Raw genomic sequence first — 72,089 nt, 5'->3', positions numbered from 1 at the left:
ATGTAGTTTAAGCAAGATTGTTCGTAGTTAAAGGGATAAATTACCCGCCTGGCACTTAGTTGAGGGGTTTTATTCCCTCCCTAACTTCAGGGGAAAATCCCTACCTGGGGAAAACAACCTTTCTCAGAGACCTTGGTTAAAACACATAGTGCCAAGAAGGTGAACAAACATATTAAGAACAGTATGCCATATATGCCAGGTCCCTTGAAACAGCAAGGATGGACCGGCTCCCGGCACTGGAATGCCTCAAGGATTTGCTTTTCTCCTTATGAAAGAAAATTTTATACTTAAGGTACATGGGAAGCTCTGTCAAATAAGGAAATAATAATTATATTCCATTTATATATGCAGATTAAATATATTCTGATATGCTTTCATGTACAACTATTATTAGTTATAATGTGACTAGAGGCCCGGTACACAAAAATTTGTGCACTCGGGGGGAAGGGGGGGTCCCTTAGCCCGGCCTGTGCCCTCTCGCAGTGTGGGACCCCTCGGGAGATAACGATCTGCTGGCTTAGGCCTGCTCCCGGATGGCAGAGGGCAGGCCCAATCCCTAGGTGCAGCCCCTGGTCGGGCTCAGAGCAGGGCTGATTGGGGAGTTGGGGTGCCGCCCCGTCATGCACAGAGCAGGGAGATTGGGAGGTTGTGATGCCACCCTCAGTCACGCTCAGGGTAGGGCCGATTGGGGGGTTGGGGCACCGTCCCCTGTCACACTCAAGGCAGGGTCGATGGGGAGGTTGCGGTGCCACCCCCTGTCACGCACAGAGCAGGGCCAATCAGGGGGTTGGGGCTCTGTACCCTGTCACACACAGAGCAGGGCCAATCAGGGGGTCGGGGCACTGCCCTCTATCACCCACAGAGCAGGGCCGATCAGGGGGTTGGGGCGCTGCCACTCTCACACTCAGGGCAGGGCTGATGGGGAGGTTATGGCTCTATCCCGTCACACACAGAGCAGGGCCTGTGGGAGGGGGGGTGTGGGGAGCTCCCCCCTATCAGGCACAGAGCAGGGCTGCTCAGGGGGTTGGGGTGCCTTCCCCTGTCACGAACAGAGCAGGATGGATAGGGAGGTTGTGGCCCCACCCCTGTCACACACAGAGCCACAGGGCAATCAGGGGGTTTGGGCGCCGTCCCCTGTCACGCTGATCCTGGTGCCGGGAGGCCTCGCAGCTCCGCTGATCCCAGTGCTGGGAGGCATATTACCCTTTTACTATATAGGGTGGGGCCAGCTGGTTTGCCCTGAAGGGTGTCCTGGATCAGGGTGGGGGTCCCCACTGGGGTGCCTGGCCAGTCTGGGTGAGGGGCTGAGGGCTGTTTTCAGGCTGGGAGTGACTGAAGTTCCCAACCGCTCCTTTTTTTCTTTTTTCTTTTTTTATTCCGGGCCAGCTTTAGCTTGAGGCTTGGCTCCAGCTCTTAGGCCTCCGCGGCTGAAAGTAGGTTTCTGGCCTTTGCTTACAATGTTGCGAATCTGCTTGCTGATATCCGGTGTTATTTGTTACATAGTTTCTTAAACTTCCCGCTCAGAGGCCTACAGCCGCAGGCGGGGAACGTTGGTTTCCTCCAACGTTCCTCCATCACTGAAGCAAGCAAGCCTCATGTTAGTTTCAAGTTGCCTGGCCTGCCAGCCACCATCTTGGCTGACAGTTAATTTGCATATCTCTCTGATTAGCCAATGGGAATGGTTGCGGTCGTATGCCAATTACCATGTTTCTCTTTTATTAGTGTAGATAGAATATTGTGTTTTGTAAAAAGGACAAGATTCCATGTCATTTACATTACTCTATGGAGTATCTGAATTTATAAAAATACTAGGAAGAAAAATCAAGAAAAGCAGAATTTGATTATAGGATTGAATGAACTAAAAATAATTATAGTTTTTGTCATTATTGTTCTCATGGCAATATATTTGTTTGCATAAATCTAATAAGAATCTTATTTCTTCATAACAGGACATAAGTCAGTTTCCAATTGTGATTTTATTAACCAAAACTTTACTGGAATGTCATATCTGAAAGAGAGATATGCCAGAACTCTGGATGTCACCGGAAAGCTCTAAGGAATAAAGACTGACTTTGAAGCCAGTAAGCCCATTGGATAAATAGCCTGGTATCTTGCCTGGTCACATCATTGATGGCAGTCTTTCCAGGTAAGAAACGAAGGTTGCTTTCCTGAGAGATGGCATGAAAGAAACCTCAAGACATCTGTGGGGACCTCAACTTGAGGAATGCACCCCAATTCTGTAGGCATTCCAGGCCATGGCTGATGGCAACTGTGTGGCTTGGCTTCTTTGCCCTGGGAGTAAACTTTCTCATGAGATTCCAGCAAAGCATATTGAGAAAAAAAAAAAAAGCTAACCTATAAGAGCAACTATTATTATTATTGTGTTCATACAAACAATCAGGCCAAATTATAACTAAACTTAATACAGTACACAAATTAATCTTAATTTATCTCTTTAATAAAAATGAGGGTGATTTTAAGGAGAAATAAATATATTTCAACAGGAAATTATTAGATATGAAATGTTTTTTTTTTCCTTCCACCAGACCATCCTATATAATAAAAGCCTAATATGCAAATTGTTCAACCCGGAGTTCAACTGGGAGTTTGACAACTTGCTATGATGTTCGCTGACTACCAGGGGGTGGTGCGGAACAAGGTGGGTTCAGCGACGCAGAGCTGGCCACGGTGGCAGTGGAGGCACTGCCAGCCCTGATGGGCCCTGACAAGAGCAGGACCATGGCAGGACGGGTGGAGCAGGTGAGTGGGCAGCACCAGGCCAAGGCGGGTGCAAGCCAAGGCCTGATTGCCCCGCTTATCGCTCCGCAGATGGCGACCAGCAGCAGTGGCAGGGGTCAGGGTGGCCGCCTGGCTCCCAGGCACTGAGGGAGCCAGGTGGGGGGCCCTGCCCTGATCAATCACCCCACAGGTTGGATGGTGGAGCAGGTGAGGGGGCAGTGCCAGGCCATGGTGGGCTGCTAGGCAGGGCTGCAGGGCTGGGAATGCAAGCTGGGGCTGTGAGCCTGGGGACACGAGCTGGAGCCCAATACCTGCAGGCCACCCCAAGCGACCCCACCTATGCACAAATTCATGCACCAGGCCTCTAGTTTATCATAATTCTTACTGTTCTAATTTTTGCCCAACAATACTAAATTTTACAGCACAGTTTATCTCCACAAGGTTATGAGCCCTACTCGCACCTAAGGAATACCACTTCTAGGCACCATTGCCACCTCCTTCTGTACCCAGGCCTCATCGTCCCTCTGACAGAGAGCAAGGATCTCTTGGTTCTGAGAGAAACCTTCAACCTCCCATCAGCAGAAAGCAGTTTCCGAAGAAATCTGGTGTCCTCTTTCCCTGAAAGAATTCAGAGTCAAGCTCCCTGAGGGGATGTGCTAGGCAGTTAGACAGACATGAGCAGAGCAAGGACGATGGACCAACTGGAGGAGAAATAGAAGGGACCCTGAGACGTGCTTCTCACCACTCCAGCTGCTCTGAAGCTGGCAATGGAGGAACCTGTGTAGACTGACGTTTAATCATAACTAATTGGAAGAAATTTATAGTTTTAATGTATACAGATAAAGGGGGAAAAGTGAATTAACAAACTGAAAGGGACTAGGTAAGTTGCAGAGAGTCTGTGAAGAATTAGAGTTGAGGAATAAAAATAGTGGAAAGGGATATAAGGAAAGGGATATAATAGGAAGAAAAGATATTAGAGTAGGAATACTTAATAGAAGGCATGAAGCATGGAGATGTATTTTGAAGGAAAAAAGAGCTAAAGTTATAAGAATGCTTACAAAGTCATAGAAGGGTTATAAAGAGAAATCTTAAAAGGAATTTACTACTGTAGTATAAGGTTGATAGATATCAACCAATCTATCTAATCAGAAGGGGAATGATAAGAGGGACCTATAACCTAATAGATAGAGCACCTAAATTAATCTAAAAGTAATCATATTATTTTAAATCTTAGGACATATATACTTATGTGAAGAGGGGGTTAAGTTTCTCATATGTGAATAGGAGGTTTAAGTTTTTCTTAAAGTTTCCTTTTCAAGGCCTGGTGAAGAGATTGGGGAGGTGACTCAGCTGTGAATCCAGCAAGCAGAACCGATAAGCATGGTCAGTCAGACTGAGCCACCAGGAGTCAAAACATCATCTCAGCAACATCATCTCATCACCTAATGACTAATTATAATAACTGACATCTGCGGACCCCCAGGCCTGCACATAGCTATATTCCTCACCCTAGTCCCCTCCCCTTTATAATCCTGTCTCCTACATGTTGCTAGAGGGAAAGATTTGATACTTGTAAGCACCCTGTCTTCTTGATTGGACTAACCATTACTGTCATTGTAATCCTTTTATTTTTCTTAGTCTACGAACTCAAGCAGTGGATGCGCTTCTCAGATCTCAACATTCCAAAGCAGAAAGTTCACTGCCTCCCTCTGTCTTCTGCATCCAACAAAACAAAAAAAAAGGGGGGGTGGGGATGTGGGAAGCACAGGACTTGGTTAGAAAGTTTGTAAGAAGGAATCTCGGAAAGGTCAGGGGCCTCTAGTGGGACCTTGCCTAAGGCAGCAGCCCCTGCCTTGACTTTTCTAAGCCCCCGGGTGTTTTACTGGAATCTTTATGTTTAGTCTTTAGACTTCCTTGCTTAAATAAAGGACACTGCAGATGCATGTGTCTTCTCAAGGATACTTACCCTGCTGATAGTATCTCATAGTTAATTTTAGTTCAAGCTGTTATTACAATAAAAACCTAAGGAGTCAGGTGAGCAGGGCTGTTTGGTTTCTCAAGCCAAGCATCCCTTAGCCCTCTTTTTCACAGAAACATGTGTCAGAGTAATCATTCATCCATCACTCAGGGTCTGCTGGACAGCCCCAGCAGACCCTTGCCTCAAAAATTAACCTACACAAACATTAACTCAAAATAGATCATAGATGTAAAAGGTGAAACTATGAAGCTCTTAGAAGAAAACAAAGGGGCAAATCTTCATGATTTTGAGTTAGCAATGATTTCTTAGATATAATGTCACAAGCGCAAGCAATAAAAACATTAAAAATAATTGGACTATATACTGTGATTGGCCTCAAGTACAGGCAGTATATTCCTGACTGATTCCTGATTGGTTTCATGAGTGCAGAGGATAGGATTTATTCTTTCTTTCTTTTTTCCCAGAGGGGAAGAAAGAAGGAGAGAGAGATAAAAACATCAATGATGAGAGAGAATCATTGATTGGCTGTTTCCTGCATGCCCCCTACAGGGAATCAAGCCAGCAACTCGGGCATGTGCCCAGACCCCGAATCAAACTATGACCTCCTGGTTCATAGGTCAATGCTCAACCATTGAGGCACTAAGGCCAGGCTTACTCATCCTTTTTACATGAACACCTAATGAGCCTACTGTACACCAGGCCCTGTCTGTACTGGATTGGGCCAAGAGATGACCCAGACAGACAAGACCATGGCTCTCTTAGAGTTACAGTCCATGGCATAGTCAGAGAAAAAACAATAAAATAAATAAATGAGATGATTTCAGAAGTGACCAAGGGCCATAACTAGTACAGCAAAGGAGAGGGAGGTAGAGGATCAGGGAAGGTTTCTTTGAGGAGAACACATTTGAGCTAAGGATAAATTCAGTGTGAGAAGACTGGGTAGAGGGTGGAAGTTCCAAGCAAGAGGAACAACAAGGGCAAAGGCCCTGTGGGTGGGAAGGAATTTGCCTTCTTCCAGGGCAGTATGGCTAGAATTTGGTAAGGCAGGAGGAAAGGGGACAGAAGGGTGGGAACAGACCAGGCAGAGCCTGAATGCCTGAGTGGGGATTTGATTTTATTCCAAGTACTGTGGGAACATGTTGGAAGATATCAACTGGAGAGGGATATGTTCTTATTTACATTTTTGAGGTTCTTTGGCTTCCCTGAGCAGGATGGAGAATGGGATGCTTCAAGTTTCCACTCTCCTTATGGGTACAGAGTCTGGAAACTTTCTGTCTAGAGAGAAAGGGGCTAGGCTGAGATCGTGTGGGCTCTGAGCATGGTAGGGGTGTATCTGGAACAGAGTAGGCCCCAGGGAATGTCAGATAAAAACAAGTCATATGAAACTATGAAATTGTGTGTATGTCCTTGTGTATATGTGATATGTTGATGAACTCACCTGTGCCCTTTGTCTCCTGGGAACTGATTGACCCCCAATGACGGAGGGTGGGCACTGGAAGTGGGGGCTGAGTAGGGCAACGCCAAGAATCAGAATATCCTCCATATGTTCTTGCCTTTATAGTTCCAAATAATATCACAGGCCATCAAAACTGAGCCCCACAGCCTTAGCTGGTTTGGCTCAGTGGATAGAGCGTTAGCCTGTGGACCGAAGAATCCCGGGTTCGATTCCAGTCAAGGGCACATACCTCGGTTGCAGGACCCTTCCGGCCAGGGCCCTGGTGGGGAGCATGCAGAAGGCAACCAATCGATGTGTTTCTCTGACATTGATATTTCTCTCTGTTTTTCCCTCTCTCTAAAAAAATGGAAAAATATCCTCAGGTAAGGATTAAAAAAAAAAAACTGAGCCTACATGCAGTCTTGCAAATACACAGCCATGTACTTACCTACATGAAAAACACATATATTTCTCTCTCTCTCTCTCTCTCTCTCTCTCTCTCTCTCTCTCACACACACACACACACACACACACACACACACACACACAGTCTACAAACCAGCAGGTCCCTCTTAGAATTTCTTGGTTCAAAATTTTCAAGATTTCCTCTGTAATAAAATCCCATTGTAAGGAGCTAAAGCAGGGTGGGGAGGGGAGCACATAAATCCACTACTCTGTGGTGATCCGCTTTGGGTGAGCAATGAATAAGATTGGCTCAACAATCTCTTGGCTGGTGAGAATCTTGCCGGGAGAGTCTCTTCACGGGAAAGTCCTTTGCCTGGTGGGTCCACTTCCTGATGTGTCCCTTGTCTATAAAGTTTCTTGGTTGGAGGGTCTCTGTCTAATATTTCCCTTGGCTTTGCCAGATAAGCAGAGAAAGATGAAAATATATAATGATGAGGAAAGTTCTCCAGATTCCACATATTCTCAGCCAACTGACACACAGAGAAAAATGTTCAGCTCTATTGCAGTTATTCTTCCTGTTATTTTCCTGGCCACTGATGATGGAACAGAGATATGGTTTTATGAGATCAAACACAGTGACGGGAGATCATTGAAAACCACAACAGGGATAGAGCAAGAACTGAAGGCCATAACCTCCACCCTCAAATCCCAAAGTAGAACAGAAGACAATGCAGGGAGTGGGGACTTTATGAGGGGTGTGGGTGTATGTGTGTGTGTTTAGAAAGGTCTCAGGAAATAACCAACCTTGAAAGACATATGGAGGGTTCTAGCTTCCCAGATCTCTCTGAGGGGGTCTTGAGTGACTAAACATCACAAGGGTCCTCAAACTTTCTCATTTTATTTATTTTTTAAATGCAACATACAAACTTTATTAAACAAAAGTAACAGGTAAAGTCAAACAGGTACTTATATTTAAGAGAAAAAGTAACTAGAAAAAATTTTATCTTAAGCACCTTACAGTAACCTACTTGTAGTTGCATTTAATGGAACTCCGTTGCTGTGAAGAATACAGCTCATGCACAGGTATGGATGAATGATTTGTACATTTTTCAAGTATTCACTGAATACTACCTTCTATACACATACACATTAAATTTGAAAAAGATTTAATTGACGTCCCCAGATATCTCCATTTGTGTTGATCTTTTGGAAGAGGTCATCTAAAGAGAAGAATATGAGGCTCTGGCTCATGAATCATGTCATGAACCCAGCCACGACTCCGTTGAACACCAAGTCTCCTACACTCCTCTTCTGACATCAGATGGGTTTTGGGTACGTGCTGGGAAAGTTCTCTGGGTAACATGACATTCCAGTACTCGTAGTGCTCCTCGAAGTATTTGTCTGAGTAGTAGAGCTGCTTGTGGGTCATCCTGCCAGCAGAGGAGCAGCGTGAAGGGCCACCACGGAGTGGGAGCAGCAAACCAACCTTCTGAGGCCAGCTGGCCAAGGAAACACTCGACTGCGACCCAAACTTTCTCCTTTAAAGCTGAACCAATAGCCAGCCCTTTTTAAAAATTTTAATTCCTGATTGGCTTATTGATAGTCTTTGGCAGCGCTCTCAGCATATTTTTTATTTGCAGTTGTTTTTCAATTCTAGGAGTGGGCCTTGAATGTGTCTGCTCCATTGTTACAATTTCACTTCCACACAGGCTAGATCACATGGGTGGGGGTATCAAGTTAGGTCACAGAGTGGGTGGGGTAGGAGGTGGCTTCAAGGGACAGGAGAAGAGGTGTAAGGGGGTACTTAGAGACACAGTAGCCAAGTTCTCAAGGAAATGGACGATATTTCAGGAGGGCATGGTTAGCCCTGTTCATGGGCCCTCAGTCATTAGGAGAACCTCCAATGCTTTGCTCTAAACAGCGGTTCTCAACCTGTGGGTCGCGACCCCTTTGGGGGTCGAACAATCCTTTCACAGGGGTTGCCTAAGAACATCGGAAAACACCTATATATTTGCATATTGTTTTGTGATTAATCATTATGCTTTAATTATGTTCAATTTGTAACAATGAAATTGGGGGTCACCACCACATGAGGAACTGTATCAAAGGGTCGTGGCATTAGGAAGGTTGAGAACCACTGCTCTAAGAGGTGGGGAAGGTGAGAGAGGACAGCAGAAAGGCCAGGATACATGCTGATGGGACAGTAGAAGTGAAAGAACTCAATTGGAACCTTCTGAAGGGCTTCTTAAAACAGTTTCCCAAGCTACATCCCTAGAGATTGATTTAGTGAGTCTGAGGTAGGGCCAGCGAATCCACATTTCTAACAAATTTCTAGGTGTACCCTATATTGCTGGTACAGAGACCACAGTTTGAGATCTTCTAGGATAGCCACTCTTTTCAATATATCATCTTGGGGAAAGGAAGAAGCAGTGCTCCCAATCCCTGAGATTGAAGAAGACCAACCCATAGGACTAGGGAGAACCAATGACAGAGAAGTTTTTCTACATCCCTTCCAGAAAAGCAAAAGTACTTAATCCACCCAGCTCCCACAGAGGACCCAAATTTAAAAAGAGAGACAACCATAGCTAAGATTTGGAAACAGCCTAAGTGCCCATCAGCAGATGAGTGGATTAGAAAACTGTGGTACATCTACACAGTGGAATACTACGCTGCAGTAAAAAAGAAGGAACTCTTGACTTTTGCAACAGCATGGATGGAACTGGAGAGCATTATACTAAGTGAAATAAGCCAGTCAGAGAAAGATAAATACCACATGATCTCACTCATTTGTGGATTATAGAGAACAACATAGACTGATGAACAGGGACAGATCCAAAGACAGAGAAACAGGGATCAGTCTATCACTCCCCAGAGGGAAAATAGGGGAGGGAGAGGGTAAGGGGAAGAGATCAACCAAAGGACTTGTAGGCATGCATATAAGCCAAACCAATGGACATGGACAACAGGGGGATGAGAGCATGTGAGGGGGGGGGGGTTAATGGGAGGGATAAGGACACATTTGTAATACCTTAACTAATAAAGAATTTTAAAAAAATAAAATAAAATAAAATAAAAACAAAAAAAGAGAGAGAGAAATGAAAGAAGAGAAGTAACAACTGACACCAAAGAAATATAAAGGATTATACGAAAATACTTTGAACAAGTATATGTCAACAAATTGGACAATCTGAACTAAATGGATAAATTTCAAGAAACACAATATTCCAAAACTCAGTCAGGAAGAATCATAGACTCTTAATAGAGAGATTTACAACTATTGAAATTGAAGGAGTAATAATAATAATAAAACTCCCAACAAATAAAAGTCCTGGACTGGATGGCTTCACAGATGAATTTTACCAAAAACTTAAAGAACTAACACCTATCATCCTCAAATTATTCCAAAAAAATTCAAGAAGAGAAAAAACTCCCAAGCTCAATTTTACAAGGCCACTATTATCTTCATTTCAAAACAAGATAGGAGAACCAAGATGGCGGCATAGGTTAACGCCGGAGTTTGCTGCTTTGAACAACTACTTCAAAAGTGAAACCAAAAAACGGAAGGGACACCACCCAGAACCACAGGAACGCTGGCTGAGTGGAAGTCCTACAACTAGGAGGAAAGAGAAACGCACACGGACACTCAGAGGAGCCACAGTGCTGAGGTCAAGTTCTGAGGTGCGGAGTGCGCGGAGCGGGCTGGTGGCGGAGGGCGCGGTTGGCGTTTTCAATCGGGAGGGAGTCGCAGACTCTGAGCTCCAGATCCAGGCGAGTCTTTAGGGACCCAGACTCAAACGGGAGAAACGGGACTGTCTGGCTTCGGTCAGAGCGAGTACAGCTTTCTCTCCCAGCTTTGCAGCGGGTGCTGGGACTCAGAGAGGCAGAACCCCTGGGGACAGGACTGAGAGCCGCCATAACTGCTCTCTCCCGCCCACCCTGTTGATACTGTGCGACCCGCCCTGCCCCGCCCAAGCCCTGCACAGAGGCATTTGCCGGATAGCCTCAGGCAAAGGCTAGATTAGCACCTCCCTAGAGGACAGAAGTTCTCTCACTGCTGACACAGCTGATTCTCATAGCCACTTGGCCTGGAGGTCAAACCCTCCCTGGAATTAGCTACAACAATCAAGATTTATCTATAAGACTGCGAACAAAGACCACTAGGGGGTGTACCAAGGAAGCATAACAAAATGCGGAGACAAAGAAACAGGACAAAATTGTCAATGGAAGAAATAGAGTTCAGAACCACACTTTTAAGGTCTCTCAAGAACTGTTTAGAAGCTGCCGATAAACTTAATGAGCTCTACACGAAAACTAATAAGACCCTCGATCTTATATTGGGGAACCAACGAGAAATTAAGCATACACGGACTGAAATAACGAATATTATACAGACTCCTGACAGCAGACCAGAGGAGCGCAAGAATCAAGTCAATGATTTGAAATGCAAAGAAGCAAAAAACATCCAACCGGAAAAGCAAAATGAAAAAAGAATCCAAAAATGCGAGGATAGTGTAAGGAGCCTCTGGGACAGCTTCAAGCGTACCAACATCAGAATTATAGGGGTGCCAGAAGATGAGAGAGAGCAAGATATTGAAAACCTATTTGAAGAAATAATGACAGAAAACTTCCCCCACCTGGTGAAAGAAATGGACTTACAGGTCCAAGAAGCGCGGAGAACCCCAAACAAAAGGAATCCAAAGAGGACCACACCAAGACACATCATAATTAAAATGCCAAGAGCAAAAGATAAAGAGAGAATCTTAAAAACAGCAAGAGAAAGAAACTCAGTTACCTACAAGGGAATACCCATACGACTGTCAGCTGATTTCTCAACAGAAACTTTGCAGGCCAGAAGGGAGTGGCAAGAAATATTCAAAGTGATGAATACCAAGAACCTACAACCAAGATTACTTTATCCAGCAAAGCTATCATTCAGAATTGAAGGTCAGATAAAGAGCTTCACAGATAAGGAAAAGCTAAAGGAGTTCATCACCACCAAACCAGGATTATATGAAATGCTGAAAGGTACCCTTTAAGAAGAGGAAGAGGAAGAAAAAGGTAAAGATACAAATTATGAACAACAAATATGCATCTATCAACAAGTGAATCTAAGAATCAAGTGAATAAATAATCTGATGAACAGAATGAACTGTTGATTATAATAGAATCAGGGACATAGAAAGGGAATGGACTGACTATTCTTGGGGCGAAAGGGGTGTGGGAGATGTGGGAAGAGACTGGACAAAAATCGTGCACCTATGGATGAGGACAGTGGGTGGGGAGTGAGGGCAGAGGGTGGGGCGGGAACTGGGAGGAGGGGAGTTATAGGGGGGAAAAAAAGAGGAACAAATGTAATAATCTGAACAATAAAGACTTAATTAAATAAAAAAAAAAGAAAATAAAAAAAAAAACAAGATAAAGGAAGAGACTTCCCCACACGAGTTTTAAGTGCAATAGAGACGATAAACCCAAGCTACTGCACAGAGAGGCCCTATAGCCTCAGAGGCCAACCCAAAAACACTGCCACCCAGAGGCTGAGCCACAAACTGACTCTTAGCTAAATACAAATTAAGGCAGTCTGGGAAACAAATACGGCCTGCTTTAAAATCAGGACTGTGGTTTACAACACGGAGGAACAGTGTATCGCAGGGAAATTCAACACTTTCCTGAATACCTGACCGGACTAAGGCGAGCCAGACTGATGAATAGAAGAACCGAAGGACCTTCACTACTGCAATTCTTTTTTCTTTTTTTTTTCTTTTTTCTTTTTTATTTTTTCATCTTTTAACTAAGAAACCAATTTTTTTCTTCTTTTTCCATCACCTGATTTTACTCTTTTAATTACTACATTTTTATTTTTAACCAGTATTATTACTGCTACCATTTTACCATTTTTTAAAGTGCCATTTTATTTTCTCTTTATTTTATTTTGGGATTAGTGTTCTCTATTCTATTTTCATCATTCCTTTAGCATCAATTTTCCCTACCTCAATTTTACCTCTATGCTAAAACCCTCTCCCTCACTTTTCCCCTTTTATGGTCCTGTTTCTCTTACCCTATTCCTGCTTTAGATTTTCCCTATTCCTTCTGTTTACCTCCTGTCAAAATTTCACCCTACTTATATATCCTATTTCCAATCCACTGCTCTAAATCCTTATACACATATCCCTTATCTTTCTTCACTATCCAAATTTTTTTTTCTTCTTTTATCTTTCTATTGTTTTGTTGCTGTTTCCTTGATTGTTGAGTATATTGGGGGTTTTTTGTTGTTGTTGTTTGTTTTTTTGTGTGTCTGTGTGTGTGTCTGTGTGTGTGTGTTTTAGGACTGGTTGTGAGGCTGTTTTTCTTTTTCTTTTTCTTTTTTTCTGCTGGTTTTTCCCCTCCCTCCAACCCCCACCCCCCCCCCCCAGTTATTTTTGTGCTTCTGTTTTCCCTTGCCTCTCTTGATATTATTGGTTGTTTCTAGTTTGCATTCATCTCCAGGGAGCTGTTGCTGGAATTTGTTGGGATTAGTGGCGGTTTTATAGGCGTTTTCTCCTCATATACATAGCCTCTTCCCCTCTTCTACTTCATTCTCTCTTTTCGCTCTTTTTTCTTTCTTTCTTTTTTCTCTTTTTTTTCTCTTTTCTTTCCCCCTCATTTTCCCCAATTTCATTTTTGCACTCCTTTTTTTTTCTTCCCTACTTTTCTTTTCTTTTCTTTTTTCTCTTTTATCATTTTCTCTTCTTTCTTCCATATCCCCTAATTCTCTTCATTTGGGTGGTCACCTTTATTTGGGGTTATTAATATCGTGAATATATTTGTGTTTAGTGCCTGGTACGTGGGGCCTTGTTGTGTTGTACTTTGTGCCTTTAAATCAACGCAGCAGATGCAAGCAACAGCAGCCTCCCGAGCACCACACCCTCTGTCTGAGGAAAGGCAGCTGTACGTGAAGCCTCCCCCCACCAGCCAGAAGAGCCACCACAGCTGTGAACAGCACCCACCAGAGGAAGCTGCTGCCAACTGAGGAGCAGCTGCTACCACAACCGCCCGAGGAGCAACCACAGCCCAAGGAGCCACTGCCACCCAGGGAGCAGCCACTGAATGACTCAAAGTCTAGATATGTCAGTGAGATCAAACATGGGTAGACAAAGAAACCCCCAAAGGAAAGAGAAGGAGGACTCTCCAGAAAAGCAGCTAAGTAATACAGAGGCATGCAACATGACAGAAAAAGAATTCAGAATAAGGGTCCTAGAATGCATAAACCGGATGGAGAAAAAAATCAACAACTTCTGCAAGATGCTAGAAGAAACAGATGAAAAAATCAATAACATATGGAAGAAGCTAGAAGAAACAGATGAAAAAATCAACAACTTAAGTAAGACCCAAGAAGAAATGAAGAGCGATATAGCTGCAATAAAAAACACCATTGAAAGTATCAACAGTAGACTAGGAGGAGTGGAGGACCGAATTAGTGAATTAGAAGACAAGCAGGCAAAACACACCCAAAATGTACTGCAATTGGAGAAAAAAATTAAAAGACAAGAGGAGAGCCTAAGGGAGCTTTGGGACAACATGAAACGAAGTAACATACGAATAATAGGGGTGCCAGAACAACAGAAAGATGAACAAGGATTAGAAAACCTATTCAAAGAAATAATATCAGAAAACTTCCCTGAGGTGGGGAAGAAAAAAGTCACACAAGCCCAGAGAGTCCCAAACAAGGTGAACCCAAAAAGACCCACACCAAGACACATCATAATTACCATGGCAAATGTTCAGGACAAAGAGAGAATCTTACAGGCTGCAAGAGAGAGATGGAAAGTTACATACAAGGGATCTCCCATTAGATTATCAAATGATTTCTCAACAGAAACACATCAGGCCAGAAAAGAATGGACGGAAATTTACAAAGTGATGCAAAGCAAAGGGCTGAATCCAAGAATACTCTATCCAGCAAGGCTATCATTCAAAATTGAAGGGGAAATAAGAAGCTTCACAGACAAAAAAAGGCTAAGGGAGTTTATCACCACCAAGCCAGCAATGCAAGGAATGCTAAAGGGACTGGTGTAAAAAGAAGAACTGAAAAGCCCAGAAAAAAAGCAGCCACACACAAAAAAATAGAAATGGCTACAAACAAGTACCTTTCAATAATAACTTTAAACATAAATGGACTAAATGGTCCAATCAAAAGACATCAAGTTGCTGAATGGATAAAAAAAACATGACCCATATATTTGCTGTCTACAAGAGACCCACCTCATTAGAAGGGACTCACACAGACTGAAAGTGAAGGGATGGAAAAATATCTTTCAGGCAAATAGAAATGAAAAAAAAAGCTGGGGTAGCAATACTTATATCAGACAAAATAGACCTCAAACTGAAGGCCATAACAAGAGATAAGAAAGGCCACTTCATAATACTAAAGGGATCAATACAACAAGAAGATATAACCCTGATAAACATATATGCACCCAATGCAGGAGCACCGACATACATAAGAAAACTCCTGGAAGATATCAGGGGAGAGATCGACAACAATACAATCATAGTAGGGGACTTTAATACACCACTGACATCACTGGATAAATCCGCTAGACAAAAACTCAGCAAAGAAACAGCAATCCTAAATGACTCACTAGATCAGATGGACTTAATTGACATCTTCAGAACACTTCACCCCAAAGCCACAAAATATATGTTCTTCTCAGGTGCTCATGGGACATCTTCAAAAATAGACCACATATATGACCTGTAGTTTGTGCCTTGTTGTGTTGTATTTTGTGCCTTTAAATCAACATAGCAGAGAGAGAACTACAAAACCAAACACCTGGAGAAGAGAGATCATGTTGAAACAAAGAACCTACCCACGTATGAAAGAAAAACAGTCATCACCAGAAAAGGAAGTAAACAAAATGGAGGAAATGTAGGCAAGCAACCTGTCAGAGACAGAATTCAGAAAATGGCGATAAGGTGGATGAAAAGAATGGAAGACAAATTCAACAATATGTGTAAGAACCAAGAAGAAATGAAGAAAAAACAAGAAGAAATACAAAATGACATCACTGCTATAAAGAACTCAATAGAAAGCATCAACAGTAGACTAGAAGAAACAGAGGACCGCATCAGTGAGCTAGAAGACAAGGTAGGAAAAAATACCCAAGCAGAGCAGCTTCTAGAAAAAAAAATTAAAAAGCAGGAAGAGAGCTTAAGAGAACTCTGGGACAACACGAAACAAAACAACATCCGAATAATAGGGGTGCCAGAGGGAGAGGAAACTGAGCAAGGAATAGAAAACCTGTTTGAAAAAATAATGACAGAAAACTTCCCTGATATAGGGAAGAAAAACATCACACAAATCCAAGAAGCTCACAGAGTCCCAAACAAAATGAACCCCAAAAGACCGACGCCAAGACACATTATAATTAAATTGGCAGACACCAATGACAAAGCAAGAATCTTAAAAGCAGCCAGAGAGAGACAGAAAGTTACTTACAAAGGATCCCCCATCAGATTAGCGACTGATTTCTCAACAGAAACACATCAGCCAAGAAGGGAATGGAATGAAATATACAAAATCATGCAAAGGAAGGGTCTGAATCCAAGAATACTGTACCTAGCAAGGCTATCAAACAAAATTGAGGGTGAAATCAGGAACTTCACAGACAAAAAAGGACTACAGGAGTTTATTACCACCAAACCAGCAATGCAAGAACTGCTAAAGAGTCTGCTGTAAAAAGAAAAAATAGGAAACGAAGAAGGAACACAGGGGTAAAGAATAAAAATGACGACAGACAAGTATCTATCAATAATAACTTTAAGTGTAAATGGATTAAATGCCCCAATCAAAAGACATAGGGTAACTGAGTGGATAAGAAAACATGACCCATATATCTGCTGTCTACAGGAAACCCATCTCAGAAAAAAAGATGCACACAGACTGATGGTGAAAGGATGGAAAAAGGTTTTTCAGGCGAATGGAAGTGGGAAAAAAGCCGGGGTAGCAATACTTATATCTGACAAATTAGATCTCAAAGTGAAGGACATAAAAAGAGATAAGGAAGGCCACTTCATAATACTAAAGGGAGCAATCCAACAAGAAGAAATAACTCTGGTAAACATATACACACCCAATATAGGATCACCCAAATACATAAGAAATCTTTTAGAGAAGATCAAGGGAGAGATTGACAGCAACACAATCATAGTAGGGAACTTTAACACACCATTATCACCATTGGACAAATCCTCTAAACAAAAAATCAGCAAAGAAACATCAATCCTAAATGACACACTAGATCAGATGAAATTAATTGACATCTTCAGAACATTTCACCCCAAAGCCACAGAATATACATTCTTCTCAAGTGCACATGGGTCATTTTCAAAGATATACCATATATTGGGTTACAGGCAAAGTCTCTTCAAATTCAAGAAGATAGAAATCATATCAAGCATCTTCTCAGACCACAGTGGCATAAAACTGGAAATTAACTACAATAAAAACAATCCAAAAAAATCAAACACATGGATACTAAATAGCACGCTATTACACAATGACTGGGTTACCAGAGAGATCAAAGAAGAAATAAAAAACATCATGGCAACAAACGACAATGAAAACACAACAATCCAAAACCTATGGGACACAGCGAAAGCAGTCTTGAGAGGGAAATTCATAGCGCTACAAGCCTACTGCAAGAAACAAGAAACAATGAGAATAAATTACCTAACTCTACAACTCAAAGAGTTAGGAAGAGAGCAACAAGAAAAGCCCAGTCTAAGCAGAAGGAAGGAAATAATAAAGATCAGAGTGGAGATAAATGACATAGAGACAAAAAACAAAACAAAAAAAAAAAAACAGTACAAAAGATCAACAAAACCAAGAGCTAGTTCTTTGAAAGGATAAACAAGATTGATGAGCCTCTAGCCAGGCTCACCAAGAAACAAAGAGAGAGGACCCAAATAAACAAAATCAGAAATGAAAGAGGAGAAATAACAACAGACCCCACAGAAATACAAAGGATTGTTAGAAAATACTATGAACAACTCTATTCCAACAAACTAGACAACCTGGAGGAAATGGACATATTCCTAGAAAAATACAACATTCCAAAACTTAATCAGGAAGAAGCTAAAAGTCTCAACAGGGCAATAACTATGGAAGAAATTGAAGCAGTCATCAAAAAGCTTCCAACAAAAGGCCAGGGCCTGACGGCTTCAAAGGGGAGTTTTACCAAACATTCAAGGAAGAACTAAAACCTATCCTCCTCAGACTACTCCAAAAAATTCAAGAAGAAGGAACACTTCCAAGCTCATTCTATAAAGCCAGCATCACCCTAATACCAAAACCAGGGAAAGACAACACAATGAAAGAGAATTACAGGCCAATATCCCTCATGAACATAGATGCCAAAATCCTAGCAAATCGGATCCAGCAGTACATCAGAAAGATCATACACCATGACCAAGTAGGATTTATTCCAGGGATGCAAGGATGGTACAATATCTGCAAATCAATAAACGTCACATAAACAAATTGAAAGAAAAAAAACACATAATCATATTAATTGATGCAGTAAAAGCTTTTGACAAAATTCAACACCCTTTCTTGATAAAAACTCTCAGAAAGGTAGGAATAGAAGGATCTTACCTCAACATAATAAAAGCCATATATGACAAACCCACAGCAAACATCATAATCAATACGCAAAAACTAAAACCATTCCCCCTAAAAACAGGAACAAGACAGGGATGCCCCCTCTCACCACTCCTGTTCAACATAGTACTGGAAAGTACTAGCCGTTGCGATCAGACAAGAAGAAGAAATAAAAGGCACCCAAATTGGAAAAGAAGAAGTAAAACTGTCCTTATTTGCAGATGACATTATATTGTACATAGAGAACCCTAAAGACTCCATCAAAAAATTATTAGTCTTAATAAATGAATTTGGCAATGTAACAGGATACAAAATTAATGCCAAGAAATCCATGGCATTTCTTTACACCAATAGTGAACTTAGAGAAAGTGAGACTAAAAAAGAAATCCCATTTACCAGCACACCAAAAAAAAAAAAAATTAAGATACCTAGGAATAAACTTAACTAAGGAGATAAAAGACTTATACTTGAAAAACTACAGGATGTTGAAAAAAGAGATAGAGGAAGACATAAACAGATGGAAGAACATGCCGTGTTCTTGGATTGGTAGAATCAACATCATCAAAATGTCCATACTACCTAAAGCAATCTATAGATTCAATGCAATCCCCATTAAATTACCAACAGCATATTTCACAGATCTAGAATGAACGTTCCAAAAATTCATCTGGAATAAAAAAAGACCTCGAATAGCTGCAGCAATCCTGAGAAAGAAGAACAACGTTGGTGGGATCTCAATACCAGATATCAAACTGTATTGCAAAGCCACTGTCCTTAAAACAGCTTGGTACTGGCACAAGAACAGACATATAGATCAATGGAATAGAACAGAGACACCAGAAATCGACCCAAACCACTATGCCCAATTAATGTTTGACAAAGGAGGCAAGAGCATACAGTGGAGCCAAGACAGTCTCTTCAATAAATGGTGTTGGAAAAATTGGACAGATACATGCAAAAAGATGAAACTAGACCACGAACTCACACCATACACAAAAATAAACTCAAAATGGATAAAAGACTTAAACGTAAGACGGGAAACCAAAAAAATACTAGAAGAATCCACAGGCAGCGAAATCGCAAACATATGCCGAAGGAATTTCTTCTCTGATAATGCTCCTAGGGCAATGGAAACTAAAGAGAAAATAAACAAATTGGACTACATCAAAATAAAAAGCTTTTGCACAGCAAAGGAAACCATCAACAAAACAACAAGAAGACCCACTACATGGGAGAACATATTTGCCAATGATATCAACGATAAGGGCTTAATCTCCAACATTTACAGGGAACTCATGGAACTTAACAATAGGAAGATAAACAATCCAATCAAAAAATGGGCAAGGGACCTAGATAGACACTTTTTGAAAGAGGACATATAGAAGGCCAAAAGACATATGAAAACATGCTCAAAGTCACTAATTATACAAGAGATGCAAATCAAAACAACAATGCAGTATCATCTAACACCTGTCAGAATGGCTATCATCAACAAATCAACAAACAACAAGTGTTGGAGAGGATGTGGAGAAAAAGGAACCCTTCTGCACTGCTGGTGGGAATGCAGATTGGTGCAGCCACTGTGGAGAACAGTATGGAGTTTCCTCAAAAAACTAAAAATGGAACTCCCATTTGACCCAGTGATTCCACTTCTCGGAATATATCCCAAGAAACCAGAAACACCGATCAGAAAGGATATATGCACCCCTATGTTCATAGCAGCTCAATTCACCATAGCTAAGATTTGGAAACAGCCTAAGTGCCCATCAGCAGATGAGTGGATTAGAAAACTGTGGTACATCTACACAGTGGAATACTACGCTGCGGTAAAAAAGAAGGAACTCTTGACTTTTGCAACAGCATGGATGGAACTGGAGAGCATTATACTAAGTGAAATAAGCCAGTCAGAGAAAGATAAATACCACATGATCTCACTCATTTGTGGATTATAGAGAACAACATAGACTGATAAACAGGGACAGATCCAAAGACAGAGAAATAGAGATCAGACTATCACTCCCCAGAGGGAAAGTAAGGGAGGGAGGGGGTAAGGGGAAGAGATCAACCAAAGGACTTGTAGGCATGCATATAAGCCAAACCAATGGACATGGACAACAGGGGAATGAGAACATGAGTGGGGGGTGTGTTAATAGGGGGGATAAGGACACATTTGTAATACCTTAACTAATAAAGAATTTAAAAAAAAACTACAAGAACTAATAAATGAATTTGACAAAGTAGCAGGACACAAAATTAATATTCAGATGTTGGTGGCATTTCTATGCACCAATAATGAACTATCAGAAAGAGGAACTAAGAAAACAGTCCCATTTACTATTTCAACAAAAAGAATAAGGTACCTATTGATAAATTTAACCAAGGAGGTAAAAATCCTGTACTCAGAAAATTATAGGACATTGAAGAAAGAAATTAAGGAAGATACAAATAAGTGGAAGCATATGCTGTCTTTATGGATTGGAAGAATTAACATCATTATAATGTCTATACTATCGAAAGCAATCTATAGATTCAATGCAATTTCTATTAAAATACCAATGGCAGCCCTAACCGGTTTGGCTCAGTGGATAGAGCGCCGGCCTGCAGACTGAAGGGTCCCAGGTTCGATTCCGGTCAAGGGCATGTACCTTGGTTACAGGCACATCCCCAGTAGGAGGTGTGCAGGAGGCAGCTGATCAATGTTTCTAACTCTCTATCCCTCTCCCTTTCTCTCTGTAAAAAATCAATAAAATATATTTTTAAAAATAAATAAAATATCAGTGGCATATTTCACAGATCTAGAACAAACATTTTAAAAATTTATATCGAACAAAGAAAGACCTCAAATAGCCTTAGCAATCTTGAGAAAGAAGAACAAAGTTGGAGGTATCACAATACCTGATATCAAACTACACTACAAGGTCATTATAATCAAAACAGCCCGGCCCAGCCAGCATGGCTCAGTGGTTGAGCACTAACCTATGAACCAGAAAGTCATGGTTGGATTCTGGTCAAGATACATGCCCAGGTTGTGGGCTCAATCCTCACTTTGGAGTGTGCAGAAGGCAGCAGGATCAATGATTCTCTCTCGTCATTGATATTTCTGTGTCTCTCTCCCTCTCCCTCCCTCTCTGAAATCAATAAAAAAATATATGGGGGGAAAAACTGGCATAAGAGGCAGGTAGAGATTCCAATATGGTGGCCAGCAGTACCCAGATGAGGGAAAGAGTGTGAGTGAGTGAGGAAGTGAGAGACTGGGTGTACAGATGTGTGTGTGTGTGTCTGTGTGTGTGTGTGTGTGTGTGTGTGTGTGTGTGTGTGTGTGTGTGTGTGTGTGTTACAATCTGATCATGAGGGAATCTTGAGGGTGGGTGGTTTCAGGCTCTCCTGGCCAAAGAGCTACTGCTGCCACCATAGCCACTCCTGGTATGCAGCTCTGATTCAGAGTCCACGCCATCTTGAAAGATTAACAAGGTTCTCCTTGGGAAGAGGCTACAGGGAGGGCAGCCAAGCCTCTCCAGAACTCACTGGGGCCTGGGACTCCGCACGCCCACAGAGGTCAAAACCCAGACCCTGTGCCTACAGAGGACACTGGCAGGACCCAACATGCCTGCAACAGACACCGGCAAGACCTTTGCACACCAGGCAGGCACCCAGCCTGACCCCTCACCAGTTGGGGACTTAGCCTGGAATCTGTGCCACCAGCATGCAACCACCACTGACCCAGCAGGACTCTAGCTCCTATTGTGTACTCACCCACTGCACCGTTACTATGCTGCAACTGCTGCCCTAGGGCCCAGCTGCTCAGCTCCACCACCAGGTCTAGGGGACAGGAAAGGTGCCGAAGGCCAGGAGGTGAATGTTGCCTCCCCTGACCTGGACTATTAGAACTAAGGACCTGAGGAGGCTAAAGAGGTTGCAGATCTCTAGGTGAGACGGGAGGGCCTGGGACTGAGAGAGGAGGCCCCAGAGAGCACTGGCTATGGAGACTGCGGAGTGGGTGCAGCAATGGAAGCCTGGGGCTGAAGTCCCTGGATAGAACAGTGCTAGCACCCCATCATTGTGCAGTCTGGGAAGCTCCTTCTGATCAGTGGGAAGGGCCACACAGTGGAGCTCAGGGCCAGCCTTATAGGAAATAGGCCTCTGTGATCCATCTCCAGCATAGTCAACTTTTAATGGAAATGGTTACTGAATTTTCCCCAGGCAAACAGAATGTAGGGAGGAAGGAAGAGGATATAGGAACAAAGAACTGTGGGTGTGAGCCAGCATCATGGGGAAACTCAGACACATATGGGGAGGAACTGGATTGTAAGGCATTGGGACAGGAACTCGGGAGAAGCTTTCTCCAAGATGGGGGTGCTTGCAGGGTCATTGTTCCTGTGCTGGGACCTCCCCTCACAGCCAAATATGAGTCTCCATAACCTGAAACATATCTTTCTCTCTGCCCTGTGGATTCCCTGAAACCCTGCCCCACCCAAACTCTTTGCAGTGGCTTTTCCACTGCGGATCAGGCTTCACACTTTTCTAAAATCTCTCAAAAAATCTGCAGCTGGTGACAGCATGCCCCAAACCTATAAATCAAAGGTCTAAACCCAGCACTAGCACCAGCCTGCCTTGCTTCACAGCTGGGCCTTGCCTGGGCACCTCCAAGCCCAAAACAAATAGCAAATAGCAGCCATCTGCAGATCTCTCTGTAGTTCTTGCGGGGTAGCCCCATGCAGTGGCTGAGGCCCCAGAAGCAGTGCAACTGGTGGACAGCTTCAGATCATAGCAGATTACAACTCTACACATCCACAAGTGACACACTCAAGAGGCAGACTCAGTGAGCACCAAAGCCCCACTGAAGCAAGTCCTGCTCCATAGAAGTGCTTCCTGCACAGCAACTCTCCACTGTAGTCACAGCTGGTCCTCACAGCCAATTGGCCTGGAGATCAATTCCTTCTAGTGATGCCAATAGCAACCAAGGCTCAACTACAAGACTGTGCACACAATCCACACAGAGCATCTAGAGTGCCTAGCTCAGGTGACTGGGAAGGCTGAGCCACTGGGCCCTATAGGACACCTACTACCCAAGGCCACTCTACCAATTCCAGGAGACATAGCATCTCTCCCAGTACACAGAAACAAAAACAGGGAAGCAGCCTAAATGTGGAGACAAAGAAACATGTCACAAATGAAAAAAAAATGGAAGCAAGCAAACTACTGGATACAGAGTTCAAAACTATGGTGATTAGGTTACTCAAGGATCTTCTTGAGACCATCAAGGGGCTTACTGAGAATGTCAAAGACCTGAAAAAGAACCAGTCAGAAATTAAGCATACACTAAATGAAATAAAGAATAATTTTCAGAGATTCAACAGTAGGGTAGAGGATTCCAAGAATCAAATCAATGATTTAGAATATGAGGAAGCAAAAAACACCCAATCAGAAGAGCAAAAATAAAAAAGAACCCAAAAATATGAAGACAGTGTAAGGAACCTCTGGGACAACTTCAAGCGTTCCAACATTCGCATCCTGGAGGTGCTAGAAGAAGAGAGAGAGCAAGGTATTGAAAACCTATTTGAAGAAATGATGACAGAAAACTTCCCCTGCCTGGTGAAAGAAATAGACTGACAAGTCCAGGAAGCACAGAGAATCCCAAACAAGAGGAACCCAAAGAGGCCCACACCAAAACACATAATAATTAAAATGCCAAGTGTTGAAGACAAAGAGAGACTCTTAAAAGCAGCAAGAGAAAAGTTATTAGTTACCTATAAGGGAGTATCCATACGACTGTCAGCTGATTTCTCAACAGAAACTATGAAGGCCTGAGAGAGTGGCAAGAAATATTCAAGTTGAAGAATAGTAAGGACCTACAACCAAGATTACTCTACCCAGCAAAGCTTTCATTTAGAATTGAGGGTCAGATAAAGAGCTTCACAGTCAAGAACAAGCTAAAGAAGCTCATCACCACCAAACCAGTATTACATGAAATGTTGAAGGGTATTCTTTAAGAAGAGGAAGAGGAAGAAGAAGAGATAGAAAATATGAACAATAAAATGGCAACAAATACATATCTATCAGCAATTTAATATAAAAATCAAAATAAACTAACAAGAAATCTGATGAACAAAATAAACCGGTGAATAAAATAGAATCAGAGGCATGGAAGCATGAAACAAACTGATGAATCTCAGGCAAGGGGGAAGGTGGGGCAGGAAGAGATTAATTAAATATCTTACCTATGGAAACAGACAGTGGGGTGGTGAAGGCCTGGGGTTGGGTGGGAACCAGGTGGAGGGGGACAAAAGGGGTGGGGGAAAGAGTATTACATCTGTAATATTCTCAATAAAGATTTTTCTCAAATAGTAAAAAAAAGAAAGAAAGAAAGAAAGAAAGAAAGAAAGAAAGAAAGAAAGAAAGAGAGAGAGAGAAAGAAAGAAAGAAAGAAAGAAAGAAAGAAAGAAAGAAAGAAAGAAAGAAAGAAAGAAAGAAAGAAAGAAAGAAAGAAAGAAAGAAAGAAAGAAAGAAATATTAAAGAGACTGTATTAAGAAAAAGAAGAAGCCTTACCTGGTTTGGCTCAGTGGACAGAGCAGCATCCTGTGGACTGAAGGGTCCCAGGTTCGATTCCGGTCAAAGGCACATGCCTGAGTTGTGGGGTTGATCCCCAGTAGGAGGCTGCAGGAGGCAGCTGATCAATGATTCTCTCATCATTGATGTTTCTATCTCTATCTCCCTCTCCCTTCCTCTCTGAAATCAATAAAAATATATTTTAAAAAAAAAGAAAAAGAAGAAAAGGAAAGAGGATCATAGGCATAAATAAAAATAGAAATAAATAAATACTTATCAATAATAACCTTAAATGTAAATGGATTTAAATGCTCTAGTCAAAAGACATAGGGTGGCTTTTATATGAAGATGGCGCCAAAAGCTAAGAAGGAAGCCCCTGCCCCTCCCAAAGCTGAAGCCAAAGCATAAGGCTTTGAAGGCAAAGAAAGCGGTGTTGAAAAGCATCCACAGCCACACAAAAAAAGAAGATCCACACATCACCCGTCTTCCGACGGCCAAAAACACTAAGGCTCCGAAGGCAGCCTAAATATCCTCATAAGAGCACACCCAGGAGAAACAAGCTTGACCACTATGCCATCCTCAATCCCCCTGACTGTGAGTCGGCCATGAAGAAGATAAAAGATAGCAATACACTTGTGTTCATTGTGGATGGCAGGGCCAACAAGCACCAGATCCAACTGGCTGTGAAGAAGCTCTATGACATTGATGTGGTCAAGATCACAATGAGGTATCACTTTATGTCTGTTAAAATGGCTATTATCAATACATCAACAAACAAGTGTTCACGAGAATATGGAGTAAAGGAAGCCCTCATGCACTGTTGATGGGGATGCACATTGGTGCAGCCATTGTGAAAAGCAGTATGGAGTTACTTCAAAAATTCAAAACAAATTGCCGTATCACCCACCAATTCCGCTTCTGGGAATTTACCTGAAGAAACCCAAAACACTAATTTGAAAGAATATATGCACCCCTATGTTCATTGCAGGATTATTTACAATAGCTGAGATTTGAAAGCAGCCCAAGTGCCCATCAGTAAATGAGTGGGTTAAAAGCCTGTGGTACATTTACACAATAAAATACTATGCCAAAACGAAAAAAGAGAAGAAGGATACCTTACCCTTTGTGACAGCATGGATGGACCTGGAGATTATTATGCTAAGTGAAATAAGCCAGTCAGAGAACGACAAATACCATATGATTTCACTCATATGTGGCATGTAATGAACAAAATAAACTAACAAAATAGATAGACTCATAGATACAGAGAACAGACTGACAGCTGTCAAAGGAGACGGGTTAGGGGGCTGGTAATAAAAGGTCTTTGTGATTAAATACAGTTGAATCTTTGATAAACCATGTTGTAGTCTATATTTGTGGACTTCTTTGGGTCACCTCCTACCCACCTAAAACTCCCTTCAAATTTGCCCCTCACATACTCCATTCCTGTAAAACCTCCAGTTTAGGAACCTGTCAACTAAAACCCAGAGGTATCAGCATCCATTGATAATTTTTACCTGAATCAATAATTACTATGGTGTTTGAAGCATTTGTTAACTTTCTTTTTTTTTTAATTAAATCTTTATTGTTCAGATTATTACATTTGTTCCTCTTTTTCCCCCCCCATATCTCCCCTCCTCCCAGTTCCCGCCCCACCATCCGCCCTCACTCCCCACCCACTGTCCTCATCCATAGGTGCACGATTTTTGTCCAGTCTCTTCCCGCATCTCCCACACCCCTTTCCCCCCCAAGAATAGTCAGTCCATTCCCTTTCTATGTCCCTGATTCTATTATAATCAACAGTTCATTCTGTTCATCAGATTATTTATTCACTTGATTTTTAGATTCACTTGTTGATAGATGCATATTTGTTGTTCATAATTTGTATCTTTACCTTTTTTCTTCCTCTTCCTCTTCTTAAAGGGTACCTTTCAGCATTTCATATAATCCTGGTTTGGTGGTGATGAACTCCTTTAGCTTTTCCTTATCTGTGAAGCTCTTTATCTGACCTTCAGTTCTGAATGATAGCTTTGCTGGATAAAGTAATCTTGGTTGTAGGTTCTTGCTATTCATCACTTTGAATATTTCTTGCCACTCCCTTCTGGCCTGCAAAGTTTCTGATGAGAAATCAGCTGACAGTCGTATGGGTATTCCCTTGTAGGTAACTGAGTTTCTTTCTCTTGCTGTTTTTAAGATTCTCTCTTTATCTTTTGCTCTTGGCATTTTAATTATGATGTGTCTTGGTGTGGTCCTCTTTGGATTCCTTTTGTTTGGGGTTCTCCGCGCTTCTTGGACCTGTAAGTCCATTTCTTTCACCAAGTGGGGGAAGTTTTCTGTCATTATTTCTTCAAATAGGTTTTCAATATCTTGCTCTCCCTCATCTTCTGGCACCCCTATAATTCTGATGTTGGTATGCTTGAAGCTGTCCCAGAGGCTCCTTACACTATCCTCGCATTTTTGGATTCTTTTTTCATTTTGCTTTTCCGGTTGGGTGTTTTTTGCTTCCTCGCATTTCAAATCATTGACTTGATTCTTGCGCTCCTCTGGTCTGCTGTCGGGAGTCTGTATAATATTCGTTATTTCAGTCCGTGTATGCTTAATTTCTAGTTGGTTCCCTAACATAACATCGAGGGTCTTATTAGTTTTCTTGTAGATCTCATTAAGTTTATCGGCGGCTTCTAAACAGTTCTTGAGAGACCTTAAAAGTGTGGTTCTGAACTCTATTTCTTCCATTGACAATTTTGTCCTGTTTCTTTGTCTCCGCATTTTGTTATGCTTCCTTGGTGCACCCCCTAGTGGTCTTTGTTCGAAGTCTTATAGTTAAACCTTGATTGTTGTAGCTAATAGCAGGGAGGGTTTGACCTCCAGGCCAAGTGGCTATGAGAATCAGCTGTGTCAGCAGTGAGAGAACTTCTGTCCTCTAGGGAGGTGCTAATCTAGCCTTTGCCTGAGGCTATCCGGCAAATGCCTCTGTGCAGGGCTTAGGTAGGGCGGGTCACACAGGATCAACAGGGTGGGCCGGAGAGAGCAGTTATGGCGGCTCTCAGTCCTGTCCCCAGGGGTTCTGCCTCTCTGAGTTCCAGCACCCGCTGCAAAGCTCGGAGAGAAAGCTGCACTCGCTCTGACCGAAGCCAGGCAGTCCCGCTTCTCCCGTTTGAGTCTGGGTTCCTAAAGACTTGCCTGTATCTGGAGCTCAGAGTCTGCAACTCCCTCCCGATTGAAAACAACAACCGCGCCCTCCGCCGCCAGCCCGCTCCGCATACTCCGCACCTCAGAATTTGACTTCAGCACTGCGCCTCCTCTGAGTGTCCGTATGCGTTTCTCTTTCCTCCTGGTTGTAGGACTTCCACTCAGCCAGCGTTCCTGTGGTTCTGGGTGATGTCCGTTCCGTCTTTTAGTTTCACTTTTGAAGTAGTTGTTCCAAGCAGCAAACTCCGGCGTTAACCTATGCCGCCATCTTGGTTCTCTCAGCATTTGTTAACTTTCTAATGATGCATAACAAATGTCAGCAAACTTAGTTATTAACTCACAGTTCTGTAGGTCAGAATGGCTGGGTTATCTGTTAAGGATCTCACAAAGCTAAAATCAAGGGGTTGGCCAGCCTGCATTCTCATTTGGAGTCAGGATACTCTTCCAAACAAATACGATTATGGCAGGATTCAGATCCTTATTGTTGTAGAACTAACATCACTATTGCCCTACTGTCAGCTGGGAGCCACTCTCAATAGAGGCTGCCTGCATTCCTTGCCACACGGTCCCATTCATCTTCAAGGCAGTGATGGAAAATCTCCTTTGCCTGCAATCTGTCTCATGCTTTAAATTTTTTTGCCAGTGAGACCCAGTACCTTTTAAGAACCCCCCCCCCCGCCCCCCGCTTAGAGTCAATAGCCTAAAGGGATATTCTCCCATTCTTAAAATTAACTGATTGAGAACCTATTAGAAATAAGGAGAGCCCCCAAGCCAGGGGACCTGGTAGAACACAAAGGACACTCAGGAGCCAGACAGCAAGGTAAACATATTTACTCCTGCAGGAAGGTAAGCAGCCAACACAGGGTCTGACAGCACACACACCCAACAGTCCACTTGGGTTCTATCCCTGACTAACACCGTCTGTCCCTCACTCTTGATTGGTCAAAACTTAGGCTCACATTCTTGCATGATTGGCTAATTCAAGAACAGGGAGGGGTTAACGTTTGCTATTTCAAAATGGTGGCTGCCAAGTCATGTGAGTTAACATGGCTACTGCTTAAAACTCCCTTCTTTTGACAGAAAAGATTAGTTGTTTATTCTCACAATTCTCACAAACCTTACCTATGAAACTGGACAACAATGGGTCCAAGCTGCCTGTCACTACTTGAGCCAATTAAGCAGAGAGAGGGTTGAATCATATATGAGCATTTATTCCAATACTGCTGCAGTATGAGAGAGCAGGTCGTCCACAAAAATCTGCTCTGCAGCCCCCCATAAACTGGTTGCTTATATTGGGTAGGACAAAGATTACATGGGGAAGCAGGAATCACAGGCCTGGCGAAGTAGGCAAGGTGGGCTCTGGGTCGGGGGAGCTCCATTGTTTGGGCAACAAGGTTGTTAATCTTTCTATGATATGGGGATGGACCACATTCCAAGGTTGACTCCTAGGTCCAAGGTTGACTCCCAGGTCTTGGGGACATACAACTCCCAGACAGGTTAGAATGGGCTTTCCTTCATCAGTACAAAACAATCACAGTTAACAGAGCATGATTAATATTTATTTTATTTCTTATAAGTAGTTTCCAATATTTTATTTCTGCCCCTAACATCTATATCTGCAAAATCCCTTCACCGGAACACATAAATTAGTACTTAAATAACTGGGAGAAGGTATGGATACCAGGGAGCAGAAATCTAGGGGCTATCTTAGAATTCTGCCTACCACATGCGGCACCCATCTGCACCATTCCATCCACATTTATTAGATGACATTCTACTTTAAGAAAGGTCTTCCCCTTTTTTACCTTTCTCTGTTCTTTCTGGCAGTACAGACTAAAGAATACTTTCAATGTAATATTTTATAATCTACTGAAAAAATTCATTTTCTTTCTCTCTCTTTGTAAATCTGCTAGTTTTCTTACTGGGCTTGTTTACTGCCTGTCTCCTGCTGCTCTGGGAGCTAGCTTCCAGCCCTATCTGCAGACAGGGTCTCAAGGCAAAGGAGGAGGCAGGATTCAACGCTATGACTTCCAAGCAATTCCTATGGGTGGAGTCAATGTTCGGCTAGAGAAGGTGGAGCCTGGCTTCATCCTCTGAGTCTGAGAAGCTTAGAACCCCAAGACCACACCCCCTTATAGGGACAGCCAATCAGGATTTTAGGTGCTGGTTTCTCCCATTGTGAAGAACTGGATTGTGACGGTTTGGGTCTTGGGATTCTGGCTAGAGCAGGGGGAGGCCTAGTGAGTGTGGCTCTCTGATTTCAAGACACTTGGGGTTGTCTTTGTCTGGGTGGAAAGATCATGACCTCTCAGAAATCGAGCAAGATCCCAGCCGCCCCAGATTCCCCAGCCGCAGAAGCCCCAGCCGCAGGAGCCCCAGCCGCAGGAGCCCCAGCCGCCGCCCATGTCCCACCTGGGGAGGATCAAAAGCTGCCAGAGCCTACACAAACAGCTGAAGAACTAGAATTTTATGCCCCGAATTACATATGTCTGACCATCCTGGCCACAATTTGTTTCTTTCCCCTAGGATGTCTAGCTATATACTTCAGTCGAAAGGTAAAATAATGCCTAAGCTATGACCTATCCTGTCCTCTACCTGCCCCTTGCATATGCTTCCTTCCTGGGACCTGGGTTGGGGTTTTCCCTCAATGGCAACAGGTGTCCAGCCATTTCCCAATGGTGTCACAAAGCTGAATTCAGAAACCCACATCTAAAGCTCCCATCCCTACAGACCACGAAGGCTAACAAGAAAAGCAATTGGGAAGAAGCTTACATCAACTCAGGCCGAACTGGCTGGATGGATGTATTTGCCATACTCATCGGTTTAGGCATCCTTTATTACTATGCTCTGTTTTTATGAAGGCCAGGCCCAGTGTCCTATGGGTCCATCCCCTAACAGGACCTGCCACCAAGACACTAACAAGCCAAATCAGCCACCATGCAAGAAACCAACAGCTGAGACATCCCTAACCTGGAAAGCCACCAGCCAAGGAGCTCAACATCCAAGCAATCCACTAGCAGAGGAATACCATGCTACTGCATCCGCGTGGCCTCCAGAGGTGACTTCATTCATCTTGGGGGTCCTCACTTTCATGCCCTTTATGCTCTTAGCTCCTTGATACTGGGCTGCTCTTCCAGGAAAAAAGAAAAATATTTATTTAAACCAATAAAATTGAAGGGAATGTCGCAGCTTTTCATGTGTATGTGTTTCTGAGTCAGTGTGTGTGTTTTGCTGGGGCTGCCTGTTTACCAGACCATGTGATAATCAGAATGTCCTAATGGTGAAGCTCGGGGACATGGAAGTCAGAAAGATTGTGAGTTTACATCTCATTTTTAACATTTAAAAACTGTATATCCTTGAACAAGATAATTTTCTTGAGCCTGGTTCATTTGTAAAATGGGCATAATAATTGCCAATGTGGAGTGATATTTAGATATTTGAATCACTATTCTCTAGGTCAGTGGTTCTCAACCCCTTTAGGGGGTCGAACAACCCTTTCACAGGGGTCGCCTAAGACATCAGAAAACACACATATAATTACATATTGTTTTGTGATTAATCACTATGCTTTAATTATGTTCAATTTGTAACAATGAAATTGGGGGTCACCACAACATGAGGAACTGTATTAAAGGGTTGCAGCATTAAGAAAGTTGAGAACCACTGCTCTAGGTGTTTCTCCAATTTGATCTGAAATTCTACTGTCTCAGAGAAGATAGGAAAAAAAACAAACAAACAACAACAAAACAAAAAAACCTCCTCCAGCTTTTGAGATCCAATGTCAAACTCCTAAGGGGAAAATGGGAAGACCTCAAGAAATGAACAATAGAGTTAGCAAAAGAGCTGATGAAGACTTCCTCTCCCCCAATCCTGAAAGATCAATGGTCCGTTATTCATAGGGGAAGTAGAAAGAGATGCCTATATATCTATAAAGAGGCCCCTATAGACTGTATTTCAGGATATGACCCCAGATATTATCTGTATTCCCTCTTCACAGATAAATTTCAGAGAGGCTCCAAGATCTCAAAGAAAAACATGCTGTATGGTATGGAGGTCTAGGAAGAAATGGCCCAGCAGAATGTCCCATATGCCCTAGTTTGGTGAAGAGGAGGTGGGGGCTATAAAAATGTCAAGTACCAGGGTCAGAGTAACTATAAGACAGGGACCAGAGATAACAAAGGAGCCATACAGGATGAATAAAAACAGTTAACTAGGCTGACACCATGACAATGAACACCCAGGGCTTCCTTCTGGTGCCCTTGCTTTACAGACAGTCCCAAATTCAGAAACCCTGTACTTAGCAGAATTAAGTTTCCACAACCAAAGAGAATGCGGATTATCAGTAGAAAATTAAGTATCTGTGGAAAAGACTGCTCTTTACCACAGGCCATCTTTTCTTCCTGTGAACGCTACTCAGTCCCATTTCCTCGGTTCCTCTGTATGGCTCTATGGAATATGATCAGAAGTGATGTGTGCTGCAAACAACCCTGGCATTCACTTTGTTTGTTTGTTTTAGCTGTGGACATAAAGTATAATTAAGAAAAGCCATTAATAATGTAGACTTTACAAAATTAAAAACTACTCTGTAAAAGAACTTGTTCAGAGAATAAAAAAAAAAAACTGACACAAAAATCTTTGCAAAACACAAATCTGATCAAAGATTTCTGCTCCAAATATACAAAGGACTCTAAAACGAACCACACCACTAAAAATGGGTAAAGATTGAAACAGACACCTGGCCAAGGTAGATATACCATGTATACAAAAAGGGATTCTATGGAAAGTGTGGACAAAAGGGGCCACATGCTAACCTGACAAGCTCAGGAAAGGCCTGCATGGCAGTCTTGCAAACTCAAAGACCTAAAGTAACCACAAAGAATGGTCTGAAATTAAAACTTTAACTAAAAGTAATTATGGTGGGTAGTTACATCCTAGGCTGGAATTTTCCCTGACAAGGTCAATCTTTACCTTAACTGAACCTGTTGTCGTTTTGCATCTATGATAACATATCGTTGAAATGTCAGGGTAACTTGTAACTTTCCTTTTTCCATACCCCCCAGGGCACAACCAAATGCCCTGGGCACCAGGAGAGATACTCAAATTCCTTCATTGTAATTGTTATCATGTTATATTTGACTGTTAACTAACCTGTACCCACCTAAGTAAAAGAAGTATGTATCTATCATTTTAATTTTTATACAATCCTAGAGGCTCCCCCTCCCCTCCACTTTGCTTTCTCCCACTGAGAGGGTTCACTTGAAAAGCAGGCAGATAGGGCAGGGGTCCAGTGGAAAACAAAGGCAGGTGAAACATAGGCATGGGCAGACATGGCAGTTTGAGCAGCCTAACCACAGGGACCAACCAAACAGAAATCATAAAATGTTCCTGGACTCAAAGCAGGAGGCATGGGAAAACAAGGGAGGGCATGCTGTTATATTGTAAATCAGCAAGTGGAACATAAGACGTCTCAAGGCCTGGCCTGGCGCCAACACTGACAACACTGTCTGGGACATAGTTTATGGCCTCTCTGGAATGGGAGTAGTCTTAGTTTCCCTATTATCTAAACAAGCAAGCGTTTACAGAAGCCAAAATAGCAGGGTTAAAATTTCAAATAGCAGTTTTTATATAAGATGGAGGTTACTATGCTTCACTGCAATAAACAAGGTGTACACACATTGAAACAGAGAAAGTTCAGGTTAATTGCTGGGTAAAAACAATAAGGGAATTGATCAGGTGGTGACATAGATATGGAGCAGGTTTGTAGAACATATATACTAGTACTCCTAGAACAACTTGCTTTGCTGGCAACCCATTCTTTGGGCCTCCTCCCCGTTGGGAAGTCTGAATCTGCTTGTAACAAACTTTTGCTTAAATCTTCTGGTCCACATAGCTCATTCTTCAGCGTTACAAGACACGACCCCTAGAAAAACACCTTGGCTCACCGTTCCAGTTATCACCACCTCTCTAATCTATCACCAATGGATTTCATGTAACCCACTTACATCTCCTCATTTTATTGTACTGTATAAAACAAGGTGAAAAACTGCCATTCTCTGGAGCATTATCCCAATACATTGACATTCTGCTTCCCAGCAATTGTCAACAGTTTGGCTCAAATAAATTCACAAAAATTCTTTATAGGTTTGAATGTTTTTTATGTTAATAAAAGTAATCATTTGGTGACCTGAGCATAAATTCCTAATTAAGCAAGTCATGGTAGGTAGTCATGTTGTGGCAGAATGCACAGGAGAATGATCAGCCAGCACACTGAGAAAGGAAAGTTTAACCTTTACTTCACAGATCTGCTAGTCCAGGGGAATTCCGGATCCAAAACCTGAACTGAACTTGTGGGGAGGCTCTGGCCTATATATCTCCTCCTGCGGTGGGCCCCTGAGGGTCCCTGCAGCTCCACCCAAGTCAGCTGTGGCGGGGCCCTGGGGTTAGGCTCTGCAGTTCTGCCCAAGTCAGTCAGAATGGGGAAGTAAGACTACAGTTTTAACCAGATACTGAACTAGGTTGCAAGCCCCCCTCCCACCTCCCATTTTCCTTTTCAGTCATACTTGTTAGGACTATAGAGCAATATAATCCCTAACGACCATTTATAAGTTTCTGTTATGGATAAAAATAGGATATTGGGCACTAGCTATAGTTATAAGAAATATCAATCATGCTCTGTTAACTGTGATTGCCTTGTTCTGATTAAAGAAAGGGCATTCTAACCTGGCTGGGAGTTGTACACCTCTGGGACCCAGAAGTCAACGCTAGACCTGGCAGTTAACCTTGAAATGCGGTCCATTCTTATTCAAGAACTGCCTATTATCATTGAAAGATTAACAATCTTGTTGCCCAAACAATGGTGTTCCACCCCAGCCTGCATTGCCTACTTTCCCATGCTTGAAATTCCTACTACTCCAGTTGCTGATAGTCTTAATCCAGCAACTATAAGAGTTCAGGAATCTGGAGAAGGTGCTGTGGCAAATTAATCAAGAGTCCAGAGATGAAACATAATTTTGGAAGGCATTTTAGGGAGCCAGAGAAAACTTGGCTAAAGGAACTAAGTTCTCCTTGTCTCAGGACGCCTTGCTTTTTATTAACACAAATTGTCCTAAGACAAGGTAGATATACACATCAAAGGCCAGGGTTAGTAGTATATAGTATATAGAATCCATTGTCAGATTGGAGAAACTGCCTATGGCTGTTCAGGTGTTTTGCCAGTAGGAGGCAATAACATGTAGATTAAGATGCCCTCAGCTGCCCTAACCAGTTTGGCTCAGTGGATAGAGTGTCAGCCTGTGGACTGAAAGGTCTCAAGTTCGATTCTGGTCAAGGGCATGTACCTTGGTTGCGGCACATCCCCAATAGGAGGTGTGCAGGAGGCAGCTGATCGATGTTTCTCACATCGATGTTTCTAACTCTCTATCCTCTCCCTTTCTCTCTGTAAAAAATCAATAAAATATATTTTTTTTAAAAAAAGATGCCCTCAGCTGAGGAGAACCAATATGGTGGCATAAAGTATATACCTGTATGTGCCACCCCCCACAACCACATTAAAACTACAACTAAAAGACAAAATGACTATCATCCAGAACCACGGGAAAGCTGGCTGAGTGGAAGTTCTACAACTAGAAAAAAAGAAAAAAGTGCATTTAGACTCGGTAAGAGGTGTGGAGACGCCAAGAGCAGAGGTATAAAGGCGCACGAAACGGCTACAACTGGGTGCGCGGTTTTTTTTTCAATCGGAAGGGAGATACAAGCTCCTGTCTGCACTGAACTCATTTCTGGTGAGACTCTGGGGACCCAGACTCCTACGGGGAGAAACTGGACTGTCTGGCAGGGGGCCGGAAAGTGAGAGTGGCTTTCTCGCAGAGCTGCTCGCAAGGATCATTGTTATTGTGGGGTCGTGGGACTCAGGGACTCGGGGACTCGGAGATGCGGAGACGTGGAGAGCCAGAGACCCGGAGACAGCTGACAGACAGCTGACGGACAGCCATCGCTGTTTGCTCCACCCTGGTGATTCTCTGAGACCCTGCCCCACCCAATTTAACCCCACCAAAGCTGTGCACAGCAGCGCAAATGAATCGCCTGTCCTTTCGCAGCCTAACCTAACAAACTGCAGCTGGGTCAGAGAGCTCCAAAACTTCCAGGCCCCAAACAAAGAAGAGAAATGTGCAGATCTCGTTGTAGCTCCTGCTGAATAAACTCATGCAGTAGCTGACCTTGTACCTCCTTGGAGATCCAGGAGCCAGTGTACCCAGTGGTCAGATACCAGATTTCAACTCCTCACATCCATAAGTGACACACTCAAGAGGAAGACTCAGTGAGCACCAAAGCCCCACTGAAGCAAGTCCTGCCTCGTAAGGGTGTCTCCAGCACAGCAGTTCTTCCACTATAGACACAGTGGGTCCTCACAGTCAATTGGCCTGGAGGTCATTTCCTCCCAGGGATACCAACAGCAATCAAGGCTTACCTACAACAAGACTGTGCACCCAGCCCACAAAGGGGTGCACCAAGAGTGTCCACCTCAGGTTATTGGGAAGGCTGAGCCACTGGGTCCAATAGGACACCTACCACACAAAGCCACTCTATCAACACAGGGAAGCAGCCAAACTTCAGAGACAAAGAAACATGTCACAAATGAAAGAAATGGAGGAAAGCAAACTACTGGATACAGAGTTCAAAACCACAGTTATAAGGTTACTCAAGAATCTTCTACAAACCTCCAAGGAACTTAGTGAGACCTTCAAGGATCTTAATGAAAATGCCAAAAAAAATGTAAAAGGACCAGTCAGAAATTAAGCATACACTGACTGAAATAAAGAATAATATACAGAGATCCAATAGCAGTCTAGAGGATCCCAAGAATCAAGTCAAAGATTTGAAATACGAGGAAGCAAAAAACACCCAACCTGAAAAGCAAAAAGAAAAAAGAATCCAAAAATATGAAGATAGCATAAGGAGCCTCTGGAACAACTTCAAACATACCAACATCTGAATTATGGGGGTGCCAGAAGAAGAAAGAGAACAAGATATTGAAAGCCTATTAGAAGAAATAATGACAGAAAACTTCCCCTACCTAGTGAAAGAAATAGACTTACAAGTCCAGGAAGCAAAGAGAACCCCAAATAAGAGGAATCCAAAGATGACCACACCAAGATACATCATAATTAAAATGCCAAGGGCAAAAGACAAAGAGAGAATCTTAAAAGCAGCAAGAGAAAAACAGTTAGTTACCTACAAGGGAGTACCCATATGACTGTCAGCTGATTTCTCAACAGAAACCATGCAGGCCAGAAGGGAGTGCAAAAAATATTCAAAGTGATGAATAGCAAGAACCTACAACTAAGATTACTCTACCCAGCAAAGCTATCGTATAGAATTGAAGGTCGGCTAAAGAGCTTCGCAGACAAGAAAAAGTTAAAGGAGTTCATCACCACCAAACCAGGATTATATGAAATGCTGAAGGGTATTCTTTAAGAAGAGGAAGAAGAAGAAAAAGGTAAAGATAAAAATTATGAACAACAAAGTGACAACAAATACATATCTATCAACAAGTAAATCTAAAAATTAAGTCAATTTAAAAAAATCTGGTCAACAAAATAAACTGGTGAATATAATAGAAGCAGGGGCATAAAAAGGGAGTGGACTGACAATTCTCAGGGTGAAAGGGATGTGAGGGGTGTGGGAAGAGATTGGACAAAAATCTTACACCTATGGATGAGGACAGTGGCGGGGGGTAAGAGCATGGGGTGGGGTGGGAACCAGGTGGAGGGGAGCTATGGAGGGGAAAAAAGAGGAACATCTGTAATAATCTGAACAATAAAGATTTATTTTTTAAAAAATGATAAAGAGGAAATAAAAATTTGTCAAGTCACGAAGGTAAAAAAAAAAAAAAAAAAAAAAAAAGATGCCCTCAGCTATCTGGCAGCAAGCAATCATTTATGCATCCTTTTCAGGTTTGGGGAAATGCCCTCAGCTATTTCCAGATGATTCAACCCTGCTGACATGCTGGAAGTGGCTTCTGGCAACAGTGAACACACGAATGATAAGAACGTGCAACAGATTTATTGCTGAAAGGAGGAAAGTTTTAGTGATCCAGATAGAAAATCAAACCAGCCAAAACATTTCCTTAAGCCAAAACCTAATCCAGAGAAAAGCCCTCACTCTCTTCAATTCTATGAAGGATAAGAGAGCTATGGAAGCTACAGAAAAGAAAAAAAAAGTTTGAAACTAGCAGAGGTTAATTCATGAGGTTTAAGGAAAGAAATCATCTCCATAATATAAAAGTGCAAGGTGAAGCAACTGCTGATTAGAAACTGCAGCAAGTTATATAGATCTAAGATAATTCATAAAAGTGATTACACTAAACAACAAATTTTTAATGTAGACAAAACAGTCTTACATTGGAAAAAGATTCACTCTAGGACTTTGATAGCTAGAGATGAGAAGTCAAAGCCTGGCTTCAAAGCATCAGAGAACAGGCTGACTTTCTCATTAGGGGCTAATGCTGCTGGTGACTTCAAGTTGAAGCCAATGCTCATTTACTATTTTGAAAATTCCAGAGCCCCTAAGAATTATGCTGAATATGTAACCAGACCATCAGTGGGTCCGTGCTGCCTGTCACTACTTGAGCCAATTAAGTAGAGACAGAATTGAATCATATATAAGCTTTTATTTCAATACTGCCGGCAGTATGGGAGAGCAGCAGGTCATCCACAAAAATCTGCTTTGCAGCGCCCCCTAAACCAGCTGCTTATATGGGGTAGGACAAGGATTACATGGGGAAGTAGGGATTACAGGCATGGGAAAATAGGAGGCTGAGGTAAGACTCCATTGTTTGGGCAACAAGGTTGTTCATCTTTCCATGATAATAGGTAGTTCTTAAATGAGAATGGACTGCATTCCAAGGTTGACTCCCAGGTCCAGTGTTAACTCCCAGGTCCCAGGGGTATACAACTTCCAGCCAAATTAGAATGTCCTTTTTTTTTAACCAGAACTAGGCAAACATGGTTAACAGAGCATGATTAATATTTCCCATAACCATAGCTAGTTCCCAGTAGTCTATTATTGCCCCTAACAATAGCACATCTGTTTACAACATGGTTTACTGAATATTTTAAGCCCACTACTGAGACCTTCTGCTCAGAAAAAAAAAGAATGATTCCTTTCAAAATATCACTACTCATTGATGATGCAAGAGTTTTTATAGAGAGGTGTTGTTACCAAAAAACTCACGTTTGGCTGCTTGCCATTAGAAAGCCAATACTCAAGAAACAAATGTTGGGTAGAAAGGAAAGGTTGCTTCCTCAAGGAAGCTGGCAGCCTGGGAAGACAGTGAACTAATGTCTAAAGACCATCTTTGAAGTTCCAGACCAAAGGGAAGAATTTTTGTTGTTTTTATTGATTTCAGAGAGAAAGGGAGAGGGAGAGAGAAATAGAAACATCAATGATGAGAATCATTGATCAGCTGCCTCCTGCATGTCCCCTACTGGGAATAAATCCTGCAACCCAGGCATGTGCCTTTGACCAGAATCAAACCCATGAACCTTATATCCACAGGCCGATGCTCAACCACTGAGCCAAACAAGCTAGGGCAACAAGGTTCTTTTTAATTAAAGTATGCACATTGTTTCTTAGACATACTGCTATTTATATATATAAAGAGCCAGGGTCCAGAACGTCCAAAACGACTGAAGGGATGAACAAACGCCAGGCTGCATGTGCAGTTGGCTCTGGTGGGTGGGGACTGGCGAGCGGGCTGAACTGCTGACCTCTCAGAGAGAGAGAGAGAGAGTGGCAGGGATGATCCGCAGCTGCCATGGCTGCTGGCAAGGCCCAGAGAGAGAAACAGGGTCTGATCCGCAGCCTCCATGGCAGGTGTAGATCAGCCCTTGCCTCTATCTCTCTCCGGACCTCACCAGGAGCTGCGCCTCTCTCTCTCTCTCTCTCTCTCTCTCTCTCTCTCTCTCTCTCTCTCTCTCTCCAGCAGTTCAGCCCGCTCACCAGCAGCCTGGGGTGGCTGCTGATCAGCCCCGCCTTTCTGATCAGGCCCGGAAATAGGCCTGGAGATGCTGACTGGCATAGAAACCAACCAATCAGAACCAAATCTGGGTGAACTGCAAGGAGCCAATGGCTGCCTAGAAGGCGGAGCTTTTGACGCTGACTGGCATAGAAACCAACGAAACATCTGGGTGAACTGTGAAGGCAGAACCTAAAATGGGTGCTGAGGAGGGCAACAACTGTTTGGTGTAAGCTGTAAGAAAGCGGTTCAATTTTTTTTTTTATTGTTTTATTGCTTAAAGTATTAAGAAGAGTATTATATATGTCTCCTTTTTTTCCATGCCCTTGACAATCCATGGCCTCCCCTACCCCCCAGTGTCTTATATCCATTGGTTATGCTTATATACATGCATAGAAGTCCTTCGGTTGATCTCTTATCCCCCTCTTCTGCCCCCCAACCCTCCCCAGCCTTCCCACTGTAGTTTGACAGGTTGTTCGAGGCAGCTCTGCCTCTGTATCTATTTTTGTTCATAAGGTTTTTTTTGTTTGTTTGTTTGTTTTTTATTTATTGCTTAAAGTATTGCAAAGGGTATTACATATGTGTCCATTTTCCCCCCGCCCTAGACAGTCCCCTAGCCTCCCCTATCTCCCAGTGTCTTATGTCCATTGGTTATGCTTATATGCATGCATACAAGTCCTTTAGTTGATCTCTTACCCCCCTACCTCCTGCCCCCCAACCCTCCCCGGCCTTCCCGCTGCAGTTTGACAATCTGTTTGAGGCAGCTCTGCCTCTGTATCTATTATTGTTCAAAAGTTTATAATGGTCTCTATTATCCATGAATGAGTGAGATCATGTGGTATTTTTCCTTCATTGACTGGCTTATTTCACTTAGCATAAAATTAAATCTTTATTGTTCAGATTATTACATTTGTTCTTTTCCCCCCCCATAACTCCCCTCCTCCCAGTTCCCACCCCACCCTCCGCCCTCACTCCCCACCCACTGTCCTCATCCATAGGTGCACGATTATTGTCCAATCTCTTCCCTCACCCCCACACCCCTTTCCCCCTCGCAAGAATAGTCAGTCCATTCCCTTTCTATGTCCCTGATTCTATTACAATCACAAGTTTATTGTGTTCATCAGATTATTTATTCACTTGATTTTTAGATTCACTTGTTGATAGATGCGTATTTGTTGTTCATAATTTGTATCTTTACCTTTTTCTCTTCTTCCTCTTCTTAAAGGATACCTTTCAGCATTTCATATAATATACTGGTTTGGTGGTGATGAACTCCATTAGCTTTTCCTTATCTGTGAAGCTCTTTATCTGGCCTTCATTTCTGAATGATAGCTTAGCTGGATAAAGTAGTCTTGTTGTAGGTTCTTGGTATTCATCGCTTTGAATATTTTTTGCACTCCCTTCTGGCCTGCAAAGTTTCTGTTGAGAAATCAGCTGACAGTCGTATGGGTACTCCCTTGTAGGTAACTGACTGTCTTTCTCCTGCTGCTTTTAGAATTCTCTCTTTGTCTTTTGCTCTTGGCATTTTAATTATGATGTGTCTTGGTGTGGTCCTCTTTGGATTCCTTTTGTTTGGGGTTCTCTGCACTTCCTGGACTTGTAAGTCTATTTCTTTCACTAGGTAGGGGAAGTTTTCTGTCATTATTTCTTCTAATAGGTTTTCAATATCTTGCTCTCTCTCATCTTCTAGCACCCCTATAATTCGGGTGTTGGTATGCTTGAAGCTGTCCCAGAGGCTCCTTACACTATCTTCATATTTTTGGATTCTTTTTTCATTTTGCTTTTTAGGTTGGGTGTTTTTTGCTTCCTAGTATTTCAAATCTTTGACTTGATTCTTGCGACCCTCTAGTCTGCTGTTGGGAGTCTGTATAATATTCTTTATTTCAGTCAGTGTATGCTTAATTTCTAGTTGGTTCTTTATCACAACATTGAGGGTCTCATTAGATTTCTTGAGGATCTCATTACATTTATCGGCAGTCTCACCAGTCTGCTTGAAGATCTCACTACATTTATCGGTGGTCTCACCAGTCTTTTCAAGGGCCTTATTAAATTTATCGGCACCTTCTAGACAGTTCTTTAATGACCTTAAAAGTGTGGTTTTGAACTCTATATCCAACCGTTTGCTTTCCTCCAATTCTGTCATTTGTGTCCTGTTTCTTTGTCTCGGCATTTTTTATGCTTCGCTGTGTCGACAGAGTGCCTTTCTGTGCTAAGTGTCCCAGTTACCTGAGGTAGACACTCTTGGTGCACCCCCTTGTGGGCTTTGTGCACAGTCTTGTTGTCGTTAAGCCTTGATTGTTGTAGGTATCACTGTGAGGAATTGACCTCCAGGCCTATTGGCTGTGAGAATCAGCTGTGTCTGCAGTGGGAGAACTTCTTTGCTGGAGACACCCCTCTGGGGCTAGACTTGCTTCGATGGGGCTTTGGTGCTCACTGAGTCTGCACCCTGAGTGTGTCTTTTATGGTTCCATGGAGCTGAAAACTGGATGGTCCCACTCTGACCTCTGGGCTTCCTGGCTCCTGGATCACTAGGGAGGTGCTAATCTAGCCTTTGCCTGAGGCTATCCAGCAAAAGTCTCCCTGCAGGGCTTGGGCGGGGCGCATCCCACGTGATCAACAGGGCGGGGTTAGCAATTATGGCTGCTCTCAGTCTTGCCCTCAGAGGCTCTGCTTCTCAGTGTCCCAGTAATTGCTGCAAGCCCCACGGAGAGAAAGCTGCCCTAGGGTTCTGAGCGATGCTAGACAGTCCCGCTTCTCCAGTATGAGGCTGGGTCCCTAGAGACTCGCCCAGAACTGGAGCTCAGAGCCTGAGACTCCCTCCCGATTGAAAACGACAACCGCGCCCTCAGCCACCAGCCCGCTCCGCATGCACTCCGCACCTTAGTATTTTACTTCAGCACTGCGCCTCCTCTGAGTCTCAGTATGCTTTTCTTTTTCCTCCTAGTTGTAGAACTTCCACTCAGCCAGCCTTCCTGTGGTTCTGGATGATGTCCATTCCGTCTTTTAGTTGTATTTTTGAAGTGGTTGTTCGAGGCAGCAAACTCCAGTGTTTACCTATGCCGCCATCTTGGTTTCTCCCTTTAGCATTTCTTGCATTGCTGGCTTGGTGGTGATAAACTCCCTTAGCCTTTTTTTGTCTGTGAAGCTTCTTATTTCCCCTTCAAGTTTGAATGATAGCCTTGCTGGATAGAGTATTCTTGGATTCAGTCCTTTGCTTTGCATCACTTTGTAAATTTCTGTCCATTCTTTTCTGGCCTGATGTGTTTCTGTTGTGAAATCATTTGATAATCTAATGGAAGATCCCTTGTATGTAACTTTCCGTCTCTCTCTCTCTCTTGCAGCCTTTAAGATCCTCTCTTTGTCTTGAACATTTGCCATGGTAATTATGATGTGTCTTGGTGTGGGTCTTTTTGGGTTCACCTTGTTTGGGACTCTCTGTGCTTGTGTGACTTTTTTCTTCCCCACCTCAGGGAAGTTTTCTGATATTATTTCTTCAAATAAGTTTTCTAACCCTTGCTCCTCTTTCTGTTGTTCTGTTCATATGTTGTTTCATTTCATGTTGTCCCATAGCTCCCTTAGGCTCTCCTCCTGTCTTTTAGTTTTTTTCTCCAATTTCAGTTCAGTTTGGGTGTGTTTTGCTTCCCTGTCTTCTAATTCGCTAATTCGGTCCTCTGCTTCTCCTAGTCTAGTCTACCATTGAAACTTTCAATGGTGTTTTTTATTGCAGCTATGTCACTCTTCATTTCTTCTTGGTTCTTACATAATTTATTGATTTTTTTCATCTGTTTCTTCTTGCCTCTTGCATAAGTTGTTGATTTTTTCCTCCATCCGGTTTATGCATTCTGGGACCCTTGATCTGAATTCTTTTTCTGTCATGCCGCATGCCTCGGTTTCACTTAGCTGCTTTCTGGCGAGTCCTCCTTTTCTTTCCTTTGGGAGTTTCTTTGTCTACCCATGTTTGATCTCACTGACATATCTAGATGTTGAGTCGTTCAGGGGCTGCTCCTTGGGTGGCAGTGGCTCCTTGGGCTGTGGTTGCTCCTCTGGCAGTTGTTGTAGCAGCTGCTCCTCAGTTGGCAGGAGCTCCTGTGGTAGATGCTGTTCACTGCTGGGGTGGCTCCTCTGGCTGGTGGGGGGATGCTTCACACACAGCTGCTGTTCCTCAGACAGAGGATATGCTGATCATGAGGCTGCTGTTCCTTGGAATGTGCGGGCTACACACGCAGCTGCTACTCCTTGAACTGGGGCGGACTGCTCACATTGCTGCTGATCCTTGAATGGGGGCTGGCTGCACGCTGCTGTTGTTCCTCTGATGTGGTGGGCTGCTTGTGGGGATACTGCTCCTAGGACCGGCTGCTGCTCGTCGGACAGGTGCAGGCTGTTGTGGCTCTGCTCCTCGGACTGGTGTGTGCTGCGTAGAGCTGCCACTCCTCAGATGTGGGTGGTCTGCTTGTGTGGTTGCTGTTCCTTGGACCAGGGTGAGCTGCCGCTGCTCCTTGAATGAGGCTGGGCCGCTTGCAGAACTGCTGCTCCTCGGATGGGGGCGGGATGCTCACACAGCTGCTGTTCCTCGAATTAGGCAGGCTGCTCGTGTGGCTCCTGCTGCTTGGGTGAGGGCAAGATGCTTGTGCAGCTGCTGCTCCTCGGACTAGTGCAGAGTGCAGGCTGTGCGCAGCTGCTGCTCCTCGGATGGGGGCGGGCTGCGCAGGGCTGCCTCTCCTCAGATGTAGGAAGACTGCTCGTGCGGCTGCTGCTCCTCGAACAGGTCAGACTGCTTGTGTGGTTGCTGCTCTTCGGACGGGGAAGCTGGCTGCTCACACAGCTGCTGCTCCTTGGACAGGCGCAGGCCACATGAGGCTGCTGCTCTTAGGCTCAAGGCAGGCTGCCAGCGGTTCAATTTTTTAATGACTGGTTTGGCAGTATAGTGCATATGGCTGGCTATCAGTTCAGATATAGGGATTATGTATTTTTGTCTGCCAAGAGCATCTCCTCCTTCTGAAAAAGGCTTCCCTCCCCCAACCCCCATTTAAGCAATCCTATCCTATATAATCTATCTATACTAATAAAAGGGTAATATACTAATTAGACCAGGTTGACCTGCCATCTTATAGACATCCAACTTCCAGACAAAGCCATGGTGGTGGGGGCCAAGGCAGAGGAAGTTAGGGGTAATCAGACCAGCAGGAGAGGCCCATTGGGGGCAAGATCAGGCCGGCAGGGAAAGAAAGTTGGGGGCAAGATCAGGCCAGCAAGGGAGGGCAGTTGGGGGCAATCAGGCAAGCAGAGGCAGTTAGGGGTGATCAGGCCAACAGGCAGAGAAGTTAGGGACAATCAGGCAAGCAGGCAGGTGAGCGGTTAGGAGCCAGTGGTCCCAGATTGCAAGAGGGATGTCTGACAGTCAGACATCCCCCAAGGGGTCCCCAATTGGAGAGGGTGCGGGCTGGGCTGAGGGAACGCCCCCTGTGCACAAATTTTGTGCACCGGGCCACTAGTTGCATTACAATAGACTTACCAGAAGCCCAGTGCACGAATGTGTGCACCAGTGGGGTCCCTCAGCCTGACCTGCAGGATCGGGCCAAAACCGGCTCTCCAAAATCCCCCAAGGGGTCACAGATTGTGAGAGGGTAAAGGCCAGACCAAGGGACCCCTCTGGTACACAATTGGGGCTGGGGAGGGATGCAGGAGGTTGGCCAGCCTGGAGGGACCACTGAAGGGCTCCAGGAAATGTCCAGCCCATCTCGTTCAGTCCCGATCAGCCAGACCCCAGCAGCAAGCTAACCTACAAGTCAGAGCGTCTGCCCCCTGGTGGTCAGTACACGTCATAGTGAGTGGTTGAGTGGCCTTAGCATTCATTAGCATATTATGCTTTGATTGGTTGAATGGCCAACCAGATGACCAGACACTTAGCATATTAGGCTTTTATTATATAGGATTAGACTACAGTATAGTGCAGGGGTGGGCAACCCCTGGCATGCCAGCCAAACAGTAACTTTTGCTGTCATGTGAAACCCTCTCTTATAATCTTCCATTTACAATTTTTTTCTTAATATTGATTTTTTTATTTTTCAGATAAATTCAGTGGAGGTGCATCTTAGATAAATAAATAATTTTACATAACAAGTTATCTTAAAGACCATAGACATGGATTGACAAGAGAGGGGAAGAGCAATTTCTATGCTTCTGCCTTAACTCTCCCTGCCTTCCTAGATCCGACTAGTGTTTTGGTTTCAGCCTCAGATGCAACGGGTTTTCATTGACAAGACAACTGCCTCACCTACTTTTTCAAAATTTCACTCTATAAAAATGAAACCTTCTCTCTCGCTTTGCCCACTGGTACTAACGAAAGGGGAATAAATTTCTATGTTTCTCTCAGCAGCAAAAGTCCCACTGATAATATCAAACGGACTCATAAATTGTTCTGTCTGACTAGCAGTGTACATGTATACATTAAAAAATAAATGTATTTTTTCACCATCATATACTGTGTTTTTGTCACTTGAATAAATTTTATTATTTCTTCAAGGTTCTTCACATATGTACACCTTAAGAGATATCAAGTAGGTATAACATGTTCTCAAAAAATTAGGGTTGGCACGCAGAAGAATTTTGAGTCAGAGATTTTGCTAGTTTGGACATGCACTCACAAAAAGGTTGCCCACCCCTGGTATAGTGTAATATAACTTTTTCAATTTTTTACTTATAATTGGCTTTACTGTTCTTCAATCAGTTCCATTTCTTTATGTGTCTGTTTTGTGCCAGTGCAATACAGACAGTCCTCGGGTAACGTCAGACTCAACATACGTCATTTCGTGGTTACATCGCCAACTCCCATTTATGTATTAAAACAAAAAAATTCCATCATTTTGACATATGTACATATGTGCTTTATGTTTTTTAATTATTTATTTACCATAAGTAAAGGTCAGGAATTGTTATCTTTCTTTAAAAATTTTTTTACTGCCGGAACCGGTTTGGCTCAGTGGATAGAGCCTCGGCCTGCAGACTGAAAGATCCCAGGTTCGATTCCAGTCAAGGGCATGTACCTGGGTTGCGGGCACATCCCCAGTGGGGAGTGTGCAGGAGGCAGCTGATCGATGTTTCTCTCTCAACGATGTTTCTAACTCTCTATCTCTCTCCCTTCCTCTCTGTAAAAAATCAATAAAATATATTTTAAAAAAATTTTTTTTACTGTTTCACTTCATTACTGCTGTGTATATGCTCCATGTGAGTGACGTAGGTGGGTTTCGACTTATGGCGAAAATTGCGTTACATCACACCGTAGGAACAGATCTCCAATGTAACCCAAGGACCTACTGTACTGTTTTGATTATTGTCGCTTTATAGTATAGTTTTAAATCAGAAAGCATCATACCTCTAATTGTGTTCTTTTTTTTTTTATTGCTTAAAGTATTACAAAGGGCCGAAACCGGTTTGGCTCAGTGGATAGAGCGCCGGCCTGCGGACTGAGGGGTCCCGGGTTCGATTCCGGTCAAGGGCATGTACCTGGGTTGCGGGCACATCCCCAGTAGGAGATGTGCAGGAGGCAGCTGATCGATGTTTCCAACTCTCTATCTCTCTCCCTTCCTCTCTGTAAAAAATCAATAAAATATATTAAAAAAAAAAGTATTACAAAGGGTTTTACATATGTGTCCATTTTTTCCCCCCGCCCTAGACAGTCCCCTAGCCTCCCCTATCCCCCGGTGTCTTATTAACTGTGTTCTTAAAATTGCTTTGGCTATTTAGGATCTTTCGTAATTTCATATAAATTTTAGAATTATTTGTTCTAGTTCTGAGAATAATGCCATTAATATTTTTATATGCATGGCATTAAACTTGTATATTGCTTTGGGTGGTATTTTAACAATATTAATTCTTCCAATCTATGAATACAGTATATCCTTCCATTTATTTGTGTCCTCTTCAATTTCTTTCTTCAATGTCTTATAGTTTTAACAATACAGGTCTTTCAACTCCTTCATTAGATTTATTCCTAGGTGTTTTTATTGTTTTATTGAATACTAGAGGCCCAGTGCACAAAAATTTGTGCACTTGGGAGGGTCCCTCAGCCCAGCCTTGTGCCCTCTCACAGTCTGGGACCCCTCGGAGGATGTCCACCTGCTGGCTTAGGCCCGCTCCCCAGGATTCAAGCCTAAGCTAGCAGTCAGACATCCCTCTGACAGCCCAGGAGCCCTCAGGGGATGTCCATTTACCAACGGGGAGCAGGCCAAAGCTGCAGTCAGACATCCTTAGCACTGCTGAGAAGGCAGGAGAGGCTCCCACCACCACCGCCGTGCTGGCAGCCGTCAGCCTGGCTTGTCTCTGAGCAGAGCTCTCCCTGTGGGAGCACACTGACCACCAGCGGGCAGCTCCTGCATTGAGCGTTTGCCCCCTGGCTGGCCACACCCCCTTCAGGGTGGGGGTCCTGCTGGGGTGTCTGGCCAGCCTAGATGAGGGGCTGATGCTGTTTTCAGGCTAGTAAAGCCCCCCAGAGGGGACCCTCACCCCATGGGGGTGTGGCCAGCCTGGGTGAAGGGCTGAGGGCCATTTTCAGGCTACCCACAGCCCCTTCAAGGTGGGGGAGTCCCACTGGGGTGCCTGGCCAACCTGGGTGAGGGGCTGATGGCCCCCCAGCGACCCAAGCTCCCAACCTCTCCTTTTATTTTCTGGGATTTATTTATCTTCTATAATTGAAATTTTGTAGCCTTGAGCAGAGCCCAGTGCCGGCCAGGGCAGGCGGGAAGCTTGGCTTCATCCATCACCGGGGGCAACCCAAGCCTCCTGCTCGCTCCAGCTCCGTGGCTGCCACCATCTTAGTTGGGATAATTTGATTACTCACTCCTGATTGGCTGGTGGGCATGGCTTATGGGTGTGTCTTGATCATAGCAGAGGGACCATTAATTTGCATGTTTCTCTTTTATTATATACTAGAGGCCTGGTGCACAAAAATTTGTGCACTCGGGGGGAGGGGGGTCCCTCAGCCCGGCCTGTGCCCTCTCGCAGTCTGGGAACCCTTGGGATATAATGACCTGCTGGCTTAGGCCTGCTCCCGGGTGGCAGAGGGGAGGCCCAATCCCTAGGTGCAGCACCTGGTCGGGCTCAGAGCAGGGCTGATTGGGGAGTTGGGGTGCCACCCCCTATCATGCACAGAGCAGGGCAGATAGGGAGGTTGCGATGTCACCCTCAGTCATGCTCAGGGTAGGGCCGATTGGCGGGTTGGGGCACCGCCCCCTGTCACACTCAAGGCAGGGTCGATAGGGAGGTTGCGGCGCCACCCCCTGTCACGCACAGAGCAGGGCCGATCAGGGGGTTGGGGAGCTCCCCCCGTCACGCTGATCCCGTTGCTGGGAGGCATATTACCCTTTTACTATATAGGATAGAGGCCTGGTGCACTGGTGGGGGCCAGCTGGTTTGCCCTGAAGGGTGTCCTGGATCAGGGTGGGGGTCCCCACTGGGGTGCCTGGCCAGCCTGGGTGAGGGGATGATGGCTGTTTGCAGCTGGTCACACACCCTTCAGGGTGGGGGTCCCCACTGGGGTGCCTGGCCAGTCTGGGTGAGGGGCTGAGGGCTGTTTTCAGGCTAGCGGGTGACTGAAGCTCCCAACCGCTCCTTTTTTTCTTTTTTCTTTTTTTATTCTGGGCCAGCTTTAGCTCTGAGGCTTGGCTCCAGCTCTGAGGTCTCGGCTGCTGAAAGCAGGTATCTGGTTTGTTTGGGTTCTATAATTGAAACACTGTTTCAACTCCAGCTCTGAGATCCCAGCTGGCTGAAAGCAGATTTCTGGGGTTTTGTTTAGCTTCTATATTTGTAACAATGTTTCAAACTGCCAGCTCAGAGGCCAGCAGTGGCAGGCGGGGAACGTTGGAGTCCTTCGTCACTGAAGCAAGCAAGCCTCCTGTTCTCTTCAAGCTGCCTGGCTGCCAGCACCCATCATGGCTGGCAGTTAATTTGCATATCGCCCTGATTAGCCAATGGGAAGGGTAGCGGAGGTACGGCTAATTACTATGTTTCTCTTTTATTAGATAGGAGAATATTGGGGTGATATTAATTAAATTATGTAGGTTTCAGGTGTGTACATATTTTATTCTTTTTGATACAATTGTAAATGGAATTGTTTTCTTTTTTTTTAACATTCCAAAGTTTCTTTATTCTCCATAGTTTTCTAATGAACAAATAATTCGTTTTCCTGAGTAAGATTATAAAAAAGTTAACCCTTCTACCAAAAGTGTAAAGACAAATAACATGCCGACTCACAATACAAATTGTTTACATAGCATTACAAGTGCAGAGATACTGACTGCTGCTTTTCACAATGATTGCCCCACCCCTTAAAAAGACTGCAGCAAAGGATTCAATTGTCCAAAATACTCTGAAGTACAGTAATTAAATTCTTCAGTCCATAAACATATCCCTCATCTATTGTGTTGCTAGGGAAAACATGAGCAAAATCTATCATTCGCACTTCTACTTCCGCAATCTCTTGGCAACCAGTGGGAAGATGGTAGAAAACTTTTTCCAGTTGGGAAAGCACATTTCCATTTAAATGTTCCTGTGACAAGCTTTTCCACCCATTGTCTTGCTCTATATTTTCAACTTTCAATGAAGTCTGACTGTGATGCTTTCTTGAATACATTTTTCTGTGACGTGCATACATCTTGGACAAGCTTTTGCCTACTGAAGCCTCTATTTTTCCATTTGTTGTGGAACTTAACACTCGAAAGGTATTATTATACTCCAGTACATCTGTGTCCGAGAGTTGTCCTTTGGACAAAAACTTTTCTGCCAAAGTTCTGTCATTTGATTTTGTAGTAGTTGGATGAGATGAACCTTCATAAACAAACAGTAATGAACTTGCATAAAAGTTAAGCTGCTTCTGGCTTTCAAACCACTGCAGAATTCTCTCAGTCTTCTGAATACTGGCAGCAACAGCATCTTTTCTTAAGCAGAATCCATTATGAAAAAACCTGGAAACTCCTTCCTTTAGAGTTTCTTTTGTTAAGCTTCTTCCATAGTGCTGGTTTTGTGTCTCATAGCTATCAGAATGAACATGATAAACCCTCATGCCAAGCACCAAGAACCCAATCTCTTCCATTAATGGGTACTTGCTGACCTGTTGCTGAATCTTCTCAGATGAGGCAAAAGGATCATAGCTTTTTCGCCCTATCTTTACATCTTATACAGGGCTTATTAAATTTATGGGTCACATCTTCCAGTTTTAGGTATAAATCATTTGGTGCAGTGGGAGGTGACCAGATGCCGTAATATTTTGGCAAATATTTTCGTTGCTCTAAAAGAACACTATCGGTACAATCAGCAGCATAAACCATATTATAGAATTCTAACTCTCTTGGGCCCCTTGGAGGTGGCTGTAGCTGTTTCAAAACTGTGCCATCTGGATGTTGCAAGATACCCACTTTGTCCTTCCCGTACATGTGCCCGGCCACCTGATGCGAGAGGGGCACGCAGCCGTTGAGGAAGCGGAGCGTGCCGCCCGCCGGTTTCGGGGTGCTCTCGGAGTCCGCCTCGCTCGCCGGTGGGGTCCGCACATCTGGGGGGCCGGGCGCCTCGAGCCGAAGGCGGGACGGTGGCTCCGTTGCCATCACGGAAAGCCAAAGCGGTAGCGGCGGCGAGGGCAGAGGGGGAGAGATCGGGCGGAGGGAGAGGGCGCTGGAGGACCGGGGGTCGCTCAGGCTCGGCCGCGAGGAGGCCCGGGGGTTCCCGCGGCGGGTGCCCGCTGAGGCCCGGGGAGGGGGCCCATGACACCGCGGAGGCGCGGGCGCTGCCCTCCCAACTGCCGGCGGAGCGCGGCTGCCGGCTCCCGCTGCTCTGCCGCCGCGGTCGCCAGCCCGGGAGACGGAACCCAGCGGAGGAGCGGCGGCGCCCCCGGAATTGTTTTCTTTATTTCTCCTTCTGATCATTCATTTCTACTCTATACAAATGCAATGGATTTCTGTATGTTAATTTTGTATCCTGAAACTACTGGATTCATTTAGTTTTGGGGGTTTTTCTCTCTTTTTTTAATCTAAATATATTTTATTGATTTTTTACAGAGAGGAAGGGAGAGGGATAGAGAGTTAGAAACATCGATGAGAGAGAAACATCGATCAGCTGCCTTCTGCACACGCCCTACTGGGGATGTGCCCACAACCAAGGTACATGCACTTGACCGGAATTGAACCTGGGACCCTTGAGTCTGCAGGCCGACGCTCTATCCACTGAGCCAAACTGGTCAGGGCTCATTTAGTTTTTTGGTGTAGTGTTTTCTATATATAGTACATGTCATCTGTAAATAATGACAGTTTTATTTCTTCCTTTCTAATTTATATGCCTTTTATTTATTTTTCTTGTCTGAATGCTGTGGCTGGGATTCCTAACCACATTGAATAGAAGTGATGAGAGTGCACATACTTGTCTTGTTTCTGATCTTAATGGAAAAGCTTTCATCTTTTTACCATTGAATATAATGTTAACTGTGGGTTTGTCATATGTAATCTTTATTATGTTGAGGTATGTTCCCTCTAAATTCACTTTGTTGAGAGTTTTTATTATAAATGGTTATTGAATTTTGTCAAATGCTTTTTCTGTATCTATTGAAGTGATGACAGGGTGAGGCAAAAGGAGGTTTGCAGTGTGAGTATGCAAAACAGAGTTTATTCTTGTATTATGTATTAATTATTGTATTATTTTCCATACAAACAACTGTAAACCTACTTTTTCCCACCCAGTATATGATTTTTATCCTTGGTTTTGTTGATGTGGTGTGTCGCTGATTGATTTGCTGATATTGAACCATCCTTTCATCCCTGGAATAAATTCCACTTGATCATCTAATCTAATAATAGACAAACATGGTAATTGACTGTACCTTCGCTATGCCTCCCATTGGCTAATCAGCATGATATGCAAATTAACCGCCAACAAAGAGGGCGGCTAATTTGCATACTGCAGGCACGGTGGGACAGCGCCATCCCTCCTGCCCCGCCGCCATCTGGGCCTGCTATCTGCGACCCGGGACGGAGGCAGCCCGTGTGCGACCCAACCTGTGGCTGGCAGGCGGGACTGTGGCAATCCCAGCTACCCACCCCGCCCTCATCTGGCCCTCATGCGGGGGACCCAGGGTTGGCGGCCTGAAAGGTGGCTCCGGCCGGAGCAACGCGGGCTGGAAGGCGGCTCTGGCCAGAGAGAAGGCCTGGGTCCCAGGTGCCGGAGGAAAACTTGTAACAGCAGCCAGGGTGAGGGAAGGTGTATTGCACAAATCTTTTTGTGCAACAGGTCTCTAGTGGTATATAATCCTTCAAATGTATTTGGTTTCCTAATATTTGGTTAAGAACTTTTGCATCTGTGTTTATTAGGGATATTAACCTGTAATTTTCTTTTTTTGTAATGTCTTTGTCTGGTTTTGGTATCAGGAAACTTCCTCTTTAAGTTTTTTGAACAATTTGATAGAATTTACCTGTAAAGCCATCTGGTCTGGGTGTTGTTGTTTTTTATTACTGTTTCAATGTCCTTAGCAGTAATCAGTCTATTCATATTTTCTGTTTCATCTTGATTCAGTTTTGGAAGATTATATATCAATTTTATTTATCATTTCAAAGAACCAGCTTTTATTTTTATTGATATTCTTCATTGTTTTTTAGTTTCTATTTTATTTATTTCCACTTTAATCTTCATTTCCTTCTACTTTGGGTTTTGCATATTCTTTCTCTAGTTCCTTTATGAATAAAGTTAGGTTGTTTATTTGATATTTTTCTTGTTTCTTGAGTAGGCCTGAATAGCTATGAACTTCCCCCTTAGAACTGCTTTTCTTGTGTCCCATGTTTTGCATAGTTGTGTTTTCATTTTCATTTGTCTCAAGGTATTTTTTAATTTCCTGTTTGATTTCATCTTTGATCCATTGGTTGTTTAGTAGTGTGTTTTTTAGTCTCCACGTGTTTGTAGGATTTTCCCCCCACTTTTCTTCTTGAATTTGATTTATAATTTCATATTGTTGTGGTCAGAAAAGATGTTTGATATGATTTCAATCTTTTTTATTGAAACTTCTTGTGACCTAATTTTTTATTAATCTTGAAGAATGTTTCGTGTGCACTTGAAAATAATGTGTATTCCGCAGTTTGAAGATGAAATGTTCCATAAATATTTATTATGTGAATCCGGTCTAGTGTGATATTTAAGGCCATTGTTTCCTTATTGATTTTCTGTCTGGATGCTCTATCCACTGATGTAAATGGGGTATTAGAGTCCCCTACTACTGTTGTTATACTATCCATTTCTCCCTTTATGTCTGCTAATATTTGCTTTATAAAAGTAGGTGCTCCCATATTGGGTATGTAGATATTTACAATTGTAATATTGTCTTCTTGGATTGACCCTTTTATAATTATGTAATGCCCTTCTTTGTCTCTTTTTACAGTCTTTGTTTTGTCTGATATAAGTGTTGCTACCTCAGCTTTCTTTTCATTTTTATCTGCATGGAATATTTTTTTCATCCCTTCATTTTCAGTCTGTGTACCGCTTTCAATCTGAATTGTGTCTCTTGTAGGCAATATATAGGTGGGTCTTATTTTATTTTATCCATTCATCCACCCTTTGTCTTTTGATTGGAGCATTTAATCCATTTACATTTAAAGTAATTATTGATAGGTATGTACTTATTGCCATTTTGTTAAATGTTTTTTGGTTATTTGTACATTTCTGTTTTTTATTCTCTTGATCTCTTTCCTTCTGATTTGCTGGTTTGCTTTAGTATTTTATTTGAGTTCCTTGATCTTTATTTTTGTGTATTTTTGTAGGTTTTGGGTTTGTGGTTACCATTAGTTCATATATATTCATCTATTTCTATCACAGTCTACTTAAAGTTGATAGGCATTTAAGTTCAAACGTATTCTAAAAGCTCAGGATTTTTGCTCTTCCCCTCCATGCTTTACATTTTTTATGTCATATCTTAGATTTTTTTTAATCCTCACCTGAGGGTATTTTTTCCATTGATCTTTAGAGAGAGAGTGCAGGAGAGGGAAGAGAACCAGAGATCGAACCTGCAACTGAAGTACATGCCCTTGACCAGGAATTGAATCCATGATCATTTGGTCCATGAGCAAAATTAGCCAGGGCCATATTTTATATCTTTTGGTTTTGTACATCCCCTATTTATTGTAGTTATATTTAATTTTGCTACTTTTGTCTTTTAGCATTTGTACTACCCTTTTAAGTGGTTGACTTGCTGTGTTTACTGTATATTTATATTTACCTGTGAGATTTTTTCTTTCCTGTATTTTCTTATTTCTCATGGTGGTCTTTTCTTTCTGCTTAAAGAAGATCCTTTAATATTTCTTATAAAACCAGTTTAGTGGTGATGAAGTCCTTTAGTGTTTGTTTGTTTGTTTGTTTGTTTGTTTGTTTGTTACTCCTAACCTGAGGATATTATCTCCATTGATTATTTCTTAATCCTCACCAAGGATATTTTCTCCATTGATTTCTAGAGAGAGTGGAAGGGAGGGAAGAGCAGGAGAAAGAGAGAGCAACATGGATGTGAGAGAGATGCATCGATTGGCTGTCTCCCACATGAGTCCCTACCAGGGCCAGGGAACCTGCAACAGATCCCAACTAGGGCTGGGGATATAACCTGCAACCCAGGTATGTGCCCTTGACTGGGAATTGAACCCAAAGACCCTTTGGTGCTTTGGCCAATGCTGTAACCACTTAGCAATACCAGCCGGGGCTTAAGTCCTTTAGTTTTTGTTTGTTTGGGGATATCTTTATATCTCCTTCAATTCTAAATGATAACCTTGTTGGGTAGAGTATCCTAGGTTGTAGATTCTATACTTTCATTTTTTTTAATTTTTTTTTTTATTTCAGAGAGGAAAGGAAAGGGAGGGAGAGATAGAAATATCAATGATGAGAGAGAATCATTGATCAGTTGCCTCCTGCATGTCCCCTACTGGGTATTGAGTCCACAACCCAAGCACATGCCCTTAACTGGAATTAAACCCAAGACCCTTCAATCCACAGGCTGATGCTCTATCCACTGAGCCAAACTAGCTAGCACATATTCTATACTTTCAGCACTTTAAATGTATTATGTTACTGCCTTCTGGCCTGTAAAATTTCTTCTGAGAAATTAGCAAGTAGTCTTAGGGTGTTTAATTTGTATGTGACTAGTTGTTTTCCCCTTCTGCCTTCATGATTGTCTCTTTAATTTTACCACTTCAATTACAATAGGTCTTGGTGTGGGCTTCTTTGGGTTTATCTTGTTTGAAACTCTGTGCTTCCTAGACATGGATGTTTGTTTCCTTCCCCAAATTAGGAAAGTGTCAGTCATTATTTCTTCAAATAAACTTTCTGCCCCTTTACCTCTCTCTTTCCTTCTGCGATTCCTATAGTGTGCATGTTGGCATGATTGATGTTGTCCGAATGTCCCTGAAACTATCTTCTTTCTAAAATTCATTTTCTTTTTGCTGTTCTGATTGGGTGATTTCCATTATTCTATCTTCCAGGTTGCTAATCTGTTCTTCTGTATTATCTAATCTGCTATTATTATTTTTAGTGATTGTATTTGTAACTTTCTCTGAGTCCCTGTATACTACTCTCAAATTTGATGAGTATCCTCATGACGATTTCTTTGACTCTTTTTTTTAATTAAATCTTTATTGTTCAGATTATTACATTAGTTACTCTTTTCCCCCCATAGCTCCCCTCCACCCATTTCCCACCCCACCCTCCGCCCTCACCCCTCCCCCACTGTCCTCATCCATAGGTGCACAATTTTTGTTCAGTTTCTTCCCGCATCCCCAACAACCCTTCCCCCCCCCCAAGAATATTCAGTCCACTCCCTTTCTATGCCCCTGATTCTATTATAATCACCAGTTTATTCTGTTCATCAGATTATTTATTCACTTGATTTTTAGATTCACTTGTTGATAGATGTGTATTTGTTGTTCATAGTTTGTATCTTTACCTTTTTCTTCTTCTTCTTTTTCTTAAAGGATACCTTTCAGCATTTCATATAATACTGGTTTAGTGGTGATGAACTCCTTTAGCTTTTCCTTATGTGAAGCTCTTTATCTGACCTTCAATTCTGAATAATAGCTTTGCTGGGTAAAGTAATCTTGGTTGTAGGTTCTTGCTATTCATCACTTTGAATATTTCTTGCCACTCACTTCTGGCCTGCAAAGTTTCTGTTGAGAAATCAGCTGACAGTCGTATGGGTACTCCCTTGTAGGTAACTGAGTTTCTTTCTCTTGCTGCTTTTAAGATTCTCTCTTTGTCTTTTGCTCTTGGCATTTTAATTATGATGTGTCTTGGTGTGGTCCTCTGTCCTCTTTGGATTCCTTTTGTTTGGGGTTCTCTGTGCTTCCTGGACTTGTAAGTCTATTTCTTTCACCAGGTAGAGGAAGTTTTCTGTCATTATCTCTTCAAATAGGTTTTTAATATCTTGCTTTCTCTCTTCTTCTGGCACCCCTATAATTCGGATGTTGGTACACTTGAAGCTGTCCCAGAGGCTCCTTAAACTATCTTCGTATTTTCGGATTCTTTTTTCATTTTGCTTTTCTGGTTGGGTGTTTTTTGCTTCTTCATATTTCAAATCTTTGACTTGATTCTTGCGATCCTCCAGTCTGCTGTTGGGAGTCTGTATAATATTCTTTATTTCAGTCAGTGTATTCTTAATTTCTAGTTGGTTCTTTATCACAACATCGAGGGTCTCACTAGATTTCTTGAGGGTCTCACTAAATTTATCTGCAGTTTCTAGAAAATTCTTGAAAAAGCTTAAAAGTGTGGTTTTGAACTCTATATCCAGTATTTTGCTTTCCTGCATTTCTGTCATTTGTGTCCTGTTTCTTTGTCTCCGCATTTTTTTATGATTCGCTGTGTCGATAGAGTGGCTTTGTGTGCTAGGTATCCAATAGGGCCCAGTGGGTCAGCCTCCCCAATAACCTGAGGTAGATACTCTTGGTACTCCCCCTTGTGGGTTTTTTGCACAGTCTTGTTGTAGTTAAGCCTTGATTGTTGTAGGTAACACTGGGAGGGATTGACCTTCAGGCCAATTGGCTGTGAAAATCAGCTGTGTCTGCAGTGGGAGAACTCTGTGCTGGAGACACCCCTCTGGGGCAAGACTTGCTTCAATGGGGCTTTGTTGCTCACTGAGTCTGCCCCCTGAGTGTGTCCTTTATGAATCCGAGGAGCTGCAATCTGGATGGTCCTACTCTGACCATGGGGCACACTGGCTCCTGGATCTCTACGGAGGTGCTAATCTAGCCTCTGCTTGAGACTATCCAGCAGGAGCCAGCTGTGAAGCAATGCAAGTTTCCCTGGGGCCTTGGGCCAGCTGCAGTTTGTTAGGTAATTATCAGATTGCAAAGGGCCAGGCCTTTCATAAGCAAAAACCTCTGTGCACAGCTTGGGCAGGGCGGGGTCCCAGGGGATCAACAGGGTGGAGCGAGCAGTTATGGCTGCTCTCAGTCCTGCCCTCAGAGGCCCAGCTTCTCAGTGTCCTGGCAGTCACTGCAAGCACCCTGAGAGAAAGCTGACCTCGAGTTCCGACCGATGCCAGACAGTCCAGTTTCTCCCGTATGAGTCTGGGTCCCCAGAGACTCACCCAGAACTGGAGCTCAGAGCTTGAGACTCCCTCCTGATTGAAAAAGACAACCGTGTCCTCAGTCGCCAGCCCTCTCCGCATGCCATTCTGTACCTCTGTACTTTACTTCCACACCGCACCTCCTCTGAGTCTCAGTATGCTTTTCTCTTTCCTTCTAGTTGTAGAATTTCCACTCAGCCAGCCTTCCTGTGATTCTGGATGATGTCCGTTCTGTCTTTTCGTTGTATTTTTGAAGTGGTTGTGCGAGGCAGCAATCTCTGGTGTTTACCTATGCCGCCATCTTGGTTTTCTCAAAAGCACACATATTTCTCCTGGGCTGTGACCGGCATTCCTCCTCCCCACTGTCTGCCTCATTGGAATCACTAAAGATTTCTGATTCTTCACAGTCACAGCAAAGTAATGCTGCTGATTCACTGTCTTCCAACTGAGAGCTCATTTGCAACAGCATGGATAGACCTGGAGAGTATTATGCTAAGCAAAATAAGCCAGTCAGAGAAAGATAAGTATCACATGATCTCACTCATATGTGGAATCTAATCTTTGACTCTTTATAAAGCAAATTACTTATCCCCATTTCATTAGGGTTTTCAGGGGAGGGGGGCGGTTCTTTTTTCTTCATTTATAACATATTCCTCTGTCTTCTCCGTTTGTTTGATTTTCTGTGTTTGTGCATATAAAAAAGGAGATAGTTATTACTTCCAACCTTGAAACAATGCTCTTGCATAGAAGTAACCTCTATGTAGACTGTGTGCTATGTGGTTTTGGCAAGCCTGTGGGAGTCAGGGTGGTGCATGCAGTTCCTGGAGTGCCAGCTGGCTTGGAGAAGTGGGCTTGGGGCTGGGTGGTCCAAGGTGCACAATGCACATGCAAGTGCAATGGCTCTCTTGCTCCAGCTGTCCTTGGTGGGAGCCAGGTCCTGGCTGGGCAGCTCAGTGCTCACATGCCACAATACCCTGTTGGTTCTGATGAAGGAAGCTCTGGGTGGGGGGACCTGGTACCCATGCTTTGGTGCCCTCTTCATCCCACTGGAGTGAGCTCCATGGTAGGGTGACTGGGAACATGTTGCTGTGGCCTTGACGGTCAACCAGAGCACCTGGATAGAATTCTGGCCTACACTATCTAAGTCAGAGGTTCTCAACCTGTGGGTCATGACCCCTTTGGGGGTCGAATGACCCTTTCACAGGGGTTGCCTAAGACCATCCTGCATATCAGATATTTACATTATGATTCATAACAGTAACAACATTACAGTTATGAAGTAGCAACGAAAATAATTTTATGGTTGGGTCACAATATGAGGAACTGTATTTAAAGGGCCAGAAGGTTGAGAACCACTGATAAGCGGAGGAAGAATGTAAATAATGGTGTTCACTGGCACCTCCAATCTTGGAGAGTTCCCACAAATCCCAGAGAGCTCTTGTAGTTTGCCAACCTTCTCTATGTTGTCTCTCTTTCGTTTTCTGTGGAGAAGCTGTTCAATTGGCTCTCAGCTATCTCTTAGGAGGAATTGCTCTAAATATAGCTTTATAATTGGTATATTTATTGGAGAGGGTAAGTTTGGCATCCTCCTATGATGCCATCTTGAATCCACCTCCTAGTGTAAAATAACTTTTATATGTATTGGGAAACCAAAAAATTTGTGTGACTTGCTTTATTGCTACTAGTATATTCACCTTATTTAGAGTGGCCTGGAACTGAACAATAATATCTACAAGGTACGCCTGTATACACTCATGAAACCATTACCACAATCCCTCCAGCCTCTCCCCAGGTAGCCACCAACCTGTTTTCTTTCTTTTTTTAAAAAAATATATTTTATTGATTTCTTTACAGAGAGGAAGGAAGAGGGATAGAGAGTCAGAAACATCGATTAGAGAGAAACATTGAGCTGCCTCTTGCACACCCCCCACTGGGGATGTGCCCGCAACCAAGGCACATGCCCCTGACTGGAATCGAACCTGGGACCCTTCAGTCCGCAGACCGATGCTCTATCCAGTGAGCCAAACCGGTTACGGCTGTTTTCTATCACTATAAGTTAGTCTGCATGTTCCAGAATTTCATGTAACTGGAATCATAGACTGTACTCTTCTTTTGTCTGGTTTCTTTTATTCAGCATAATTATTTTGAGGTTCATCCATATCAACAATTAATTCATTTTAATGCTAACCAGTATTCCATTATATGAATATACCACAATCTGTTTATACATTCACCTGTTTATGGACATTTAAATGGTTTCCAAATTTTGCCTATTATTAATAAAGCTGCTATGAACATTTGTATATAAGTCTTTGTATAGCTATATACTTTCATTCCTTTTAGATAAATAAATATGAGTGCAATGGCTGGATCATATGGTAGATGTATGTTTAATTTTTTAAAAACTACCAAAATGTTTTCCAAACTGTACAATTTTATTCCTATCAGCCATGTATGAGTTCCAATTTGCATACATCTTTGCCAACACTTTATATGGTTAGTCTTTTTAATTTTAGCCACTCTACTAGGTGTGTAGTGGTATGTCATTGTGATATTAAACTTTTTTAAATTCTCATCTGAGGATATGTTTATTGATTTTATTTTTTAAATATATTTTTCTTGATTTCAGAGAGGAAGGGAGAGGGAGAAAGAGATAGAAACATCAATGATGAGAGAGAATCATGGATTGGCTTGCCTCCTGCATGCCCCACAATAGGGATCAAGCCCACAACCCCGGGCATGTGCCTTGACTGGGAATCAAACCATGAACTCCTGGTTCATGGGCCGATGCTCAACAAGTTAGCCATACTGGCTGGGCTGTTTTTTTATTTTAGAGAGGCAGGGAGAGGAGAGAGGGGAGAGAGAGAAACATTAAGTGGTTGCCTCCAATATGTGCCCTGGCTGGGAATTGAACCCACAACCTAGGTATGTGCCCTAACTGGGAATCGAACCCACAACCTTTTAGTGTACAAGACAATGTTCCAACTAACTAAGCCTCTCAGCCAGGGCTGTCATTGTGATTTTAATATACATTTTCCTAGTGACTAATAATGTTGAGTATCTTTCCAAGTACTCATTTACCACCTATGTATCTATTTGATAAAGTGTTTGTTCAAATCTTTTGCCAGTTTTTATTGGATTGTCTGTTTTCTTATTGAGTTTTAAGAGTTTATGATAATTTTAGAATAGAGTCCCTTATCAGATTTTCCAGTCTGTAGCTTGTTTTGTAATTCTCTTAGCAATGTCTTTCTTTCTTTCTTTTTTTAAATATATTTTTATTGATTTCAGAGAGGAAGGGAGAGGGAGAGAGAGATAGAAACATCAATGATGAGAGAGAATTATTGATAGGCTGCCTCCTGCATGCCCCCTACTGGAGATCAACCCCACAACCCGGGCATGTGCCCTTGACCAGAATCGAACCCGGGCGTTCAGCGCTCTATCCACTAAGCAAACCAGCTAGGGCAGCAATGTCTTTCAAAGAGCAGAAGTTTTAACTTTGATTAAGCCCATTCGTCAATTTATTTTACAGCGCATGCTTTTATTGTTGAATCTAAGAAATCTTTGCCTTACCCAAAGTTTCTCTTATGTTCCCCTCTAGAAGTGTTATGGTTGTAGTTTTACATTTATGTCAAGAATCCATTTTGAGTTCATTCTAATTTTTGCAAGGAATGCATCTAAGTTTATTCTTCTTCATAGAGTTATCCAATTATTCCAAGGACATTTGCTGAAAACACTAGACCTCTCAGCTGAATTGCCTTTGAACATTTTTAAAACTTCAAATGCCCATATATGTTAAGATCTATTTCTGGACTAAGAATAGGCAATACTTTTCTATTGATCCATCTGTCTGTTTCAAAGCTGTCTTCATTTCTGTACTTTATAACAGGCCTTGAAGTTAGAGAGGGTGAGTTCCCCCACTCTCTTCTTTTTCAATGTTGTTTTCACTATTCTTTTTATTTTCATCTGAATTATGAATAAGCTTGTAAATGTCTAAAAAATTAAGCTTTTTGGATACTTTCATTGGGATTTCATTGACTCTATATCAATTTGAGAAGAATTGACATCTTAACACTATTTTCTGTCTTCCAATCTATGAACATGGTATATCTCTCCATTTATTTAGGCCTTCTTTAAAATCTCTCAGAAATTTTTTTTTAGTTTTTAATGTACAACTTTTGCATATATTTTGTCATATTTATCCCAAAATATTTAACAGTTTTATACTATTGTAAATGGCAGTTTAAAAATTGTGGTAAAATATACATAACACAAAATTTACCATCTTACAAATTTTAACAAAAGGATTCCAATTTCTGCACAACCTTGCCTACACTTGTTATTTCATTTTTGTTTTGTTTTTTTGCTAGTAGCCATCCTCATGGATGTGAGGCGATATCTCACTCTGGTTTAGATTTGCATTTCCCTAGTGATTAGTGATTGTTAAGCATCTTTTCATATGCTTGCTGGTCATTTCCACATCTTCTTTGGAGAAATGTCTATTTAATTCCTTTGCCCATTTTTTTCTTTTTTCCCCCTAATACTGAATTTTCCCTTCTTTCTTCACCCTTTCATCTTCAGTGACGTGACTAACATTTTCAGTGCACCATTCAATTGCAAAGTGAAACAGTAACAGTATAAAAATAAATGCTCAACAGAGTAGAGACACATTATTCAAGCGTTCTCAGTTGGTTTAGTCCTGTTGAGCACATTAGGTCAAGGTGAATTCACTCCCCACCCCTCCCCACATGTACACACGAGAGAAAAGTACAAGAGCCAACAGAACAAGTATTAGAGACTGGACACTGGGTGTTAAATCCTTGTCTTCTAGCATGCATCCTTAAAACAAACATTTACCTCTCAAAACTCTGGTTTCTCATCTGTAAAATGGGGATTATAACTGTTGCTACTTCTAAGGTTGTTGTGATGATTAAAGGAGATAGAAGAAGAGCAAAACAGCCTGAAGTAGGCAAAGTGCTCAGTAGATTCATATTACCAGCATCAACACTGGAATGGCAAATGTTTCTGCTGCCACCACCTATATGTTTCATTCCATACTATGCACCTCCTAATAGGCTAATATTTAACTTCTCTGAGCTCCTCTTTTTTCAAAGGGACTTTGAGCCCCCATAAACTTAGTTACTCAGAATGTAAAACAACTTTATGATAGCATATGGACTATATACACACAAGATATTAATTTTGTTTCAGGAATTAGTATATCGAGTTACTTTCTTTTTTAATTAAATCTTCATTGTTAAAAGTATTATATTTATCCTCTTTTTCCCCCAATTGACCCCTTCTGGCCCACCCCCACCCCCACCCCAGGCCTTCACCGCCCTGTTGTCTGTGTCCTGATTGGGAGAGGCTGTGTTGCCGCAGCAGCGCTCACCAGCAATGAGCCCTTGGCATCCTCCCAAGGGGAGTGGCCTGCGGATCGGATTGAAACCAGCTCTCTAACGTCCCCCAAGGGGTCCCGGATTGCGAGAGGGCACTGGCCAGGCTGAGGGACCCCACCAGTGCACAATTGGGCTGGGAAGGGACTGCGGGAAGGCTTCAGGGCGTGTGGGGCCCATGTCGCTCAGTCCGGATCAGCCAGCCGGACCCCAGCAGCAAGCAAACCTACGGGTTGGAGCATCTGCCCCCTGGTGGTCAGTGCACGTCATAGCAAGCAGTTGAGTAGCCTTAGCATATCATTAGTATTGTACACTTTGATTGGTTGTTTGGTTGTTCTGCCGCTCGGTCTATTTGCATATTACCCTTTTATTATATAGGACTAGAAGCCCAGCACACAAAATTGCATGGTCCCACCCACCCGCACAGCCTTGCCACACTCACAGCCCTGCCCACCTGTGCCAGTCTTTGGTCGTTACGGTGTTAGGGCCACAGGCCTTTTATAATATAGATTCCTTTTTTATCGGAGAGAACACTGTATGACTTGATCATTTTAAATTTATTGGGACTTGTTTTATGGTCCAGAAGGGGTGTACTTGGTTTGGCTCAATGGATAGAGCATCAGCTTGAAGATTGAAGTGTCCTGGGTTCGATTCCCATCAAAGGCATATGCCCGGGTTGCAGGCTTGATCCCCAGTAGGAGTCATGCAAGAGGCAGCCAATCAATGATTCTCTCTTATCATTGATATTTCTGTCTCTCCCTCTCCCTTCCTCTCTGAAATCAGTAAAAATATTTTTTTAAAAAAAGAATTTGTATCCTACTGTTTGAGGGTAGAATGTTCTGTAAATGTCAATTCAGTCAAGTCAGTTTATAATATTGTTCAAGTCTTCTGTATCCTTACAGATTTTCTGTCTAATTTGTCAAATGACAAAAGTAATACAATTTAGTAACGACTTTGATATTTTTTATTCAAGGGAAAAGAATTCATGGTTTGGGGGAGTACAGTGCCTCACAGCAGTGTAGCATCCTCCCTAAGGGATTTTAGGCAAGAGTGAGTTTTATAAAGCCTTAGAAGTGGCAACACAGAAGCAAGGCCTGATTGGCTAAGAGGTCAGGGATTTCCTTATAAGACTAACAGGTCCCATTAGGGTAAAATAAGCTAGCTAAAGGTGAGTGGGAGGATTGTGATTAGTGTACATTAGGTTTCCTTGGCCGTGACGCATTTCCCATAACTGCAGGCTGACTTAGGTTTAGATTTGTGACTGAGCTGGGCCACTGGAGCAGACCATTTTGTGGTTCCTGATATATAAATTATTACTTTATCAAAATTTTCTGTCAATTGTTGATGAGAAGTATTGAAATATCCAACTATAATTGTGTTTGTCTTTTTCTCCTTTCAATTCTATTAGTTTTCTCCATATATTTTGAAGTTCTGATATTAGTGCATACATGTTTAGAACTATTGTCTTCTTGATTAATTGGCCCTTTATTATTAAATGAATTTCTTTTTCCCTGATATTTCTCTTTACTTTGAAATCTACTTCATCTGATATTAATATAGTCACTTCAGAATGATATACATTTTCCATCCTATTACTTTCAATATCTTTGTGTCTTTATATTAAAAGTAGAGTTCTTGTAGATAGTATATTTATTTTTATTTTTTTATTCTATCTGAAAATCTCTGCCTTTTAATTAAGGTGTTCAGACCACTTATATTGAATGTGATTTAATGATATTCTCCATTTTAAATCTATCATCTTCCTATTTTCTACTTGTTCCACCTATCCTTTGTCCTCTTCTTCCTCCCCATCTATATCCTTTTGGTGTAACTGAGTATTTTCTGCTTCTTTACATACCTTACAATGTTTTATTGATGCCAAATATTATTAATTGTACATGGTTGGGGTTTGGACTTTTTGTATTTCTATGAATACTCTTTGTATTGAATTTATTGGGGTGGCACTGGTTCACAAAAACTGCACAGGTTTCAAGTGTACAACTCAACAAAATACCATCTGCACCATGCATCATGCACCCATCGCCTAAAGCAGAGTCTCTTTCCATCCCCATATATCTTGAACTTTGTCCTGAAATATAGTTAAGTTAATAGCTTGATCCTTTCAAGTCTTGTTATTCAGCACTAAAAAAAAAACATGTACTCAGGACTAATTTTTCCCTAATACTCAGGCAAAACCATCTACCCAATACCCACTGAATTTTACAATTTGGCTGGTCAAACCAGCCACTTTTCTTGACCCTGAACTCTGAGGATTCTTCCCTCAAATATTTTCAGATTGTTCTTTCTTCACCCTTAGGTAGTTTCACCCATACACATTTATCAATACCCCCACTGATCACTTGAAGAATGTCCTCTGCAGATCTCTGGAGTTCCCAATTGCTCTTTGCTGTCCTTACCATTCCTCTTCCTTATGAACTCCAACTACTTTGGCTTCTTTGAACTCCAGTTCCATCTTCTAACTCAGGGATGCTGTGGGATCTGTCAGGGTTCCCCCTTCTTGCACTGGTGCCTGGAAGCTCTTTACAGACAGTAAGCTAGGTCGATTTAAGAGTTAATTTCTTTTCTCTCAGGGATTACTATCCTGTGCTGTCTGATATCCAATGTCCCACAGAACATTGCTTCAAACATGTTGACCCATGTTTAAAAATTATTTCAGGCAGGAGATAATATGGTCCTTGTTATTCCATTTTAGCCAGAAATCAAATTGGCCATTAATTTTCCTTTTTGTTCCTATTTTATTTTCTACTATTACTAGAGGCCTGATGCACAAAAATTTGTGCACTTGGGAGGGTCCCTCAGCCCAGCCTGTGCCCTCTCGCAGTCTGGGAACCCTCGGGAGATGACCACCTGCTGGCTTAGACCCACTCCCTGGAGGATTGGGCCTAAGCTGGCAGTCAGACATCCCTCTGGCAGCCCAGAAGCCCTCAGGGGATGTCCACTTGCCAGCAGGGAGCAGGCCTAGCTGCAGTCAGACATCCTTAGTGCTGCTGAGGAGGCGGGAGAGGCTCCCACCACCACCGCTATACTGGCAGTGGTCAGCCTGGCTTGTGGCTGAGCAGAGCTCTCCCTGTGGGAGCACACTGACCACCAGCAGGCAGCTCCTGCATTAAGCGTCGGCCCCCTGGTGGTCAGTGTGTGTCATAGTGACCAGTGATTCCCAGTCGCTCTGCTGTTAGGGTCAATTTGCATATTACCTTTTTATTATATAGGATAGATGCCTGGTGCACAGGTGGCGGCCAGCTGGTTTGCCCTGAAGGATGTCCTGGATCAGGGTGGGGGTCCCGCTGGGGTGCCTGGCCAGCCTGGGTGAGGGGCTGAGGGCTGTTTGCAGGCTGGCCACAGCCCCCAGCCACCCAAGCTCCCAGTGGAGGCTGGCTGGAAGCAGGTATCTGGGATTTATTTAGCTTCTATAATTGAAACTTTGTTGCCTTTTGCGGAGGCCACAGCTAACCAGGGCAGGCAGGAAGCTTGGCTTCCTCCATCAGCAGGGCAACCAATCCTCCAGCTTGCTCCAGCTCCATGGCTGCCGGCCACCACCTTGGTTGGGTTAATTTGCGTATAGTCGCTCTGATTGGCTGGTGGGCATGGCTTGGGCATAGGGAAGGTACAGTCAATTAGCATCTTTGTCTTTGATTAGTGTAGATAGATGGCCCCATTTTCCCCCTTCTGACAGCTGTCAATCTATTCCATTATCCATACCTCTGATTCTATTTTGTCCATCAATTTATTGTGTTCATTAGATTCCACATCTAAGTGAAATCATATAGTATTTGCCTTTCTCTGACTGGTTTATTTCACTTAGCATAATAACCTCTAGGTCCATCCATGCTATCCCAAAAGGTAAGATTTCTTTCTTTTTTTACAGCTGTATGGTATTCCATTGTGTAAATGTACCACAACTTTTTATCTACTCATCTACAGTGGGACTTGGGCTGTTTCCATCTTCACTATTATTAATAACACTGCTATGAATATAGGGGTATATATATTCTTTCCGATTGGTGTTTCAAGATTCTTAGGATATATTCACAGAAGTGGGATCACTGGATCAAAAGGTAGTTCCTTTTTTTTTTTTTTTTTTTTTTTTGGAAACTCCATACTGTTTTCCACACTGGCTGCACAAGTCTGCATTTATCAATCTTTATTACACAAACTACATTGCTTTCTGGATTGGGATTATATTTGACAATTCATTCAGAGATGTTCATTAATATTTTTCTAAAGCGTGTGCAATTACAAAAAGGTATAAAAGTGAATCAGAAGTACCAGTTTAAAACAGACAAGCTGGCTCGGCTGGTGTGGCTCAGGGGTTGAGCATCGACCCATGAACCAGGAGGTCACCAGTTCAATTCCCAATCAGGGCACATGCCCAGGTTGCAGCCTCAGTCCCCAGTCAGGGGTGTGCAGGAGGCAGCCGATCAATGATTCTCTCACCATTGATAATTCTATCTCTCTCTCCCTATCCGTTCCTCTCTCTAAAAATCAATAAAAACATTTTTAAAAAAACAGATAAGCTAGGCTGGGGCCCTGGCTACAGAGGAGGCTGGCATAGCATGTAACTGCCATCTCCTTTGAGAGCCTGAAGAGAGCTTAATCTTGGGAGGTGAAGGCCTCTCTGGCATATAAATACTAAGCCATCCAAGAATAATAAAAATCCACCATGACCACACTCTCTGTCCATTCAACATATTATGCACCATATGCCACATTAAATGTAATATTTATAACCTGTAGAAATAATACAATTTCCCAAGCAAATTGACTTCTCTTTGTGTCAAAGCTTACCAACATGCTAGTAATGAATCGACAAAATAAGTATGCAAGTTCAGAAAGGGTAGGAAAAAAATATTTTGCATCCTTCAAAAGAAAATTTACATAAAGAACTGGATTTTACAATAGCCTTAAATGACACATTAGACCAGATAGATTTGATTAAGAGCATTTTACCCCAAAGCAGCAGAATATACATTCTTTTCAAGTGCACATGGAACTCTTTCCATGTTAGACCACGTGTTAGGCCACAAAATAAGTTTCAATAAATTTAAGAAGATTAAAATCAAGTATCTTCTCTAACCACAATGGTATGAAACTAGAAATCAAATACATGAAAAACACTTAAGATCATGGAGGCTAAAAAAAACAAGCTACTAAACAATGAATAGATTAACAGTGAGATCAAAGAAGAAATCAAAAGATACCTTGAGAAAAATGAAAACAGAAAAATCCAAAATCTATGAAACACAATGAAAGCCATCTTAAAAGAGAAGCTCATAGCAATACAGGCCAACCTAAAGAAACAAGAAAAATCTCAAATAAACAGTCTAACCTTACACCTAAAGTTACTAGAAAAAGAACAACAAACAAAGCCTAACATGAATTGAATGAAGGAAATAATAAATATCAGAGTGGAAATAAACAAGATGAGTTATAAAAGGACAATACAAAAGATCAATGAAACCAAGAGCTGGTTCTTTGAAAAGATAAACAAGATTTATAAACCATTAACCAGACTCATCAAGAAAAAAAGGAGAGGACCCATATAAATAAAATAAAAATGAAAGAGAAGTTAACAGCTAATACCACAGAAATACAATGAGCTATAGGAATATTTTACAAACAAATATATACCAACAAATTGGATGATCTGGAAGAAATGGATAAACTCCTAGAAACACACAATCTTCCAAGAAGAAACAGAAAATCTGAACAGACCAATTACAACCAACAAAATCAAAGCAGTAATCAAAAAACTCCCAACAAAAGTCCTGAACCAGGTGGCTTCAGAGGTGAATTTTATCAAGCATTCAGAAAAACCAACACCTATCCTTCTCAAACTACTCCAAAAAAAATCAACAGGAGGGAATCTCAAGCTCATTTTATGAAGGCAGCATTATACTGATTCCAAAGCCAAATAAAGACACTACAAAGAAAAAAAATTAATTAAGACAGCTTCCACTGTGTTTCATAGATTTCTATTGCCTGGCAATGGGCAAAGAGAAACCTGATTGGTGGTGTTGCTCTTATATCAGTCAGAAGCAAAGCAAACACAGTCCTTAGTTTGGCCTAATTTGATGCCTGTGTTGGTGGCCAGAGTTGTTTTATGCCTGGGAAACATTAAAAAAAATAAAAATTAAAGAAAAGTATACACCAGTATCCCTAATGAACATAAATGCAAAATTCCTCAACAAAATATTAGCAAACTAAATTCAGCAATATATCAAAAAGATGATACACCATGAAAAAGTGGGATTTATCCTTGGCATGTAAAGATGCTTCAATATCCAGAAATAAATTAATATGACACACCACATAAACAAAATGAAGGATAAAAATAATATCATCATATCAATAGATGCATAGAAAACATTTGACAAAATCCAGCACTCATTTACAATAAAAACTCTCAACAAAGTGGAAATAGAGAAAACATACCAAAACATAATAAAGGCCATCTATAATAAACCCAGATAACATAATCAATAGGGAAAAATTAAAAGCTTTTCAGAAATAAGATCAGGAACAATAGAGAGATGTCCACTTTCACCACTCTTATTCAACATAATACTGGAAGTCCTAGCCACAGAATCAGACAAGAAGAAGAAATAAAATGTATCCAAATTGGAAAGAAGGAAATAAAACTGTCATTATTTGAAGATGACATAATATTGTAATATAGAGAAACCTAAAGATACCATTTTTAAAAGTTATTAGAACTGCCCTAGCCGATTTGGATCAATGGAGTTGGCGTGCAAACTGAAGGGCTATGGATTCAATATCCTCAGGTAAGAATTAACCAAAAAAGAAGCTACTAAAACTGATAAATAAATTTGGTAAAATAGCAGGATACAAAATTAATATTCAGAAATCAGTTGCATTTTTATACACCAATAATGAAGTATCAGACAGAGAAACCTAGAAAACAATGACATTTATAATTGCATCAAAAAATACCTAGGGATAAATCTAATCAAGAAGGTAAAAGACCACTTTCAACAATAAAGATTTTTTTAAAAAAAGGTAAAAGACCTTAATTATATGATAAAATTATAAGATATTGAAGAAGATACAAATAAATGGAAGCTTTATCAGTATACCATGCTCATGAATAAGAAAAATTAACATCATTAAAATGCCTATACTACTGAAAGCAATCTATAAATTCAATGCAATTCCTATCAAAAATACCAAAGGCATTTTTCAAAGAACTAGAACAAAAAAAATCTAAAATGTATATGAGACCACAAAAGATCCTGAATAACTACAGCAATCTTAAGAAAAAAGATAGCAAACTAAAGGGTGTCCCAAAATTCACGCAAGAAGTAATTTTGATAGAAAACACAGGTTTATAATTAAAAATTGTACATTTTTTATTGCTTCATAAAGTATACAGTATAGGGTTATGTATGGAATAGCATATCGAGTAAATGGCCTCCACAGCTTTGCTGGCACATATGCCCAAGAAACAATTCAATTAATGCATGAGTCATTTCCTGGTCGTGTAATTTCCCGTTTTGGTGATCAGAATTGGCTGCCCAGATCATGCGATTTAATGCCATTGGACTTTTTTCTTTGGGGTTTTTTGAAGTCTGAGGTTTATGCCAACAAGCCCATGACCACCCACGCCTTGAAGGAGGAAGTTGAGCGCTGTATCAACGAAACTTAGCCATATTTATGCAAAAACAGTCATGGAAAATTTCAACAGAAGAGTGCGTATGTGCCAGCAAAGCCGTGGAAGCCATTTACCTGATATGCTATTCCATACATAATCCTATACTGTATACTTTATGAAGCAATAAAAAATGTACAATTTTTAATTATAAACCTGTGTTTTCTATCAAAATTACTTCTTGCGTGAATTTTGGGACACCCTTTATACTATAATGATCAAAACAGCATGGTACTGGTATAAAGAAAAGATATATAGATCAATGGAACAGAACAGAAAGCCCAGAAATAAACCCACACCTATATGATCAATTAATATTTGATAAAGGAGGCAACAACATAAAATAGGGTAAAGAGGAGAACCAAGATGGTGGCATAAGTAAACACTGGTACTCACTGCCTCTCACAACCACATCAAAATTACAACTAAAATACAGAACAACCATCATTCAGAGCCACCTAACGATGGCTGAATGGAGGTCCTACAACTAGAGAAGTAGA

At 42.3% G+C, this 72,089-nt stretch overlaps 2 protein-coding genes, 1 non-coding gene and 2 pseudogenes across 3 annotated transcripts; 3 read left to right on the top strand and 2 right to left on the bottom strand.

The window, feature by feature from the left end:
- Positions 1 to 7,458: 7,458 nt before the first annotated feature.
- Positions 7,459 to 8,001, bottom strand: LOC132216366 (cyclin-dependent kinases regulatory subunit 2-like). The gene has a single exon (XM_059665527.1). The coding sequence runs from the start codon at positions 7,984 to 7,986 to the stop codon at positions 7,774 to 7,776; it is 213 nt and encodes a 70-aa protein (XP_059521510.1). The 5' UTR covers positions 7,987 to 8,001; the 3' UTR covers positions 7,459 to 7,773.
- A 17,089-nt stretch (positions 8,002 to 25,090) lies between these two features.
- LOC132216257 (large ribosomal subunit protein uL23-like) lies at positions 25,091 to 25,566 on the top strand (annotated as a pseudogene).
- A 4,665-nt stretch (positions 25,567 to 30,231) lies between these two features.
- On the top strand, positions 30,232 to 30,790 carry PMIS2 (PMIS2 transmembrane protein). Its single transcript, XM_059665432.1, has 2 exons — positions 30,232 to 30,486; positions 30,662 to 30,790. Exons 1-2 carry the CDS (start codon positions 30,232 to 30,234, stop codon positions 30,788 to 30,790), a joined length of 384 nt encoding a protein of 127 aa, XP_059521415.1.
- Positions 30,791 to 50,103: 19,313 nt separating this feature from the next.
- Positions 50,104 to 51,822, bottom strand: LOC132216992 (inositol polyphosphate multikinase-like; annotated as a pseudogene).
- An 18,077-nt stretch (positions 51,823 to 69,899) lies between these two features.
- LOC132217699 (small nucleolar RNA SNORA48) lies at positions 69,900 to 70,040 on the top strand. Its single transcript, XR_009448969.1, has one exon. It is a non-coding gene; the product is annotated as a small nucleolar RNA SNORA48 (small nucleolar RNA).
- The last annotated feature ends 2,049 nt before the right edge of the window (positions 70,041 to 72,089 follow it).

Source organism: Myotis daubentonii, chromosome 15 (genome assembly GCF_963259705.1).
Source record: "Myotis daubentonii chromosome 15, mMyoDau2.1, whole genome shotgun sequence".
NCBI classification, from domain to species: Eukaryota; Metazoa; Chordata; class Mammalia; order Chiroptera; family Vespertilionidae; genus Myotis; species Myotis daubentonii.
This window is presented reverse-complemented; position numbering and strand designations above follow the sequence as displayed.

Bases quoted from the DNA above. Each gene is read 5' to 3' on its own strand.
- LOC132216366 (XM_059665527.1), bottom strand. From the start codon at position 7,986: ATGACCCACAAGCAGCTCTACTACTCAGACAAATACTTCGAGGAGCAC.
- PMIS2 (XM_059665432.1), top strand. From the start codon at position 30,232: ATGACCTCTCAGAAATCGAGCAAGATCCCAGCCGCCCCAGATTCCCCA. The intron at 30,487-30,661 runs GTAAAATAATGC...CCATCCCTACAG, and splicing joins CTATATACTTCAGTCGAAAG to ACCACGAAGGCTAACAAGAA.